Raw genomic sequence first — 72,089 nt, 5'->3', positions numbered from 1 at the left:
TATGTAATTCATAGTTCAATACATAAACAGCATATTCCATATAGAAGTCATACACATACGGATGCGTTGATGATCCAATGTTAGAAAAAGGAACAAACATACCATATGTTGATGTACATCAGGTCAGGAAAGGAGGGATGGAGTCAGTTAATGGAAAGGTCTGTGTAGACCAAATGAAATTTGGGAGAAAAAATAGAAAAACAGGGAACGCTAAAATTAGGAGTTCACCCCATATTGCACACAAATTCCATACTAATACATGATTCACTGAAGTTACCCTCCCAACCCCCCCTTTTTTTCTTGTTTAATTATTCCAAACTTTGTGGAAAGTTTGTGGAATTGAGGTCAAGTTGCTGCCACCCATACTTTCATAATAGGTTTGCTTTGCTTAATTATTAAATTCCAAATAAATTTACCACATTCCGAAAGTGTAGACTAGCGCACAACCAATAGATTGATCCCACAAACCAATCCTTCTAGTTATTGAAAAACCAGGGGGATAGGTGAGGGACACCACAAGTAGAGAGAGTGATAGAGGAGAGAAAGGACCAAAGTTCCACCTGGGAGGGCCGGTCAGAGAGAAAGGAGGTGAGTCACGCCAGGGCCTGATCTCTGACGCCCAGTGTATCACAGAGATGGGTGATCAGGATGTTATGGTTTACCGTTTCGAAAGCAGAAGAGAGGTCAGGAAGAATGAGGACAGAGGGAGAGTTAGAGTCAAGATTTGAGAGCAGGTCTTCACGGGTGTTCAGAAGAGCAGTTTCCGTGCCTCTGGATGCTCTAAAGCCAGACTGATGGTTATGGAGGCAACCAACAGATTCAATGTGGAGGGTAAGTTAAGTGATAGCCAGCTTCTCCATGAGTTTTCCCAGGAAAGGAGTGATGGAGATCAGGCGATAGTTTGCTGGAATAGAAGGGTCGGCGGAGGGTTTTTTGAGCAGTAAATCTGTAAAGATGTGGGCAAGGAAGTCAGATGCAACTAATCAATTCACGTATCTAAAGAATAAGTGAAGGGGAGAATGAGTGCCAATGAAACACCAGAAAAGTGACATATAAGTGGATGACAAATATTACAGGTGGTCTCACAAAGTAAACACATAAGTGATTTGTTTGTCAAACTGGAACCTTATTGAGAATGTTACTGTAAAACATAGAACTTCAAGAGTTCTTAGCGGTTACTTTTTATGTGCACTGGGAATTTCAGAATAGGATCTTACTAGGAATGTTAAACTAGAACCTTACTGTGAATGTCAAACTGGGAGCTTACTGGGAATGACAGGTTTACTGGGAATGTACAACTGAGAGGTAGCTTGCAGGGATTTTCAAAACCGGATCGAACTGGCAATGTCAACCTTGACTCTTATTCTGAATGTTTAACTGTGAGCTTACTGGGAATTTTATGCAAGCTTAATGGGCACTTCAACCTGGGATCAAACTGTGGATGTCAAGCCTGAAGCTTATTGGGAATGTCAAACATTTACCTTCCTGGGAATGCAAAACTGGGAGCTTATTGGGAATTACAATTTGAATCTTATTGTGCAACTGAGTGCTTACTGGGAATTTCATTCTTGGACCTTACTGGCAGTAAACATTATGCTTACTGGGAATCACAAACACTGAAAAGTTCAAACTGAGAAACTATTGTATATATCATACAAGGAGTTTACTGTTGATTTCAGACTGGAGGATTACTAGGAATTGTTGTAAAGTTCATTAGTGCTAATGAATCCTTACACTGATATGTAGACATTATCATTTATTCAGGAACATACATTACAGGCTTTGGCAAGACTCACCAGAGTCTATCAACTGACAGAATGTAAACCAATCACAAACAATTCCACAAAGAACCTTACAAGGCAAATGTTCCATCATGGCCTAACTATATATAGAATATATATACAGGAGAATACATACGAAAGACATAATAAATAGCTCTGAAACCCCAATAAACTTTAGTAAGATCACATTAGGAATGTCAAATTAGGCTTTTTCCTGGGGAGATATGTACCAAGGTGGCGGGCTTATCCTGCCATTAATGGCCCGCTTCCCAAGTTAAGGACCCAAATAAAGTGGGCGTCCCTTACCACGGGGGATGGTGCCACTACCGGCAGGGTTGGGCCACCGCCAAAATGTATATTGCCATTAGCACCCATGCTGTTCCCTGTGCGGGTGCTATTGATGTGAAATGAATTTAAAAAGAAACGTACCTTGCTGTGTATCCCGGTGCCGCGCTGTGGTATCCCAAGTCTGTGTTCAATGTTGATGACCGTGACATCATCAAGATTGAAAACAGATTTGAGAAACCACTGTACGGTGTCGGGTCGTGCACCAAGGTAAGTTTCTTTTTTTTTTAAATGAATAAATTACACAGGTTGAAATGCAATGGGGATGTCAAAAGGTAAGCTAAACTTGAATGACTAGCTGGCTGGGGAATGTCATACTGTTATCTTACTTGCTGTTTTAAACTGGGATTGCAATGGGGTTTCTTATGGGGTAGTCTATGCTTTTGACTCGGAGGCGGCCTCTGTTGCGTTGCGAGTGAACGTTGTGAACGCTCGAGCGTAGGAGATGCGGCTTGAGTCTGTGACTCCGTGAGCGTGCGAGCCCGCAAGCCCGTGAGAGCCTCGAACAGCGCAGGGTCCGCTTTTCCAGTGCCTGTGGGGACCTGCGGGGTACCGCGAAGACCGTGAAGTGGATTGCCCCGGGGAGTCGTTGTTATTCCGGCTATCCCGCCCCCTCCAAAGTTCGGGGAAGTCACGGGGGAAGCAGTGCCCCCCCCCGGTCTCGAGACTGTCGAGAGTGGAAGAGGACGTGTGCGAGGAGACGTGAGCTGAGAGTCCCTCGGAGCACGGAGCCTAGCAGAGGGGGTGGCTTCTGGAGTGGAGCTGCGGCAGTAAAAAGGTCCGGTGAGTTCTGGTGAGCTGCCCTGCAGTGTGAGTTCTACCGGGCTCTCAGAGCTATAAGTGCCACCACCATGTTTCCGCTCTGTGAGCCCTTAAATCCCAATCTTTCCACCCTTGAGGTGAGGGAAAGTCCAGAGAACAATTCTTGTTAGAATTTGCTGAAGAATTTGCTAAAAAAGTGGTGGAACGGGCTGCATTACTGTCCTCTATCTGGCCCCTTATTTGTCTAACCTTCTTTATTCTGTTCGCCGGACCGCGGGCTCTCGCGGGTTCCGGTTTGAATACGGCTTTAGTTTTATGCTGAAGCATGGTGAGCTGTCTTTAAGTTCTACAATTTGGACATAAAAGGACCATTGGTTTCGGGCTGTCAGAAGCGGCAATTGATAGCGCGGCTTGACGACCCGATTCTGTAGGGACACATAAGGCGTAGTCGTCTGTCTGTGCACACTACGTGAGGTCTGTAGGGCTTCTTTCCCTAATCTTTTTGATCCTCTTGGGAAATTAACCCATCCAGACTCCTAAGTAGAAGGCTGGTTGCATTATCTTCAGGGACCTTTTGCCTCCGAACTGGAATAGTGTGGAAGTGCAGTGGTTCAAAATACAAAGGGACTGGTAACCTGCTGGTCTGATGCAAACAGGAACCGAACGAAATCCGTCCACATATAATCTACGTAAACCTAAGGTGAAGACTATTAACTTGACCCTTGCCAATAGAGAAGCTGACATGGAAAAAATCAGGACAAAGAAGAAAGTACTGAAAAATCCTCCTTTAAATCAAGAGGTGATTACTGAATTTTTTCCATTGAATACAGCCCGTGAAATAAATTCCACCACGATTGAAGATGATCCAGCAGCACATAGTGACACTGAGGCTATAACATCAATAGAATTTGAGGACATAGATATTAATTCACTACTAGACTTGTGCTTAAATATTCAAAGAAGCATGACACCACACCCGGAAAGAAGATCTAGCAACACTGATAAGCAAACTGACAGAAGTACGATTACACCTCTGGGAACAATGGCTGGGTCGGGTTTGGATAGGCTCTCCATTTCGCCTAACCTTGCAATGGTTTCTACTGAGGATGTCCCTGATGTGGAAGTTGAGCCCCAGGAAATGCCTTTCCCAGGGGCACTAGAAATAGCTGAAATTCAAGCGTCAGTTGCATCGTTACAATTTGCACTTAAGATTTTGCTCAAAATGTCTGGACGAATACTAGCTAACACAGAGGCACTTGCCATGGAAAATAAAGGAAGAGTGTTAGCAGTAGAAGAAGCTGAAGCCGACATGTCAGAAGCCATCCTCATTGTTAACGAAATGGAAGAGCAAGAAGCACTGGAAATAGAGCAGGACGCGCAGAATCATGATCCTCTTTTTTCTCGAAAACAACAGAGACTAGCATTGCGGCATGTTCTATGACAGAGCAGGACAAGACGCAATTACCCACCAAGAAGAGTAGGAAAAGAATGGCTAGAGCGAAGAAAAGGAAGGCAGCCAGAGAAGGATATCTCACGAGCTGGCTGATACCCGCACAAGGGTTGGATAATGATTTAGAAGTAGAGACAAAGAATGTGGAGCTGGACGAGATTGACGAAAGAGAGGCCAATATAGATGAAACGACTAATCTGCCCTCGGATTTAGACTGCTCAGAAATCACAGTAGCTGCCGCATTGGAAAATCATGAGGAGAAGAAAGGAAGCAGGATTCTCCCCCTCCCTTCCTTATCTATGTCTTAGCACTTGCACTATCTGAAATGTCGTCAGGCCGAGTACGATAGTTAATTTCACATCCTTACTGTTCATGGCCTGTAAGAATGTCGTTGTATTTTACCTTGTTCCCTTCCTTGCTTTGAAGCGCTTTGAAACACATTGTGTATAGGCGCTATATAAATAAACTATCATATCATATCATATGCTTGATTAAGAATCTATATCATAGCAAGGGTAGCAAATGGCTATCACGATCTGAACTTCTGATAAGACTCCATTCTGTTCCACAACTGCGAGTGCTCAAATCGGACGATTTTGTATTTGTTGAGCCACTGAAAGGCCCCAACCCTAGAGTGTCTGCATTACATTGCAAGTTCTTGGCAACAGCCGATCTCCTAAGGACCTACAAAGAGGAATTAAAGGCAGTTGATGTGGAGGTGGATGCCGATCTTAACAAAATTGATCCGATTAGCCCTACAGAAGATGAAGATCCTGTCCCGACTATAGCAGATTACCCAAGCCTTTTAAAGGATAAGAAGATTGCTGCATCGGAAGTTCAACAAATGTTAAAATGGATAGCAGAGGCACTCCCGGAGATTATATCTAACCAATGAGAACTAACTATATTATCTTGGAATTGCAGAGGCTTTGCTCACCTTCTATCCCCGGAGGGTTCCACTAAGCTTCTGGATAATTGCAGATGTTTTTGTCTTCAAGAAACTTGGGCAATAGACCCTTTAATATTGGATGTTTATACGACATACCACTCGCCAGCAAAAAGGAGAGACAAAGGTAGGCCCTATGGTGGCCTGACCATAGGTGTGACTAATGCAATAGGCTCTAAACAGACTGTTTGTAATTTTGAGAGCAACATGTTAGCTGTTGAAGTAATTCCGAACCCCAAGGACCCCAGGGGCTCCTTTTTGTTAGTGAATCTATATAATCCACCTGGGGCTAGGCTGAGTGAGCAATTGCGGGACTCCCTCCAGGATCTATTGGCCAAGTGGCTATTTCGGTCCTGTAGTTTAGGAGTAATTGTCGTGGGTGACTTTAACTGCCATATGCTAGGGCAAGAGAGTAAAACGCAGAACCCAAGACTAAAAAAAAGAGGAGCCATGCCCCACAGTAAGAGGAACCATGAAGGTGGAGTGTGGGAATATCTATTTGATTCCTGGGACATGGTAATGCTCAATGGCAGAACAACTGGGGACTGTCCTGGACACTGCACGTGGTCAAATGGGAGATCGTGTAGTGTTCTGGATTACATATTTGTATGTCCTGGGATTCAGCAAAGGGTGACAGATATGACGGTGATCGCCAATGAATGGAGTGACCATGCTGCACTAAAATGTGAGATCAGTATTCTTAGTGGGCAGGCTTTGCCCAATAATATAGGTATGGTCAAAAACCAACAGACCTCGTACTAGAATTATCTGGTCGGATAAAAATATTTCGATGGCAATTGAGGCCTTGGGGGTGGCAGACTATAGTGAGCTCCCTAACTTTAATGAGCTATCTATGGACGATATAGAGGATTGGGTGCAGGCTTTTGCTCAAAGACATGCAGCCTCACCAGTGGGAGTTATGACAAGTACGGCGGGAAATAAATGCCCTACGATAAAGCCATTAGAGATATGAAAAGATTGCTTAGAGCTGAGCTCCGTAGTGCCAAAAAATACATGGCCCTGGGAGATAGATATTTCTCAACAGTCAGAGGGATCAAAAACAGATACAGAGCAGCTATTAAAGCTAAGAGAAGAGCAGAGAGTATACTGGGATGGCAAAAAATGGTGAAGACGGTATGTGAAGGAAATACGCTGAATATTTGGTCCCTGTTGGCTGAGGCACAATGGTCGCAAAAAGGGACATTGACCAATCCCATTGAAGCTAGAGTCTGGGAAAATTTTCTGGAAAATCGGAATACAACGGATAACATATTAACAGCTTTGGATTGTCCTCCGGCGGTGGCTCCATTTGATATTTCTTACGAAGCAATCTTAAATTAAAGAGATAAAATCGTCTTGTGGACCGGGACCTAACGGATTATCCAACATTGTTATTAAATCACATGCCGTGTTTTGGGCCAGTTTACTGAGAATACTATTTGAGAAAATCATAAAATCTGGAAACATACCTCGTTCCTGGCAAATGGCAATATTAATCCCAGTTTTTAAAAAAAGGATCAGATCTGACCCGAATAACTATAGGTTACTATCAATGCTTGATGCGACTGGAAAAATCTTTGCCTCTTTATTACTAAAAGAACTACAAGCATGGGCTGAGGGATCTGGCGTTTTGTCTAAATTCCAAAGTGGTTTTAGACAGGGGTACTCTACTTCCCATAATATTATGGTCATGGACCTATTGCGAACCAGAGCGCTAAGAGCAGGGGCTCCTCCGTTATATGCCCTATATATAGACTTTTCGGCAGCTTTTGATTCAATCCCCCGAAGTCGGTTGTGGTGCAAATTAGAGCTAATGGGCTGTCCGAAAGGTCTCATATATTACCTAAGACTATTGCATCAAAATAACTCAGTGAAACTGAGACTAGATCAAGTGGGTAATACAACGGAAAATATCTTACAAAATAGGGGTGTGAAGCAAGGTTGTGTCACAGCCCCCTTAATATATAATTTATATGTGTATGATATTCCCGAGGTAATAGCTGCTGTAAACAACTGCCCCCCTTAAATTGGCGATGCTCGCTGCTCTGTCTTAGCATATGCTGATGATCTGGCGATGTTCGACTATACTATTAGTGAAATACGCCGATCTGCAACAGCACTCTGGGAGTATGCAGAGGTCAATGGCCTTAGTATTAACTTGGGTAAAACCAAAGTTATGAGATATACCTAAAAGAGAGTATCCCGTGTTTCACTCCAGGTAGGCTTATTGAACATCAGTTATGTCTCTCAATATCGATATCTTGGTATAGATTTTGAAGTGACGGGTGATTATGGGGCCTGTAAACAACTGCATACAATTAGAGCGGCACAAATGACTGCCTTGTTCCACAGGTTTATGGTGAAGCAGTGCGGTTATATGCTGTGGGGCATTCGGCAGTTATATATACAGGCATTTTCCCCGGCTATTATATATGGACTAGAAGCATTACTGGATATAGATTTGGGTTGGCTACAGTTAATTGAGGGAAAATTCTGGCGTAGTATTCTTGGATTACCGCCTTGTATACCAATGGCCATAATAAGATTGGAATTGGGCGTGATCTCTCTCAAGGCGCTAGTATTGAAGAAGCGCGCTGTATTATATCTAAAAATGACTCGTGACACTAGGAATGGACTACTATAGGCTGACTATCAAGAACTGGCTAGGGAGAATCTGGGTATGTCAACTATTGAGCAGATGACTAAATTATATTCGGATATCGGGTGGCAAGAGAGGGAGGGGGAGTACTCTGATAAAGTACAAAGGGCTCTTTGTAAACGCATAGACCTATGGGATTGGACTGAGAATTTCAAACATCTGAGGAAATTGTGTAGCTATAAATTTGTTCAATATAGACTTTATGACTTTAAGAAACCTCAGAAGTATCTGAACATTTGTCCATCACCCAGACTAAGACGGTTTATTTTGCTACTTAGACTGGAGCAACTCCCCACGAGAATGGTCACAGGAAGACAAGTTAAGTTGGCTGCCAATTTGCGAACATGCCGATTATGTAAAGTTCAAGATCAGTTGGAGACAGCAAAGCATCTTTTGACCGAATGCACTGAGATGGCTAGTATTTTTATCCCTCTGCTGGATGGTTTTGTCCATACTAGGGATTACATTAAGGACGATCTGTTCTGGAATCCCTGTGTTAATACTAACAGTAAGCGCCTGCTGATTGCTCTGTATACCATCTGGCTGAGGATTGAAGGCAGACTGGATATAACATTTTAAGTAATAGTTTCCAATTGAATAATTTGCAGATAGGATTGGCTGCATAGGTAATTATGTGGTATATATTTATTGTTTTAAAAAATTATGTTTAATGTGAATTTTATTCACACTTTTATGTTCGTATTACATGATATTTATATTTGTATTTTGTGTAAAGTTTATAATCTAAACTATATCACAATAAATAATAAATAAATGGGGTTTCTTAATGGAATCTTACTAAATGTCAAACTTGGGGCTAACTGAGAATTACAGAATAATGGAATTGTCAAACTCAGAACACACCAGGAATGTTAACATTTCATGAAATACCAAACAGGGAGCAAGTGTGTTTAGTTGTCAATGCTCTTTCATAAGATTAGACCATAGAGCAAACACAGCATCCAAGGTTCCTGCTATAGCCTCCAGTTTACTTGCTGTTTTCATGGATCCTTCACATGTTTTTAGTCACTTCCCAAAGGTTTCCTTCATTCTCAGTTCCAGACTCCTCCTGTGCCAGCTTCTCCAAATCAGATGTCACAGAACGATTGCTTCCAATAACATTATCCATGTTTACCAACAGTTCCGCACTTTTTTTTATCAAGCCTTTTGCAGGTATTGCTTTGATTTTCAGGGATTGTCTCCAACATTCATGACACAGGTTCAATAATGAGTTTTTATCAATAATAGAGCTGTTAGTTGGCAAAGAAGGGGAACTTTCATTCAGTACGTCACCAAGATCATCACTCCCCCCTCCCGGTGTCTCCGTAAACTCGCCCTCGCTTATACCTATTCCCACCTCTTCCCTATTCCCAGCATTCCCTACTGTCAGGAAGCTGAATATTTTCAGTTGTGTTTTAGCCAATTTCCTTATGCCCCATATGCCTACACCCCTCTATTTCTTTTGGGCATATCCCAAGGGGGCTGGTGGGTCCTTAGGTTTCACTCTCCGATCTCGCTGCTTCCTTTTGTTATGCTGCTAACGAAGCTTAGGCCACATATTACGGGAGACGACAAAAGGAAAGAAAAAAAGAGGCTATCAAAGAGAAAACTACAGGGAAGAAGGGAGGGTGGGGGGGTCAGACCAAAGAAAGTCAGGAGGAAAAGGAGTGAGGTAGAAAGTTGTCAACCTCTATAACGTTGGCAAACGTAGTGCACCCAAATATAGAGAAGCAAGAGGGCAATCTGTATAAGGTAGAACAAATTCGTGGTCTGTCTCTAATTATCCAGCGAAACAGCTGGCACAGGAGCAATAAAGAAAGTATACAGTGTGCTCGGCCGTATTCAAACAATAGTATGGCGGCTAACTTTTAATCGAGTATTAGCACACTCAGAGGTACCCAATGCAACAAAGAGGGAGCAGGAAGGAAAGGGGACAAGACCCCAAAAAAGTCAGGGGGTGAAATGAGTAGGGTCAAATCTTGTCAGTTTCTATAACAGTGGACAGGCAAACTGTTCGCAATGGGAGAGAAACCAGGAGACAGTCCCTGGAAGGGCAGAACCAAGTCGTGGTCCGCCTCTAATTATCCAGCAAATCAGCCAACACAAAAGCAATAGAGTGAGTATGCAGTGTGCTCAGCCGTAATAAGACAGTTATTTAACGGTTAGCTTTTAGTCAGATAATTAGTACACTGAAGGGTACCCAGTGCGGCATGGAAACAATAAAATAAGTGTGCAGCGTGCTCGGCCGAATGAACGGTTAGCTTTTAGTCGGATAATTAGCACACTCAAGGATATCCAAAGCGACTGTGATATAAATGTATGGCACCACGCCTTGCCCACAGTGAACAGTAAACAGCACTCGACTGTGCCCTCTGCAGAGGCGCGTGTCTGCTATATATATGCTGCTTTCTGGGAAGGGGGCGTGGCCACACAATCACTAAGAGAAGTGCAAAAACAAAGGTTACTGTTGTGACCAAATGAAATATGAGAAGTTTACTACAAGCTAATAACAATGTCCATGGTCCAGGTCCATATGGAGTATACCTTTAGGGGTGTCCAGACAACAATACAATGTTTAGTTATGACGCGTCCACAGCCTTGCGGTCAGTCAACAGGAAGCAAACAGCACTTGGCAGTGCACTCCACAGCTGCGCCATTTCTTCTATGTTGTCATGAAAAAGAGAATGTGCACAAGCGGTGCCAAAACAAAAACACAGGGATAAACAGTACTTGATAGCATACAGCAGCACAGCATTAGATCCCGTAGCTGCAGGGCTGCTGCCCTGTTTGCAGTCCATAACTACAGCTGAACTCACAGTGTAAAGCTCTGAAAACATAGTGTTAGGATCATATCTTGCAGTAGCAGTGCCACCTGTTGTTACTAAGCTGTTACACAAAACCAAGATCCAAAATGTGTCTGCATCAAGACTCACAAAATACGAGCTAATACTGTTGAATTCATCAAATGTCATTCTAACATGATGTTCAGTGCCAAATCCATCATTGCTACTGCTTTGTTAGGTAGATGAGGAAGAAAATGGCTGTATTTTACCAAACACTATTCTTACTAGACCGTGAAGGGATTTATAAGAAATTGCTTTGCAAAATGCAGATGAAGAGCATCTGATGGGTCTTGTGGGAGAAAAATGAGGGGTAACTGGAAGTCAGACTATGCGATGTAGATCACATTTTTGATGACAGAATGTGGGCAGTTATCAGAGGTGTTTTCAGCACAAATAAAATAATTGGTTGTTTTAACACATCCATGTAACATAGCAATGGTCAAGCGTGTGAATCTTTGTTCTGACTCCCACTACACGATTATGGAAGTCACTGTAAGTAAAGAGGCTATCTAACAGCAGCAGGAATTCCAATAAAGAATGCCCAGAATGTAAGTGCCCTACTAGAATCATTAATATCACCAAAACAAATCTCAACGATAAAATGTGCAGCATGCCAAGCCCCTAGAGAAGATGTCAGTCAAGAGAATGTACTCCTAGATGAAACCAAAAGCAATCCACCATATGCCACTGCCATATGCCACCCTCTACACTTAGCAGAAACACAGAAGCAAGCACCACTGATAGAAAAGGACACATGGAGCAGAGAAGGATGTTCCCTTCACAGCAATGACCTCAAAGGAAATGGAGTAGTTCCCTTGGCACTCCAGCTTCACTCGAATGCTGCATGGTGTATCACACAAGGCAAAAGTGGAAATTGTATCACAGATAAGGGAAGAATGGTATGCTTCAGGTTTTTCACACGTAACGGGACAATTACTCTATATGTGCCTAATCTGCCAACGACATAAAATAGACACATTAGTGCACTTGGAGCTGTGAGCCCTTTACACAACTCCAATGTGATATTATTACTATGCTGGAGGTGGCATGCCTGGAGTTCCTGTTGACATGTTCTCAAAATGGGTTGACACATATCTGATCTACAAAGGAAACACACAAGCAATAATCAAGATATAAATAGGTGACATCTCTAGGCTCAGGATGACACTGGGTATCAGTAGTAACAGAGGTACGTGCTTCATGGGAAAAATAATACTGAGGTTGCAAAACTAACCTAGTGGCAATCACAGAAAAAGAATCAACTGGGAGGCTGTCTTAACTAAGGGGATGGAGGCGCAGATGTATGACGCACTGCTGAACCATCTAGAGCAGGTGCTTAGTCATAACCTGAGCAGCTTTGAGTTGATGAGATCATATGAACATATGATAATTAAAATAGCACCTTTTGTCACCAAACAAACAAAACGTTCTTCAATGGTTTTGTAAAACATACCAAATGGTAGGATAGTGATTGTCACCATGCTAAAGCAGAACTGATTAGGGAAGTGAAAAATCCCACTGCACCAGATAACACCAGGCTGAGAGAATTGAGATCATCCTATAAGAAGCTGGCAAATATGAAGAAGGCTGATTTCCTGAAGAATGAGTGTCACAAGCTGTTGGTAGCTGTAAACAGTAGGGACAGTATGCTATTTTGGCAAAGGTAAGCGGGAGTAACCACAGAGAACTCTAATATCATCCACAGGATTATTCCTGAAGAAGCAGGGGTACACCATGTTGCTATCCTTTATGCATCTGATGTTGCCCATCCATGTATTTTTCCACCTACCATCCCTACCAATGTCTGTAGCGCCACCCATTGTCGATCTATGTCTTACCCTTTGCAGAGTAAAAGAGGCCGCATTAGCCCATAATGCAGGCAGAGCACCAGGACCTGATCTAATACTTGTTGACCTCTTCAAGAAGGAAGTAGACATCTGGGCGCATTATGTGCTATCTACAACTCAGTGATTGAGACTGGTAAATCACCCAAACCATGGATTGAAGCAACCATAATTCCTGTCTACAAGAAAGTGGGGTGGGATAACCCTTCAAACTGTAGGCCAATATCATTTTGCAATGCCTCGGGATGATATTCACATGTACACTTTTGTCACACCTGGTAGCTTGGGCAAAGGAGTCATTTGCAAGTAGCCTCCTTAAAGCGGCTTCCAACCAGGCCTCAGTACAGTGGGTCAGGCCTTTAAGTTCTTCCTGATTCAACAAAAAAAGTAGGCCTAAGAAAACGGAATCTTAATACAATCTTTATCGACCTCAGGGTTGCATTCGATGGCGTTCCATGCCACAAACTCTGGAGTGACCTAGAGATAATGGCATATCAGCAGGTGCCCTGCATTCTATTATGAGCCTGTATACGCCTGGATTGTGTACTTGCGCCTACACTATGTTCCATATACATCATCAAGTTGATTTCTGGCGTATCCCATGTAGAAACGGATGCACTACGAATGGGTTCCAACCTCATACACCTCTTGCTCTTCGTCGACGATGCGTCTAGATTTCCAAAACTTTGGCAAGTCTAAAAAGGCAAGTTGACACTTTCCTTAAAGACTGCATTGATAGTGTCCTCACAATCAACATCTCAAAGACCAAAGCCATTGTTTTTGGTCCGGCTAACAGCAAGAAGCACTGCAAGTTGAGGTTGATAATAGAAAGCTACACATTGAGCAGGTAGAAACCTTTGACTATTTGGGTATTAGATTTGCAGCTAAAGGCACATGGTCCACACAGGTCGAGAAGGCAGTGGCTACACTGGATAGAACAAGTAAAGCCCTAGTAACACTAGCCAGTTAATTTGGCGGTGGTGGCCTGTCTCCCTCCCTTCAACTTTACAATGCAGAGGTCAGGGCTAGTGCACTCTTTGAAGCAGACGTCTGGGCCTGTGTTAACTGTGAGCAACTGCAAACAACTGAAAGTGATTTCCTAAAACAACTACTAATGACACCGAAGAGCATCCTGAAAATGTCCCTGCACATTGAATTATCACAGCCATTGGTGGCAGACTTATTGGCCAGTAAACCCACATCATATTGGATACAACTCTGGGCAACTCCAGAATTGTCTAGATACGGCGATGCCATGCACGATGTACTGTTGCAATCAGGTGGCAGTAGCACTCAGTGGTGCATGCATGTGAGGAAAGAATCGAGCTCACTGGGTATGCTGCAATTGTGGTGCAACACAGAATGAATTAATCTGCAGACGAAAGGCCAGTTTAAGGAAAAATACTGGCTCAAATCCCAATGCACTATTGATAGCTACCTCTCAGCTATGGTTCAGGCAAGGGAATATGCACAATGCAAACCATCTTTAGGCAAATAAGTGTACCTGGACAATATTACCACCCCTATGATGCGATTGCTGTAAGCAAAGCACAGGTTGGGAATGTTGCCATTAAATATGCTTCCTTTTAGGTAGCAGGTCATTGATTCTGAACTCTGTAAAGTTTGCACTCTTGGCAGGGAATACCATGTGCACTTTTTGTTCTTATGCCCATATTACTTGGGTCTTCGAAACAGTTTCCTGTATCCTTTTCTGTTAAAATTCAGTGCCAGACATTTGCATGATGCCTCTCATGATGCCTCTCATGATGCCTCTCATGATGCCTCTCATGATGCCTCTCATCTATAAATCCAACCATGGTCTCAAACTCTCTGAACCTTGTCTCTTCACAACCAATCAGCCCCACTCCCACATGCGTCCCCAGCTATCAAAGCCATTGCTTCATTGAAACTCTCCAGAATGGGGCTCAAACTCCACCTATTAGTTGTGGGAGCCCCCAAAGACCTGCATCTTCCTAGCCAAACTACCCCCCGAAACACCTCTTCTGCATTATGCTAACAGACACACTCTAGGTAATTTGTAAATATGTAAAAACTGGCCTCTAGCAGTCAATGTTAAACAAATTAGGCGCTCCAGTTCCTCGCCCTAGTTTATGATCCTATTCTTGACCTACTACCTATCGTAAAGAAGATAATAGCATGCAACACTATTTTGTTGTAAAATTAACAGGAAAAAAAGAATGGGTTTTGTATTACTTTTTACATTTTATTTGGATTTGGTTAATAAAATATCAACCTTTTCCAAAATCAGAAAAGAAATAATTATTTTTGTCCGAACAAAGTAGATATAAAACACAACATAGAATTACATTCACAACATTAAAAACCCTGCTTAAAACTTTTAGAAAATTCCTAAACTTATACTAAATAAGACTTCAACTGGCACTAAAAGCTCAGGGCCGCTAAAATCAATGGCATGTACTTGGTACTAATCATCCATTGCCACAGGCTGTCTACATCAATCAAATCAGGTCTATGGGAAAAATCGTGAAAGTGCTTCGTCCGTATACCAGTTAAAACTGGACATTTCATTAACAAGTGATTCAAAGTCTATATTTTATTTATATTTTCGCAAAAACGACAATATAATAATGATTTTGGTAATAACTTGCAAATGGTTAACATCTCTCTTGTAGGCAATAAGTTCAACCTAATCTCATAAAGGTTGCACGCATGAACTTATCAGGTGATCTCTTAAAGTAAAGGTGAAGAGCTAAGGCAGACGCACCTTACAGTTACCGGCTCCCATATCCCAGTGTGACCGGATATTATGGGTGCCGTCAATGGCAGTAAGTTCCCATTCCATGGAGCCACAAAGGACACCACGGAATAGGAACCACTGAAGCACCGGCACGTTGTTAACGGTGCCGGTGCTTCAGCGATTTCCCTGCCGGGAGGGCCCTGAACTCCCTGCAGGTCAGGCCTGTCAGTAGTTCACTGCCCCTACCGGCAGACTCGAAGTGAGCCAGTCTGGTAACAATTCCAGAGCCGGTCGTACAGGCATTTTTTCTGGTGTTTTTCCCATACCGGGTCACCCGTAATGAGGCGCTGTAATCTAGAGTCGAGCTGGACTGACTCCAATGCCACGTAGGTCTCATAGGGATGTTCCCTGATATGTTCCCATTCAACATGTGCAACCCAAAAGATGACATAAAAGCAACCCACAGCTGCCCATTTGGAATTCTATCAGAGTTTGCAGATGCATTCTCAATAAATTCACAGTTAACATTTAAAGCATCTGCTAAACAACACAAGGAATGAAAATCACCTGTGACAATTAAATGCCCATTAGTTAAAGCACTCAGCCAATCACCAAACAAACCTGACAGTGAGTCCGGTAAAACTTTAAAATCACATACTTCCTTATGCCAAAAGATGTTTATAATCAGCATAAAGCCGCACTGAAGGCTAATTGATATCTTTAGAGAAGTGATCCATGCTTCCTAATATTACTGCATGCATTCCTGAAAGTATTAACCATACTAGAATCAACTGCAGTAATTAGACCAGCTGAAGGGCAACCTAACTTTCCTTGAGTAGCCTCTTGTCTTAAGAGCACAGGACCATCCAAAACAAACTGGTGCATCTATAAGCCATGATTCTTGCATTAAAATAATATTATATTTCCTAAGTAAACTACCTAGATAAGGATGACTGAAAAGGTGTGCATGACCAGGATATCAACTTCAAATTACCCCTATCCTACGGAATGTCATCTACTGCAATTGTAACATCATTGGCTCCATTTAGCGACCTCGCAACCCAAGCCCAATTTATGTGATTAGTACCATTTTCATGATTCGCAAAACGAGCGCGTCTTTGATTCCGCTCATTTGAACATAGAGATATAACTATCTCCACCAAATTGGCTTAATTATGAGAGAATAGAAATATCTTCCCCTATTTGCCCGTCAAGAGTGTAAAACGAGGTAAAGTCATATCCCAGCTGTCTCAATGGATTAGACTCCTTTAGTATGACGTTGTACACAATTGTAGATGGAATGACCAAAGGACCTGTCAATAAAGTCAACCAGTTCAATGTCTTGGCTTGAAATGGATCGAAAAGTAGTGACCTCAGAGAATAAGGCCAACATATTCGACTTATTCAAAATGATCGAAGCGTCCCCTCTAAAGACGTATTCCAAAATCAGCCTAATTGATTTTAATAGTCCTGTGTACGATGGCCTGGGAAGGTCAAGCCCCTTTCCTATTTTCATTAACAGTCCAGCCCTAGGCAGACCCATCAGGGTTTTCTTACTCTGCTCGGGTACTGTACCCTTCAGGAAACTATACATTGGATGTTCATCCGCAAAATTACATGTAAGAAGACCACCGGGGGTCTCAGGGCTCACTAGTTGCTTGCTATGATGTTCCTCAATCGTGACTGGAGGGGTTGCTGTTAAACCAGCGATTTGCGTTTGACACCTGATTGAATGATGCAATGGTTAACCATCAGAATGTTAGCGAACAACTTTATACACTCACCCACAGTAGCCCAACAGCAGTCGACCAGAACTCAGCTGTACTCTGCTGTGCTCCCCGCAGCTCTGAAAGTTTAATGCAGGCATTGTGTCACCCAAACAGAAGTCTGTGCTGCAAAAGGATACAACAAGCAAAGGATCCAGTCTAACAGTACTTGCCTGCCCCTCTGCTGTGCTCCGCGCAGCTCTGAAAGTTTAATGCAGGCATTGTGTCACCCAAACAGAAGTCTGTGCTGCAAAAGGATACAACAAGCAAAGGATCCAGTCTAACAGTATTTGCCTGCCCCTCTGCTGTGCTCCGCGCAGCTCTGAAAGTTTAATGCAGGCATTGTGTCACCCAAACAGAAGTCTGTGCTGCAAAAGGATACAACAAGCAAAGGATCCAGTCTAACAGTACTTGCCTGCCCCTCTGCTGTGCTCCGCGCAGCTCTGAAAGTTTAATGCAGGCATTGTGTCACCCAAACAGAAGTCTGTGCTGCAAAAGGATACAACAAGCAAAGGATCCAGTCTAACAGTACTTGCCTGCCCCTCTGCTGTGCTCCGCGCAGCTCTGAAAGTTTAATGCAGGCATTGTGTCACCCAAACAGAAGTCTGTGCTGCAAAAGGATACAACAAGCAAAGGATCCAGTCTAACAGTACTTGCCTGCCCCTCTGCTGTGCTCTGCGCAGCTCCAAGGGTTTAATGCATACAATGTGTCTCCCAAAAAGAAGTCTGTGCTGAGATAGGATATTGGATTAGAATTTTGTCACCTCCAACGCTATCCAAATACTGGGACACCTTACTGGTTGTGCTAGATCTAGATGGGGAAGATGCAGTCACATCAAGAGCACTTTGATTAGACTTGACCAAATTGATTTGTGGAATACTGTTGCGTCATCAAACAGTGCGAGATTTAAAATTGCCAGTCAGACATCTCAGTGACTTAAGTGTTTGTTGCAAGCACCTGAACGGCATATACAGACCACAGGATCAAAACCTGGCTCAGCCAGAGGGCTGCGCCACCCGCAGGAAGGCCTTGGAGGCCCCTGTCTAGTGGGGAACGTCCAACGGTTGGGAGAAAAGGGGGAAGGACAGCATAGGACATGCAAGGAGAGGGGAGGGCAAGAGAAGAGGGTGGAGCATGAGAAAATTCAGGTGTGAGGGGCTGTCCTGGGTGATGGTATTGGGGAGTGGCGAAGGGCCAAATAAAGGAGAGGGAGTAGGGGGACCAGGCCTCTTTGTTCCAGTTGCCGACACAACAGGGTGAACCCACCGACCCTCACCTAAGGCTAAGGATAGGGTGGAGGGGTAATACAAAATCACATGTCATGCCTGACGCATTGTTTTGATACTGTCTTGCAAAAGACGCCGCAGAGTTACCTGGTGAATCAAAAGAGGAAAAGTGCTATAATGGCAAAAAGGGTCCAGCAGTCATACCAGTGGGGGTGGTGGGGATAGGCAGTTTGCCCCCCCCCTTCCCGAGGCACAAGGTATTGGGGAGGCATGGGGCATAGGCAGCCAATGGGAGCCAAAATAAAAATGAAAAAAAAAGAAATGTAAAAAGGAATCTTGCCGTTGCAAGCGAGGCAAGGGAAGGCTGGCTAGAGAAAAAGAAACATGGGGAGGTGGACCTTGGGTGAAAGGAAAGTGGAGAAGGTGGGGTTACCTGGTGTGTCCAAAGAGCAAAAGGGCTAAAATAGCAAAAAAGGGTCCAGCATTTGCAGGGGCGGGGCAGGTGGGATAGGCAGCACGCTCCCAGGGCACAATGTCTTGTGGAGGCCTAGGACATAAGAGGCCAATGGTTGCAAAGAAAAGGGGAATCTTCCCATTGCAAGCGAGGTAAGGGAAGGCTAACTATAGTAAATGCAACTCTGGGGAAGTGGGACCTGGGGGAAAGGAGCAGAGGGGTGTAGGAACCACCAAAGAGGGAGCAGCTGATGCCAAGGGGCAAAGGTCAATGATATAAGGAGGGGAAGGCAGGCAGGGCTTGGGGAATGGGGACGAGATAACTTCCTGTCACCAGCAAAAGACAAACAGGGGCATTTAGGGAGGTAAGTGCTACCTGGACGACATGGTGCACCAATGGATTCCAGCTCAGCGTAGTTCTTGCGTCTGGGATCGTCAATACGGATCGCCTGTAAGCTAACTCTCGCCAAAGTAAAGCAGCTGCGGCATGTTGATCATTCACAAAAATGGTGTGGTGGTGAATTCTTTGGGGGAGAACATGGAGGTTGATGGGTCTGGGGGGATCCGGAATGGAGGGGGTCGGGGTGGCCAAGTGTGAGATGTCTCCACTAAGCCTTTTTATCCTTCGAATTATGTAAATATTCAGAGTGCCATTAAGTTGAGCAACTGCTTTCTTTTCCACCGTAACTAACAAATGCCACACTTCCTGCAAACTCCTATCCAGGCTCATGCTGTATTTCTCTCTCATGCCTTCTCGGGCTGCAAGCAGCAGGCTCCCAATCAATCACTGAGCATTCCTAGCATTGCTTTACACACGTCTAGCTGGCAGAAATCCACTGCAGGCAGCTCACTGATACCCACTGGTGAAGCATTAGCTTAAGCTCGTGTTTATTATCATTACCGTCAAGTTGTTCAAACCACTTGATGAATGAAAATCTTATAATTCACATTAATTAGACTCTATTGCCTGTTCGCCTACATAATATGCAACAGAGATTACTGTGTGCAAGTAAGTGGTTGTAATACAGAGACAAAAATAATTTGGTGACCTATGTAGAACTTCTATTCCTCCAACTTCATGATCAATAATCAATGATGGTATTATTACATACTCGATTTAGCAACGGGGGAGGGGTGGGTTGAGTGAACCATTGTGGGTATCTAGCCCATGGTGCACAGAATCCTCTCGTCCGTATGGCAGTATGTTGCACTCAAGCTATCTGCCACAATGCTTCTGATACTCTACACTGCAGTTGCCTGGGGAAAGAAGAAAAAAGACTGCTACATGCTAAAATACCAGCAGCCCATCTACTCTCCCCCTTTCTTTCACTATTAATTAACCCATGCATCCAACTTCACAAATGTTCATTAAATGTTCATTATTTGTTCTCCCTACTTTTAATACTATTCCCCACACCTATGAATGTTTTTCATTTATTAATATATTTGTTTCTATTGTAACGCACTGGAACTAGGCCCTTAGGAATGGAAGTGCAGGAATAGACAGACACACAGTAAACAAAAGTGTCCTAACTGTCAAGGGAGAAATTAGCTGGGAAAAGTTATCATTCAAACAAGAAGGTGTTGATTATACAATAAAATGATACCAAGGAGGAGCGGGACCTCAGATCCGGCGGCAGTGCATTCCAAAGGGGAGGGGCTGAATTTGGGAAGCATCCATCCAAAACCATAGTCAATTTAGCGTTGGGGGCTAGAAGGAGGGTAGAATTGTTGGATTGGATCGCAAGGTTTTTCTTGCTGGAAGCCACCCCAGCAGAGAAGAAAGGTAGATTGGACACTTTCCAAAGAGACAGAAGTGTGCAATACACAGAGTGTGGAACACAATGCATTTCCTAATGGGAAGCCAATGCAAGGATTTCCTTGCCACAGGTACATTGTCTGATTTATGCAGACCACATTGTTGTGAACAACCTGGAGGCGCTTATGTTCCCCCTGTCCTACGCCCTGTAATATGCTTGAACAATAATCTAAATGGGACATAATAATGGGCTGAGCCATGGTGGTACAACAGCTTGGGTCTAGAAAGCGGGCGAATTTGCACCAGGAGCTTGAGATAGTAGGAAGAGCATGAAACAAGATGGCTAACATGAGCTTCCATGCTCAACTCTTGATCCAGAATAACTCCTAGAGTCTTGCCCTAAGAACGAGTTTTAAGAGAGCATTCGGCCACTTGGAAGATTTGAAATGCAGGGTCCAGATTACGGAGCTTGTAAGCGGTGCCAACAATCACAATTGCAGCTTTTGAGTTGTTGAGGGTTAAGCCATTAAATAACATCCACCTATGTAAGAGGTTATAGGTGGTGTTGATTGTCAGGAAGTAATCCGCATAATTACCTGCAAGGGGAATGAGACACGGGGTGTCATCTGCATAGTTTGCGTAAAATACGCAATTGGAATCCAACAATTCAAAGAGAGGCAAGGTGAAAATATTGAAGAACATAGGGGACATACATGAACCCTGTGGAACACCACACGGCAGTAGAAAGCCCTCTGTGAAGGCATCGTCACAGTGGACTCTTGCTGTTCACTCTGTCAAAAAAAAGAAACCAGCAAGACGCTTCAAGAGAAAGGGCGGCAGATTCTTGGAGTCTGGTAACTAGTGTGGCATGGTGCACCAGCTGAAATGCTGCAGTCAGGTCCAGAAGCAACCAGCAAGACGCTTCAAGAGAAAGGGCGGCAGATTCTTGGAGTCTGGTAACTAGTGTGGCATGGTGCACCAGCTAAAATGCTGCAGTCAGGTCCAGAAGCAACCAGCAAGACGCTTCAAGAGAAAGGGCGGCAGATTCTTGGAGTCTGGTAACTAGTGTGGCATGGTGCACCAGCTGAAATGCTGCAGTCAGGTCCAGAAGCATCAAAAGAGTTGTTGGTCCTTTATCAAGATATTGCAAGATATTTGTGTTAAGATTCAACAAGGTGGATTCCGTACTATGATAATTTCTGAAAACAGACTATTTTGGGATTAGAATATTATGACGGCCAAGGAAGTCTTGCATTTGTTGCTGGACAATCTTATCCAACATTTTTAGAAGAAAAGCCGTATTGATTATGGGGCGACAGTTGCCCACCAGAAATGGATCCAATGAAGGTTTTTTTTTGCATCAGAGTGTTCCACACTTGTTTAATAGACATGGGAACATAGTTTTCTGAGAAGGATAGATCAACAAATTTAGTAATCCGAAGGGCAAGAAGGTGGGCACAAGATTTGAACAATAGCCACAGGGCAAATGTCACCCTTACAATTGGTCCGCTTCAATTTTTCCAGCATATCCAAGATAACCACATCAATCACTTTAGAGAAGACAAAACGAGGTATATGATCCATTGGTCTTTCTGTACTATATATAGGATTGCTGAGGTTCTGCACAATGCATTGTGTTTCCCTCAATCCATATTGATATCGGTGCTCTTTAGCTTTCCTTTGGTCCCTTCAGTCTATGTTGTGAACCACATGCTGTAGCTCTTCTCTGAATCTAGGACTCCCAGACCAGATCTGACCAATTAGAACAAAATAACCACAACACTTTGCACTATTGAACCAATACAAAATCAAGACAAAATTGGATACTCTGAGAAAGGATGCAATTAACTTACAGGGAAATGATCTGCTAGGTAATTATAGGATACTTCTGTGTAGCCCTTTAGGAAATACACATACAAAGAAAATCATATTTCTCTAAATAAATATATTTTGGGGGCATTGCCAGCAGTCAGAGATAACAAGACATAAGCAGGCTCCTTGTCACATTGGACAAAAATCCCCTTACTGAAAATTCCTTGGATGCCCAACCAGGCACCCAGTAGCGGAGGAAAAGGATCCGTGCCAAGGGGAGCTCGTAATACGAAAGGACATTGTCTATGACTTCCAGCAGATCATTAAGTGATAATTTGCTGTCTCATTGAATGGTATGCGTCTAAAAGAGACTAAAAGCACACAGTCTGCTGACAAAATGGAAGGGAAAAGTAGTCAATTGATCATGTTGCAATAAATACATTTACTGAAGAAAGACCCCTTTTGGCTTTGACTAAGATGTACGATGAACATCATCTCACCTGTGGAGCATTAAAGAAAGGTAGGATGAAGCACTGCTTCGGAGGACATTATGTTTGCACTGTGTCAGATAATATTTATTTATTCATATACAGGGAGGAACAATGCTCTTTAAATCACAAAATAACGTACATTAGACAAGAAATCAGATTTGATAGAAAGCAATGAGCCTCTAACAATGGGGTTAGTTTGAGGGACATTCTGACCAGGTTGCGGAGGGGAACAAATCGAGCAGTCACCGGGAACAATTGCATAAGTGGACATACCTAGATTAGGCATTACCAACATTAGAAATGTTTAAGTGCAGGTAGGCAGTACGGCCAGCTGTGCTCGGGGTGTGATCATGATGGATGAAGTGCTAGAGTGGAGGCAGAGAAAGTGAGGAACAGTGGCATGTTAGAGGCGAGGGAAAAATGTTAGCTAGAAAGCAGATGAGAAGTGGGTTAAGAGGGTAACTCGGACGTGAGGTTGTAAGCGTTTAGATTGGTTTTGAACGAATTTGTGAGGACTGTGTCTCGGATGTCCGAGGGAAGAGAATTCCATGCAAGTGAAACAAGAAGAGAGAAAGAGCAGAAGCAAGAGGAACCACAGAGATGGCGAGGAGCCACAAAGGTAGTTGACGAGGCAGAGCAGAGATTACGAGAAGTCTTGTACATTTGAAGAGGGGATGATAGATACGGTGGTGTCTTACCATGGATGGATTTGTGAACCATGAGAAGATATTTAAATCTGGCTCTGTTTTGCATCATCGGCCATCCAGCTTGGTGTCAGTACAAGGACGTAGGGGGGAAGTGAGGGAGTTCAAAGTGAGTCCTGTTAGCAAAGTTAATGATCTTGTTGAGAGAATAGAAAGCATAGTTGGGGAGACCAGAGAGGTGCTGGCACAGTAGTCCAGTTTAAGGAAGACAAGAGTGGTTGCGAGATTCTTGGTGGTGTTGAAAGGAAGGAGGTGCCTGATTTTACGAATATTTAGGAAGTTGAGGCAAACTGCTGCTGCAATTGTGGAGATGAAAGTAAAAGGTGTGAGAAGGGTCGTAGATGAAGCCAAGGTTTCCAGCTGAAGTAATGTAGGGGAGATTGTCAGGTGGTAACTGGATAGGCAGAGGAAGTGATGAGAGAGAACATTTGACAGGGAAGAAGAGCACCTCTGTTTTGGTAGAGTTTAGCATCAGAGAGTGCAAAACATCCAATATTTAATGGCAGAGAGACAGTTGGAAATTCTGATAGAGAAATCAGAGGAGAGTTCAGGAAAAGATAATGAGATTTGGGTGTCGTCCGCGAAGAGTGGGTAAGAGAACCCAAAGAAGGAGATCAATGCCCCAAGAGCAGGGATATAGGGTGTAAAGAAGAGAGGACCCAAGACAGAGCCTTATGGGACACCAATAGTTAGAGGAGTGAGTTGAGAAGTGTTGTTGCTCCAGGAGACAGAAAATTGGCAAGGTGCCTGGGAGGATGTGGAAGGGCTTGATTGCGAATCCCGAGAAGAAAGAGGGTATTAAGGAGATCAGAGTGATTGACAGTGTCAAAGGCAGCAGACAGGAGAAGGGGAATTAGGATAGAAGATATGTTTTAGTGCTTAGCAGAGGCGATTAAGCGGGACACATTCATGAGATCAGTTTCCGTGGAATGACAGGAGTTGAAATCTGCCTTTGGGGGGTCTTGAAGGTTGTGGATGTCGAGGAAATTGGTATGACAGTTGAACACAACCCTTTTGAGCACTTTAGAGTAGTGTGGAAGGAGAGACACTGGACATAATTTAGCTGGTAGGTTTGGGTGAGCCCCTTGCTTTTTTTAGGAGATGGATGACCATGGCTATTTTGAAAATAGTACGAAAGCAAGTGGAGTTGAAGGGCAGGTTGAAGAGTTCAGTGAGGTGAAAGGCCACTAAAGGGACAACAGGCTTGATTATCTGAGGAGCAAGGGGAGTTATGACTTCTTCAGTATTCGAGTGACTAAAGTGGGAGATAGAGGCAGAAGATGATGGTAGAGTAGGTGGAGTGTGGAATGTAGGAGGAGTCAGTGTGAGGAAGACCAGGGGACAGTCCCCAATTTCGGAACTTTGTGCAGCAAAGTATTCAGCTTGGTCATTAGCTGTGAGAGTGGAGTTGATAGTTGTAGATTTAGGAGGAGTGAGGAATGAGTTTAGGGTGCCCTGTAGCCAGTGAGGATGGTTGGATTGAAAGTCAATGAGGGTGAGGTAGAATTCCCTTTTAGTTCTATCAAGAGAGGACTTGAGAGAGTTCAGGACAGAGAGGTAGAATGGCAGGTCCTCATGCGACTGGGTACGCCTCCATGTGTAGCCTTCAACTAGAGATGGGGCTTTTCCAAGATGGCCACAGGAAGTGAAGTCACCAATCCAAGATGCCTGCAGAGAGCGAAGTTACCAATCCAAGATGACTGCTGGTAGTGAACTTCTAGACAGAAAGTGAAGCCAAAAACCAGAAGGGATGACTTGTCACCTAATCGCGTAGTCCATCAGTGGTTGCTCTCTCTGATATTGATACTATGCTCACCAACAGGGTTGATACTTTATAATTAGGGAATACATAAGAAAATTCACCTCACAATAGGATTGTACTAGGTGCCCAATTAATATAAAGATTTTTTTAAAGGGTTCCTTACCACTGTATTGCAGTTCGCAGAAGGAGGAATATTTCTTCTTTAGGGATTGCAACTTAGCAATGGAGTGAAAGATGGCTATACCTATTGAGAAATTGTCAGGAGCCTGATCACTAACCAAAGCCTTAAAGTGCAGAGTTGGGAAACGTGGACAGTCCTATGCCTGGAAAACCCATAGTCAAGGGACTACACCTTCTATTCTCATACACAAACAACATCTATTATTTTGAGTATTCGATATTAGTATAAGATATATTGATTGCAATGAAAATAGAGACATATTAATTCAATATAAATCCATCAAATATGCCATAAGAGGAAGATTACGTATATTGGATATCATGAAAATGGCATTGGAAATTACTTTAATATGGAAGTTCATGTGAAAAATGGCATGCCCAGAGTATATTATCAAAATATGGTTGCGAAAAGATAATTGCATGATCAAACTATGTGTACAAAGTTTATTATATATTTATGCTTGCTATATTTTTATAGCCTTGATAAAGCACCTAGATGCATGAAACACATGTCGGCTGTTTTTTTTTCATAAGATGTGACATGGAGTTTGTGATGTGAACTACATGGTTACTTTTAAGTGTAGACCCACGCAGGCGCTTCCCCATCCAAAAGGATGATGTGTACCTACCCCACCAATCTTACACGCAGCCCTCATATTCTCATAACTCCTCCCACCGCCCTGTCTGCCCCACAAAATCTAGCAGCACACTGCTCCTCTCCCTGCCTCTCACCCCGACTCCTCCCAGCAAAGCCTTCCCACTCAGTTCAGACACTCCCAGCGCAGACAACCGAACCCTCATCAACTCTCTCTCCTCAACATGCCTCTCACACGCAAGCAAAAAATGTCCCACAGTCTCAGGCACCCCACACACCGCACAGTCCCTCGACTCACACTTCCCCACTCGAAACAGACTGTCATTCAGCCCCACATGCCCTATCCTCAACCGGTTCAGCATCACCTCCTCTCTCCTCCTCCATTCCAGTTACCCTGCATCCTCCTTCACAGACCCTTTCTCACGAACACCAAACATCCACCTGCCCTTCACCCCACTCTCCCACCTCTCCTGCCACTCATCCATAACCTGCTTCACCACCACAGCCTTCACCTCATCCATACTCAAAGGTATCCTCACATCAACCGCTCCTCTCCTCATACCCGCACCCACCGCCAAATCCACCAACTCATTACCCAAAATGCCAATGTGACTGGGGACCCACGCCAACTCCAGAACCATCCCCCCACGCACACACCGATCAATCTTCCTCCTGATGTCCCCTGCCACAATCGCCTGCAACCCACTCAATGAATCCGAAAACACCACCACCTTCTCAAACCCCAACTCGCACACCCTATCAATCGTCAATGCAATCGCCACCAACTCAGCCGTACAAATCGACACGTCATTCGGTTGTGCTGAAGAATTGTTACTATTTTTGGCAGCCAGGGACAATGATATTCATTCTAAGATGTACACGTATGTGAAATGTGCTTTGGCAAGAAGTCAACTGTGGATAATAGAGATATTTTAAACTTGTTTTTCGTTTTGTTTTCTCCTTTCTTTGGAGTTCTCTATTTTAATATGCAATTGTACTGAATGTATTTAATTCTGTTATTTTATGTGTTTTATTATGAAATCTGAATAAAATCATTGTAGTACTACTTTTACTTTGACCGGGAACAATAATCATTTGTGGACAGGGACTTATTAGACATGGGTTATAGATGGGTTCTGGACATTTATATTGCAAATTCATTATGACAGGCCATAACCCTCCCCCCATCAAGAATTCTAATAAAGGGGTGACATGGAGTGGGATGTTAATGCTGTCCCGATTTGCCACTGTTATTCACTCTACCATTTAACCCCTTGTATAACATTTTATGAACAACCCTTAAGCATGAATTAGTCAAATTGGGAAATAAACAATTAACCTCTTATTCGGCAGCTAGACATTGATGTTACGTTGACTTACCCTTGACCTAAACCTGGAGACCAATCATTGACTCACAAAAGAAGTTAATAGGAGTAGATCTTATTTATTCCTGGTAACTTCTTCTTGAATCAAATCGCCCTCTGTATGTTCATATCTACAGTATGTCAGAGTTACTCACAGATATGCCTTTCTGAAACTGCCCTAATGTTTGTGGATAATATTCCAGTCAATTGAAAAAATCTATAGGTCTCCCTTATGACTCACACTAAAGAAATGTACCCATGTTTGTAAGTAGCTGTGACTTTTAGAGAAATATGAACAAGTTTGAGATGAGTCCCAATATGTAAATCAAACTTCCCTTTTAAATGGAACACTGCATCTGCGAGGTACAATACAAACCTATATATATATATAAGGCTAATTACGCAAGGATTCCCAGTGAAATCAAGAGAGCTTAAGAAAGGGCTCACACAAGACATGTCCTCACTGAGAAGGCTAGCCTGGTAAAGATGGGCATCATGCCCCAATGGCAACATTTCCTCAGACGTCATCAGCTAACATACTGAACATTGCCTTGTGAAGGTCTTACCTACAAAATAAATATGGAAAAGGAATACACAACTGATTACCTTTGCACAGACAGATCCTCACAAATCTAGGGAGTTTAGTCTCAAGGGGAATGTTGTAGAGTGGCGCAACAAGAAATAAGTAAACAATGGCATTTTCCAAAAGCCCACAATTGGACCTGTTTTGGAAACCCAAAGTATATTGACCCAAGGCTTATCTGTGAGTCCCTGTTAATAAGGTTATGCTGAAGACATCTGATAGGCTAAGTATTAGAAATGGGCCAAACATTACAGCCTTCTATAAAAAAGATGTTGTGCCCACTTTGAGCAAAAGGTTATTCCCGGCAGGCCACCTTTCACGAATGGAGCCCTGTCAGGAAATTTGCATGCATCATTTTGTTCAACAAACCCAGAAGAAAAAGTGGTGGCCGGACAAGGGAATTAGCGTATGGAGGAGTGAGGTCAGGGGTGGTGGTAGGGTGAGAGAGAGGGGGGAGCTGCATCGTAAGTAGGGCCCAATGGCAGATCATGAGTTAGGGTGGAGTAAGGAAGGCCTGGTGGGAGACCAAGGGTTGAGGTGGTGTCTCCAGCATGACTTCAGAGAGTAGAGTGGAGGAAGGTGAGCAGGGCACCACCCAGGGTTATAGGGGTGACCCCCACATCAGACAAGGGGCTGGGCACATGACTGCATGTGCAAAGATCATCATAAGTGAACACATTTTCATTTTAAGTGGTTGCAGGCAAACCCACCAATGAACTATTCACATGGAGCCAAAAACATACATTTTACACAGGGGGTTAGTGAGAACTAAGGGCGGATGACTCTAAGAGAGGGGCCATGCTTAATCAAGACGATCGATGAGAACCTCTAAACACTGCACACAGGTCTTTCATTTAGTAGACCCTTAGTGGTTCTGCTAATGTCAGACAAGGTGCATGGTAATGCATCCTGACTTCAGGAAGGGTAAATCAAAAGTGCTGTCCATGTTTGAAAAATGAATCCATAATGTCGGTGCCTCCAAACATCTTTCCCTGAACTAGGCAGGGGACTTTGTCACAGGACATACTTCATAATAGAGGGCGTTTTACTTTGAAAGATATTCTGGGCCTCTCAGATTCCCAGATAGCTCGTGAATAGATATCTTTTCTGCGCCACTCATACTGCAACGTTTCTTCCATAGACACCAGTCACTCCTGGCTCCTGGCAGATCTTCCCCACCTTCCCGAAAACCTGGAATCTGTGTTATTGGTAGCAGTGCGCAATATAAATCCCAGTAGCACAACATAACATAACATACACAAAGGTACTGACATGGCTGAATCGGGAATATAGTAATCTCACAAAATGACCCCGTCTTTTTGGACATGGCAATGGATGAAGACCTTGGCGAGAAAACACATACAACTCCATTCTCATCAATTTCGATGCTTAATCTGCCACAATTGGAGATTTCTATGTTCTTGAAAGAGATTTTTAGTGTCAAAGTGAGCCCTAGTCAGTATTTGGATGGCCGGAATGCCTTCATGAGAAGCAGTATCATTAGCGTTGCACTGTAGGCTAAAAAGAAACAAATGGAAGATGAAAGCAGATGGAACTTTCTTGAAACGGTGGAAAGGGAAGTACGTATTGAGCCAGGATGAAGAAGTCCTATGCTATCTGACAAAGCAAGGGGGAGTTTACTCTCTGCTGTGCAAGGCAGAGATCATGAGAGCTTGGTGGGAGAGCCCGTTGACTCAAGGAACAGAACGTTTGTGTTTGATTTAAACAAAAATGGAGGGTTGGTCACTGATATCCAGACAATTAGAGATGCCTTTAGGAAATATGAATAGGAAACATACATGGGGGACATTAGGTCTGGAATCAGAGACATTGAGCAGTTCCTTTCCAGCATGAGGCTCGCCATGGTTGATGAGGGAAGGTGTAACAGTGTGTTAGGCCAGAGATAGTGGGGGTTTTCTGGGAGGCCATAAAGGTGATGAAGACTAGTATATCTTCAGGATTGGATGGCATTCCTCTGGAGTTCTGTTCTGAATACCTTTTCAGAGGAAGCTATCCCACTTTTGAAAATCGTATTTAATGACTTCTTGGCATACGGTGCTAAGCATCACTTGATGAACTGCATACCTCTTGCTATTATACTTAAACCAGGGTCAGACCGTTCGTACTACAGGACCATATCTTTCACACCTATAGATATGAATATCCTCACGAAAATATAATATCCCTTGGAGTCGATTGTTTCTGATTTGGTTAATTTCTTGGATTTTGGATTTATCACAGGCAGACATGGTCAGTACAATAATAGAGCACTTTTAGATCGTGTTGGCATTCATTGAAAGAGTGAAGTCAATATGGCCGCAATAGCCTTGATGGTGATAAGGCATATGGCCATGTTAATTGGATCCTTCTCAATAGGGCGCTGCAGGCGTTTTGGTTCCCTGATTCCTCTTTCGGCTGATTTGTTTTCTTTATCATGGTGCGAAGGCCAGGGAGCATATGACCATTGGCATTGTTTCTGGCGAATTTCATCTAGAGAGTGGTACCCTTCAGCATTGCAGCTTGTACACGGCCTACTTCTCGCCTCTTGTACAGCCTTGCTCAGATATGCCATGGAGCTGCTCCAGATGTACAGTGCTGTGCCAGGTTATAAATTCAATATAAGTAACACTGAGGCATTGCTTACTTTGCAGAACTACAGCCTCAGGGATGTGCAAGAGTGGAGCATAAGATGGATGGGAGATGGCAACAGATTTCTGTGACTATACATAGTGCCTGATATTGATAAAGTGATGTATACCAATATAAAGAGCATTTCAAATAAAGTAAAGGAAGGTATCAGGCACTAGTTTGTACTGAAATATCTGGTATGTGGCAAGGTGCCAGCGATCAAGATGAATGTTCTGTCCACATATGTGTTGGGATCCTGAACTTGTATGCTTATGGACAGGTGTTTGCTCTTCAACATCTGTCTGACATGCAATCGGATGAAGGAGGACATACTTGGATGGATATAGAGAAGAAGGCTTTCGAAACTCACAGCCTAGAGGGGCTCTTCATAGCGGAGGTTCTCCCAAAGGTTCGCACAGGTTGAGAAGCATGATGTAATCGTTTTGGATTTGGGGGAAGGTCCAGAAATATGTGTGGCAGCACAGTGCAGTCCTTCTTTTGGGTAACCCGTGCCAAACTAACCATAAGTCTTTACTTATAACATAAACCTTTTTGGTACTGTCAGGTTTCTTGATTGTCGTGAAGAGTATGAAACCCCCGTCCCCAAGTATCGCAGAGAGAGAATATAAGAATACTCCCTATGCAATCATTGAGGCCACAGGTGGTTTATCCGCGAAGCCCTGAACCACGGAGCGTTGATGAACCCAAGGCTGCTGCAAAGGAAAGCTTTGATTAGTACCAAATGAGCACAGTACAACCAGAAAGACTGAAATAAGTGGGTGCTTACCTAAGCAGGAAAGGTGATGTGACGTATTCCCTGGGTCTGGTGTTGGTTCCATGGAAGGGGCACGTGAGCTGGTTCCCCGATGACAGAGAGGCGAGGAACAGTGGTCCGGGTGTAAAGCCCAGACTACCCGCCTGTGGTGAGTGCAGAAGAACCGGAGTCAATGACTTGAAAACTTGAAGTAGCAAAAATGAAATGCCAAATCCAATAAGGGCAAAACAAGGCAGTCTGCAATACAATCCGAGGTCAGGTGATCTATCAAGGTCGAAGAGCCAAAGAGCATAACCAGAGCAAGTCCCTGAAGAAATCCAAGTCGTAGTTCTGTGAAAGCAAGAAAGTCCTGAGTGCCGTACAGAGTCCTCCAAAGTGAACAACTGTGAAGCAAGGATTCGTGGGCAGTTCAAGGTTTAAATAGCAGCCGTCTGCATGTCACATGACCCGCTAGAGAAACGGGCAAGCGTGTCATGTGACCCACGAGCGAGGCACGTGATTGCGGGTTCCGCCTCACTGATCGCGGAAACGGCTTTCTGCGAGCACCATCCTGCAGACGCCATGAAAGGCACCAAGAAAGAAACAGTGTATTCCCGCACTTGCGTGCCTGCATATGAATGCAGCGGCCCTGGGGGTTAACCCGCTCACGTAACACCCTCCCACCGTGAGTGATAGACTGTGAGGCTGTGGGTAGTGTGCCTGTAGTGTGATTGATGCATGACCTAGGTGCTTGTGCATGGTGTGGAGAGGGAAGTGAAGCGAGCATGAAAGAGCCCCCCCCAAGGGCCCACGACCCTGTTGGCACAAAAGATTGTTCCTATGAAAGCGGGAAATCAAACGGGGGGCATGGACATCCCTGGCAGGGACCCAAGAGCGCTCCTTGGGACCATAGCCCTCCCAATCCACCAAGTATTGCAAACCCCCCCTGAAAACATGGGAACCCAGGATAGCAGACACCTCAAACACATCCGGGGAAGAAGGGGAAACCAAAGCAGCCGGGGAAGGAAGGCAGGTAGGACCAGGGCAGGGCTTGAGAAGGGACACATGAAAGACAGGGTGAAGCCGCCAAGACACAGGGACCTGAAGCCGATAGGCCACGGGATTGATCACACGAGAGATCACGAAGGGGCCAACAAAACGGGGCAAAAGCTTGCGGCAACCCCGCAAGTGGAGGTGACGCGAGGAGAGCCAGACCGGATCCCCCACTGCATAAGAGGGGGCAGTGGCATGCTTCCGATCCGCAGCAGCCTTCACCGAGGCCTGGGCCTCCCTGAGATGAAGCAAGGTTTGCGAGTGGACAGCAGACACATCCCTGATACAAGCGGAGGTGGCCGGATTGCCGGAAAGCGAGAAATCAGCGACGGGCAGGATTTTAGGATGCTGCCCATATAAAGCATAGAACGGGGAGAAACCAGTGGAGGAATGCACAGCATTTTTGTACGCAAACTCAGCCATATGCAAGATGCAAAACCAGGACTGCTGATGTTGAAGCGTCAAACAACGTAGATACTGCTCCATGGTCTGATTGACTCTCTCGGTTTGCCCATCCGTCTCAGGATGATAGGCCGAGGAATAACGTGAATCGATCTCCACCAACTTGGTTAAGGCACGCCAGAATTGGGAGGTGAATTGGGAACCCATGGCGGACACCAACACCAAACGCAACCCAAAAAGACAGACAATGGACCTAAAAAACAGACCCACCAACACTGGGGCAGAGGGAATGCCCGAGCACGAATAAAGCGTGCCATTTTGGTAAATGCGTCCACCACTACCCAGATGGAGTCAAAGCCTTGTACCCTGGGGGGGTCCGTTACGAAATCCATCGTTAGAGTATGCCATGGCCTTGGAGGTATGGGTAGAGTCTGCAGAAGACCTAATGGATGCCCCTTTCGATGTTTACATTGGGCACAGACAGGGCAGGTGTTGACATAACACTCTACGTCCCTCCTAATAGAAGACCACCAACACCAACGTTGCAAAAGCGAGAGTGTCCTTCTCTGACCGGGATGGGCATTAATGGGCAGATCGTGAGACCATTCAAGAGCTAAATTGCGAGTGTCAGTTGTGGGCAAGAACAACTTGTTCTGAAAGAAGGGCAGACCGCCCTGTAAGACCAGATCCCATTCCGGAAGCAGAGATGGGTGGGCAGATACCCACGTGCAGATATTATCCAAAAGTGGCAGGGACGGGGTACAGAGACAGATGGCATTCCTTTTGTCTAGTAAGGATTCGGGGTAGACAGGCAATGAAACACCACCAGGAGAGCGGGACAAGGCGTCAGCCTTTCCATGGACGGTACCTGGACGGTGTTTAATTTGGAAATCATAAGCAGCAAAAAACAGATGCCATCTGAATTGTCCACTATTGATGCATTTAAGTGACGCTAGGTCATGGAGGTTCTGATGATCTGAGAAGACCGTAACACGGTGCTTTGCCCCTAGGAGATGGTGACGCCACACCTGAAATGCCACTTTAGCAGCCAGAAGCTCTTTTTCGGTCACCGTATAATGACATTCCGTGGGGGTGAACTTACAGAAATGAAACGCGACCGGATGCAGACATCCAGTGGTAGGGCACTCTTGTGGAAGGATCGCCCCTAGAGCGAATGAGGATGCGTCAGCCTCGACTATGAAGGGTAACTCGGGGTCCAGGTGCTGGAGGACAGGAGCGGTGGTAAAGGCTGATTTAAGGGCATTGAATGCACGTTGTTGTTCGTCCGACCATTTGTACGGAACAAGAGGGCTGGTCAGGGCGGTGAGAGGTGCTGCAATGGAAGAAAACCCAAAGATGAACCGCCTGTAGAAATTTGCAAAACCCAAAAAAGATTGCAACCCCTTGAGGGAGGTAGGGATCGGCCATAGCAATACTGCTTTGACCTTGGCTTGATTCATAGCTAAGCCGTCAGGGGTGATGGGAAACCCCAGAAACTCAATGTTGTCAACATGAAACTGGCATTTTTCGGGTTTACCGAAAAGGGAAAACATGCGTAATCATGTCAAGAACTCTTTCACATGCAAAACATGTTCTTCCTTTGACTGCGAAAAGATGAGAACATCGTCTAAATAGAACACCATGAATACGTCCAGAATATCACTAAATATCTCATTCATGAAGCGCTGAAACGTGACCGGCGCATTACAGAGGCCGAAAGGCATGACCAAGTATTCATAGAGTCCGTAGCGAGTGCAAAAGGCAGTTTTCCACTCGTCTCCTTTTCGCACACGTACCAGATTGTACGCTCCCCGGAGGTCTAGCTTGGTATACACCGATGCATGTGTGAGACGGTCCAGTAATGGTGTGATCAGGGTTATGGGATACCGATCCTTCTTGGTGATGGAATTAAGGTGTCGGTAGTCCACACATGGGTGGAGGTCTCCCTCTTTCTTAGGGACAAAGAAGATGGGACTGGCAGCTGGGGACGAAGATGGGCGTATATGCCCCTTCAGTAGTGATTCCTGTATATATGTTTTAATGCCTGTTCTTCCGTAGGAGATAGTGAGTAAATACGGCCTGTTGGAACAACAGAACCAGGCAACAAATCTATGGGGCAGTCAGACAGCCTATGGAGAGGAAGGACCTCTGAGTATCCCTTGTCGAATACATCATGAAAATCCTGGTAGGCCTCCGGAATAGCCCCAGTCACTAGACCCACGATGTGTGTATCTGTCGTGGAGATCCAAGAGTCCTCCAAAGAGAGATGTGTGATGGTGCTGAGGACTTGGGTTTGTGAGATCTCGCCGGGAGGAACCGAGAGACAAAAGTCCTGACAGACATCTGATTCAAAGAGTACTGTTCCCGTCTTCCAATTGATCAAAGGGTTGTGTAAGCGCAACCATGGAATGCCCAGAATGAGACTAAATTGTGGCATGGTTATTAAATCAAAACTGATGGTTTCCTTATGTGTAGTCTGTATGATCAATGTGAGTGGGGCTGTCTGTTGTTTAACAGGACCAGAAACCAATGAGCTCCCATCTACAGCTTGCACGGGTTCGGGCCGGGATTTGGTGATGAGTGGGAGATTGAGCGACAGGGCCAAGGTGATATCCATATAATTCCCTGTGGCTCCTGAATCAATGATGATGGTAACCGGGTGTGAAATGTCAGTGTTGGGTTGTATTTGGGCTTGTACCATAATGGGTCTGATGGTGCCAAAAGCAGTTGTGAAGTCCGGGGAATGACAAAGAGCGCTCGATCCCGTCCCCGGATTTACGATCGAGCTGTCCGAAAACCCTGGTTCTTAGGTTTTGGACGACGGGGGCATTCTTTTATGAAATGTCCCACCAAACCACAGTAATAACAGGCGTTGTCTACCCTCCTGCGTTCCCTTTCTGAGGTTGTCAGTGGACTAAAGTCCACCGACTTGCATGGGTTCCGATGTTGACTCGGAGGGAGAGGGCGCCACAGGGGAGACGGAACCAGAGAACCCAGCTTCGGCTCTCCGTTCAGATCGTCGCGCATAGACCTGAAGAGACAGATTCACTAGGTCGGGAAATAACGTTGGCAAGGAAGGGACCACTGAGAGGGCATCTTTCATGGTGTTATTCAAACCCCTGTAGAACACAACTGCTCTTTTGCTCTCGGGCCATGAGGTCTCTGCTGACAGCTGATTAAATTGTGTGAGATACTCAATGAGTGTTCCCCTACCCTGGTGTAGTTCCAGTAGTTCTAAATCCCGGGACTGAACTTTGTGGCGAGTGTCGAAGACACCTGACATTTCAGCTACTAAGAGGTCAAAATCATAGAATGTAGGACTGTCATTCTCAAGAAGTGGATTAGTCCAAGCAGCTGCAGTGCCAGATAAGTGGGACAACAAGAAGGCAGCTTTAGCAGTGGAATCAGGGAAGGCAGCGGGTTGGCACAAGAACTGTAGCTTGCACTGATTGATCAATGTGCAGTATTTGTTGGGGTCTCCCTGAAACCTTTCAGGAGCAGCCAAGGGAAAAGGAGAGGGGAGAACCACAGGAGTGGGAGAGGTTGGTATCGGGACCTGGGGTACTGGAGCGGGTGGGGTTGCGTTCCCAAACTCTACATCCGCAGGTAAAGGATGCTGGACGCTATGGATAGAATCTAGATGCTGGTGAAGGGCTGTGGTAGCTGCGGCCATGTCTGCTCTTAGTATTGTGATCCCCTGAACTATAGCCGCCATGGGATCATCCGCAGAACCCTCCATACTCAGCACAACAAAAAAAGGCTTCACAGTCTTCCAGGTTTCTTGATTGTGAAGAGTATGAAACCTCCGTCCACAAGTATTGGAGAGAGTGAATATAAGAATACTCCCTATGCAATCACTGAGGCCACAGGTGGGTGATCCTCGAAGCCTGGAACCGCGGAGCGTTGATGAACCCAAGGCTGCTGCAAAGGAAAGCTTTGATTAGCACCAAATGAGCACAGTACAACCAGAAACACTGAAATAGGCGGGTGCTTACCTAAGCAGGAAAGGTGATGTGACGTATTCCCTGGGTCTGGTGTTGGTTCCGTGGAAGGGGCACGTGAGCTGGATCCTCGATGACAGAGGGGCGAGGAACAGTGGTCCGGGTGTAAAGCCCAGACTACCCACCTGTAGTGAGTGCAGAAGAACCGGAGTCAATGACTTGAAAACTTGAAGTAGCAAAAATGAAACGCCAAATCCAATAAGGGCAAAACAAGGCAGTCCGCAATACAATCCGAGGTCAGCTGATCTATCGAGGTCGAAGAGCCAAAGAGCGTAACCAGAGCAAGTCCGTGAAGAAATCCGAGTCGTAGTTCCCTGAAAGCAAGTAAGTCCTGAGTGCCATACAGAGTCCTCCTGTGAAGCAAGGATTTGCGGGCAGTTCAAGGTTTAAATAGCGGCCGTCTGCGTGTCACATGACCCACTAGAGAAACGGGCAAGCATGTCATGTGACCCGCGAGCGAGGCACGTGATCGCGGGTTCCGCCTCACTGATTGCGGAAGCAGCTTTCTGCGAGCACCATCCTGCAGATGCCATGGGAGGCGCCAAGAAAGAAACAGGGGATTCCCGCACTTGCGTGCCTGCATATGAATGCAGCGGCCCCAGGGGTGAACCTGCTCACGTGACACCCTCCTGTCGTGAGTGATAGAGCGTGAGGCTGTGGGTAGTGTGCCTGTAGTGTGAGTGCTGCATGACCTAGGTGCTTCTGCATGGTGTGGAGAGGGAAGTGAAGTGAGCGTGACAGGTAGTTTCTGCGTGGGTGGTGTCCTACTTGCTCTTTAGGCATTCATTCTTCTTGTGGCATGAATCAGCAATGACTTTCCTTACACAGTTCGAGTTCCCACGTTGTCCTCATCATCCTTGCTTGCCTTCACATTGAAATATTTTAGCACTCATCAAAATAAAATATTAGTTCTTGTACAGTCTGACATGTTATACTGACAGTCTCATTTCTAACCGGTGGAAAATGGCCCGTTGGTTGCTAAATATTCAGAGACAAGCTCATCAGCGTCTATCCGACTACAGGCCATTTGATCACATTTCCCAGGATTGTGTGTGGCAAAGAACAGGAAATACACTTTGGGCCTCATTATAACTTTGCTGGTGTGGTAATAACGTGCCGGTATTGCCATATACCAGCACATTACTGCATCAGCAAAGTATAAGTTTGCCAGTTGGGTGGCTGGAAGCTGGAGGTAATTCTGCCATCCTACTGGCAAAAATAGCCTGTATTACTGCCACCAGTATTACCAGTGCCGGTAATACAGGCAAATCCCCCCCATGTAGTCCTATGGAATTCCATGGAACAGGGATTTACCACCCACACCGTCACTTGTAATCTGGTAGTTATTCCACCAAACCAAGTGGCGGTAACAGTAATTCCGTTTGCAGGTATCCTGGTGGATTTACTGCCAGCATACCGGCAAACTTATCATCAGGCCCTGTGTCTGTTTTTCTTCTCTGTGCGTGGAAAAAAGATAGCCCTTCAATCCACACCTGATTGTGATCCTGCCAGAGAGGACTGAGTCCCTATGAACAATCATCTGCATTAAACAATTGAAAAAAGCAGGCAGCATCAATAGAGATTCCATGTAATGGCAGGCACATGTGTACATGACTGCTGCCCTTAAAGAACATGCATGCACAGTTGGTGGTGATCAACGTGCATTTTTCATCTTTGGATGTAAATGGCACAGGAATCCGGAAAGCGCCCGGATTCCCGTGTTATGTACCATTATGGATGTGGTTCCAGATGCATTCCTCTCCACTAGATTTACTAGGTGAACACAAATGAGACTGTATGGGGGGCGTCCCTGTCTTTCGATTGTTACAGAATGTTGGCTTCCAGCCTTGTTCACCCAATTAAATTACATATTGGATACATATTTTACGCTGTGTCTAAATCAATGATATTATTGATCGGTCTCAAAATGCACTGCAAAGCATGTCAGCAATCGAGGATTGCTTTGTTACCATCCCTATCCAGTGTAAGGGCTTCATTGTGTAATTATGAGTTGGGATTTCATGGAATATCATGGTATAAACACCACGTAACCAGGTGGTATGTTTTAAGTAGGTGGTATTTAAAAGACCACGTGTTTTTAAAGTTACCCCATACTCATAATGACCACTAACGAGGCTTTGCATTCTCATCTGCCCAAGGAAAGAGGCACATCTGGTGCAATGACTCGATCATGGCTCACAGCCCTGGCAAATGTTCCCTCCAGGGCTGCCTAATCATGCACTTTGTCTGTTGAGGTCAACTCTCCTGATCACATGGCTCAGTGTTATGGTCCATTCACACACAACAACACACAACCACTTCAATACGCAACCACTTTATCACATGCTTTTTTTGCACTTTAGCACCAGCGCAAATACAGCACAGACGTATTACCACTAACACTAATGTACCATTATTCACTCTCGATGTGTGAAGGACAGAATTCGGATTGCATGTGTCCTATTGTCTGAGATGCACAATGGTTGCACTCGAGAAACATGTTGAATTGAAATGAGCTTTCTCGGTTTTTAAAGCTTTTCGACATAACCCGCAGGAACATGTGGCAGAGAAATTGGTAACCCTATGTGTTGGGGGCCCACTTCGGGGCACCAGGGCGGGCCCCAGATGTAGTCAGGGCCACCCGACGTGGATCCTTTGGGGATGTGATCATGCATCAGACAATGAACAGGGATCACCCTGCTCGGCCTCGGATCACCGGAGCAGATCACGTGGGCTGGGGGCATCCTGCTCACAGCAGCCCCGGCTCTGGGGGCACACAGACCGGGTTGCACCCTAATCCATGGTCACATGGCTATACCCTCAAAGTAGGACGGCGTTGCTCAGCAGGGGCACCGACCTCGTGCAGGGCCCCGTCCTTGGGCCTACTGCACGTGGTATTGCACCAGCAGTGTGCACACAAGAACAACACCGGAGTCAGGTTAACATCGACTGATGAGCCGGAAATGGCTCTTCCCTTTTATTTACATGGTCACATGGTTAGCCCATGTGACCATGACACCCACACTGGAAGGTACCATGTCCACCAGAAGGAGTGACATGCAACACTCCTCCTTTTTCATAACAATAAAATAAACTCCCCAAAACCACAACACAAATACACACACTAATACTAATACCACAACCCTACTAATTTTCACACCCTTTATTAACCTGGGTGAGTGGTTCCAATGTCACTGAACGGCACTAATGAGAGCTCCTGGCACCACATAAGGCATTCCATGTATACAGATGTGCACCATATTACATTGCCCACCAACTGAGCCATTTTAAGCAAGTCCGTGTCTGCAGGCTCCCAGTCTTCATGGGGATGTCGATGATGTCCATATTGCGCACTCGTAGAGTTGCAGGAAACCAGTTTGTGCCTTCACCAGTGTTTGTATAGGACAGTCACCCCACAGTCAGAAACCAGCAAAGCCGCACCTTGGAAAGCCCAGGGGCCACATCGGCCTGGTCCTTAGCTAGTGATAATTGGCTAACAGACAAACCCACAGTTCAGGATGGGTACACACGCTTCTGGACACACCCGGGGTCATGCTGGTCATGTTCATCGGTGGGGTAGGCTCCCTGCTGCAGTGCACTAGCGACCGAACAACAGACTGCTCCTTTCACTTCCCCCCATTTCGGGGCGGATTGCAAGATTACACTGGTGCAGCGCTATTACCATGGCCTTCTTCCTTGTTGCTGTGAGGCCACAGGACATTCTGCCTTCCCTCTTCAGGGTACCCCCGGCTTGCCTGCACACATGTTCATTTGGATGCCTCCCCACCCCGCTTAATGATGGCAGCACTCCCTCATGATGGCAGATGGAGGAGGTGCTGTGGGGATTACTGTCTTCGCCACCCTCACCCTCCTTGATAACATGGGCTGGATACTTGCAGGACTAATGTGTGGCAGGGTAACCGTGACTCCCTCCAGGGACTGTTTTCAGCAGATGGCCCAATTCTCCATGTCCCCCTTATTTTCCGTTGTTTGGGGGGCAGCATCTCACTACCAGCCCGATGTGGAGCTCTTCATTTTTTTTCTCCCATGGGGCCAGAGCGCTGCAGCGCAGCTCCCCCTCACGCGGCTCACGCTGCCTTCCCTGCAGCCATGGGATCGGGCCGCGCACCATCCTTCGCTCCGGTCCGGAGCAGCAACCATATGCCCAGTATCTCGGGGCTGCTGGCACAGCTGCCACACTTTGCTGGTCTCGGGGTGGGGCGGCACGCTGGTGCATCTGCTCCATCCCTGGTCATCCTCTTCACGGTGGGGGCTCAGGGCTCAACTCTGTCTCCCTGTATCCGCGGCCAACACCGCTTCCTCATCTGTTGCGGCAGTCACCGCATGGGGACATCTTGCTGCGGCGCAGGGGCCGCCAGGCATTTTCTTTTTCTTGGAGGGATGGGGGGTGCCAGATCCACCTCCTCCATGTGGCGGATGCCACTGTTCCATCTTTCGTGTCTGAGGCCGCAGGTCCACCTTCTCCATTCTTGGAGGGGGTGCCCGCATCCGAAACTCCTTTGTTCAATTCGGGGAGCGCGGGCTTCCCACAACAGATTGCAATTTTTTTTTTCGGGATCACGGGCCCAGGTGGTTATGGGCCCACCACCCGTGAGGCCACCTCAGCTCTTTTGGCGGCTCCTGCACTTCCTCAAATCCTTTTTCTTTTTCCATGTGCGGGCCTCTGCACCCTGCAGCCATGGCACCACAGCCACGCCCCCATTTCCTTTAGGCCTCTGCCGCCTCTGCCAGCCCTTTGTTGCGGTCACCGCCGCCTCCTTTGTACATTTCAGGAAATGCGGGCTTCATGTTACATGCTGCATTTATTTTTTTTAATCGCATGCCCAGGTGATGATGGGCCCGCCTCATATTGGGGGCCGCCCATAAGCAGCACAGGTCCCTGGGCCACCGCAGAGCGGCCAATGCCACCTCCAAACACACGGGCTCCCGGCACCCGCATGCTCCAGCCTGCGGGCCGGATCGTCCTCGTCGCCATTGTTGGGGGCCCACCTCGGGTCACCAGTGCGGGTCTCAGATGTCGGCGGGGCCACCCGACGTGGATCCTTTGGGGATGCGATCACGCATCAGACAATGAACAGGGATCCCCCTGCTCAGCCCATGGTCACATGGCTATACCCTCGAAGGAGGACGGCGTTGCCCAGCAGGGGCACCGACCTCGTGCAGGGCCCCGTCCTTGGTCTTACTGCACGTGGTATTGCACCAGCAGGGTGCACACAAGAACGACACGGAGTCAGGTTAACATCGACTGACGAGCCAGAAATGGCTCGTCCCTTTTATTTACATAGTCACATGGTTACCCCATGTGACCATGACACCCACACTGGAAGGTAATATGTCCCCCAGAAGGGGTGACATGCAACACTATGATGGCTTGCAAGTTCCACAAAGCAAGTTTCTTGCTCAGCTGCAAATCCCACTCCTAATATAGGCCTGACCGGAAACCGTGCTTTTTCAGCGGCTGTCCCACACTTCTGGAATTCTTGTTCAATTTCTTTTATGCTTAACTTTTGATGTTTTCAGAGTGAACTTTAAACTTTGTTTTTTGCTGATTTTTTTGTAGTCTTCTTGTGTTCATCTCAGTATTTGGGGTCTCAGGTTATCGTTAAGCTTTGAAATTGTATTGTTTTTTTTTAACAAAATGTATGGTGGTTTCAAGTTTGTATTTGTGCTATTGCAATTTGTATAGCGGGACTACATTAAATACTTTTCATGCAAATGTAATAAACTAAGGGCCTAATTCACAGAATGTTTTTCAGTGGGGTGTTGCCATTATTAAAACGCATCTGTCAATTAGATCCTAAATAGTATCCTCTTAAAATATGGCTGTTGAACTTTCATAAATATTGGGTGTGCGTACACTGCCCAAATTGGATAAATGATGTTAGTCTGAGGGAGGCGAACTACCTCAAGCAACCTTTCCCGGATTGTGGGGATTACTCCATCCTCTGAAGGTTTGAAATGAATGTGGCAAAACAGCACTCTTACCGCATGACGTAACCAGGAATGTGATAAGAAGCCTTAAGATTTATATTCGGTTCTAAAATACAACACATGACATAGGTCCTACGTTATGTACAAGGTCGTCCACTAAACTCAGTAAAGCAGCAGAGCATCATGTGTGTGCCCATTTCAATATTGCGTGCCTGATTAAAAAAAAAAAAAACAATTAGGAGGCAAATATGTGTGCCACATCACTAAAACTGTGCTCAACATCACGCATCACTACCCTTCTGGGAAAAACGCCTGTCAAATGGCGGTAGAATTTGCGCAAGTTTTAAAAAAATACTGCATGCCATCTTTCTTGTGCTGGTTAATAAGATGCATCAGATTTATGAAGAAATAAAATGCCATCAGAACTGACAGTTTAAAGTGTAAAGGTTCTGTCACCACGTGCCGGGTTAATTCCAAAGTATATTCTAACTGTTGTCTGTTTTCATTGTGCTGCTGATAATGTGATGCCCCCCAAACTAACTTTCCAGGGGTGCAGCAGACATATGCTATGGGCTCAGTGGCTTCCAAATAGAACAGATCTCATGTCAATCTGCCAGGCTGCCGTATTCCTCTATTTAATGCAATGCGGCTGCCATAAACGCTCCACTTTGCCCCAGTAAAGCACACTGTTATTACAGTTTCAGCATGTTCTTGAGAATATCATCATGGCGTGTTTGTATTGCCTTCAAATACATTCTATAAAAGTTTCAACAGTGCCATACATATTTCACATTGCCCTAGTTAAGCCCATTCTATTGTTGTATTATGTAGTCCCTCTACATGTTACCATGCCAGTTTCACATACCCTATAGAATAACAGAGCATGACAATTTTTCACTGCGTCCACAAACCTGCCCAGACAGTGCAAGTCTCACGTTCACTACAGAAGGCTCCTTTGCCAATTTCACATTCCCCCTGAAAAATACTTTCACTCTTTCTCGAGAAAATTGCCCAGCGAGCAAGACAGCTCATTGGGTTAAGCTCTCTCCCCAAACAGTTGTGTTAAACCTGCAGGCCACTTACTGAATCCCTGCAGGCCTTCAGACCTTCCTTCATCCTGCCCAGATTAATTGAAGGACTGCCTTTAAAATGGGAATTAATAACATTTACATTGATAAAAAGGTGGAGGAATCAAGCAATAGGCACTATATACAACTTTGATGTTATTACTATAATATACGACTATTGCATATGGTCCTCAGAAAATAGCAATGCTACTGATAAATGCCCTTAGAAGTTACTTGTCACTAAGGGAGACACACATAAATATAGCTGATCTTAGCAGTGCCTGCTTTTCCTGGTAATGGGCAAATGAGTTCCCAGCGAGAGGATGTATTCATCACTTCTCTCTAGGCTTCCTGCCTTCTCTATGCATTGCAAGGAGACCCTGACACAACTGCACTGCCAGAGAATGAGCATGTGCAGTTCACATGCACTGGAACCAATTCCAGATAGCCCCTAAGGTGTCCTATGACCTCTCAGGCACATGTAAACACAGCCATATATGAGTGGGCCTGAATTGCAGCATGTATGTTTATAGCTCATATGAACTCCAGCCCAATGCTTTCTGGCTTATTGCAGATTTGATAGAATTGAGACTTTCTGTGAACTCTTGGGATGTGATCCATGTCCTTCCATCTGCCGCACCTCTGTGTGAATGGCTGGTGTTTTGCACTTTTGCTCATGTGTCCTTTTTGTAATAGTCCCTCATTTGATGGAGTCTATAGTTACTTGGTTCCATGTCACTTCGCTGACAGTAATTACTTCATGGTAATTTACCACAAAATAATTACTTTGACATTTTTCATTGTTTTCTTTTGTTTAAATTTGGATGGGTCTCCCCAAACCTCCTTCCCCATCATTAATGCACCTACTCCAAACCCCCACCTCCTATTTATCCCTTACTCACAAATACTGATATTTTTGTAGAGGAGCAGCCAACGGCCTCTGCAGGAAGTCCCACCCCCCTACTACCTGTATGCTGGAAGCCTGAAGTAGTGCCATGTTTGACTCCAGAAGTTGTGACTATTCCGCGTTGAGCCTTCAAGAAAAAGTATCCACTAAGAAAACCCTATCAGATGTATCCCCGAAGAGATGACATTCTAATGGAGGAGATCCCTGAAGGAATATGAAAAAGAGAGAAAGAGGAGTTGGTGACATCACAAGAAACAAGCGTGTCGCACTGAGAAGACTGGCTGACAAAGACAATGTATGGACCTTATAGAAACTGATGGCAAAGTAAAGAATCGAGTAAACTTTCATGTGTGAAACGAAGATTGCATGTGTGAAAAGTACTGAAGAAAATGCAAGCTGTTTAATAATTTTACATATGCAGCAACACAATTGGACTAAGTGATCATAGAAGCTGGCTATGCTTAGTGAATAGACAGTAGGTGAAGCTGCCATTATAAAGAAGCTGGACATAGGTGTCACATTTTTAGTAAGTTCAGACCATGAAGAGAAGGACTGAAGACTGTGTCCCAGCAAAGAATTAGCAGGGAGGATGGAAGAAGCGAGAAGGGTTGTCTGGCCTGGAGTCAAGACTGAAGGCAGTCAAGAACTGGTTATTTATCCTCAAAGAACAGTGAACGTGAGAAGCCGAAATTATCCCTCATTAAGGTGCAGAGAAAGAACACTATGAGTGGCAAGTTTATTAATTCAAGACAATTAAATTCTTTAAAATCAGCTGAATTGTTGTCTCCTGTCACGTGAACTAAGGATGGGAATAGAGTTGGGCAGGCAGTCCAGAACCTTGATAAGCATGTGCCTGTACTCCCTTATATTCCAAGAGACGAGAATACATTGCAAGGCCAGGTTCAAAGACAGTCTGCATGGCAGAAGGCCTGTGTGATGAGAGATGATGGGCTAATTGGGTGGGGAGGTACAGTTCAGTCAACCCCCTGGCACCTGGGTCTGAGCTCATATGCTGCTAAGAGAACCAAATGTTCCAGAAGGGCAGGAGCATGCCAACCAATTGTAGAGGTCTGTATCACAAAGGGCCTTATAGTTTGAGAGCCAATCAAGTACCATGTTTCTAATAACTGAGGAAGGGTGGGCATGAGTTGTCCACCTGACCATAGAGACCCAACCACAATCTGACCCCTTATAGAAAGTACACTTAGATGTTCCCCTTGAGCCAACCACAATCCCCCGTAGGTTTTTCTTATTTGCCACTTGGTATGACATAACGTATGATGAGTTTTTACTATAAAAGTGTTGTTTTTTATGAAATGCTTGAAGAGAACGCTGTCTTCCTGAGTTGGTCTGATTATTGGAGTACAGAGTAATTTTGTTTCCCCATCCACCTGCATGACACCCTACCTAAATTAAGGCCCATTTGGCCATTTTTTAAAATGACATTTCAAAGTAATTACTTTGTGGTAAATCACCACAAATTAATTACTGTCGGCGAGTTTTTGTTTAGGCAAAGATTATCACTGTATTTTGACTCACAGATCATCAACGGTTATATGTGATTTTATCGCTTCCAAAACATCGTAACACATTTATAAAGCAACATTAAGAACTTTTCGATAAATATCGACATGCCTTTTACATCATGTATATTCTGTACATGCAGACTGTTTCTATAGTCTGTAACTTCCATTTAGTAGCCCTTTTAATCATTTAGAATCCTGGTGTTGTGGCTTTTAAATGTCTTTTCAGTACATTTTCCCACTGACCATATTACTGTATTCCCACTTTTGCCTTTCATTCCTCTTTCTCATCTTCCCCTTTATACTATTTTTAACTGAATTCTAATTGGACCTTTTTTCCCCCACTTAAACTCAAACCTGCATTAATGTATAATTGCCTATATTTCGTTATCTTTTCATTCTGCCACTGTTTTTTAGCCTCTTTATTTTTGTATTGCACTATTTTTGCCCCTTCATTTATTGTCTATTTATTTTTTACTGCAATGTAATAACTGGTTACCTAATCGACTTCTGATGAGGGCTACAAAAAGCCTGATTCATGCTGAGTTATTATTATGTGGATTGTATTTACCTTTAAATGTAAAAATCAAGTAACTTGCATTCTTGAAACAAATTAAAAAACATTCTAAAGATTATTTTATCATTTGAAACTGTATAAGAATGTAATTTAGACTATAAGGGTGCTTGCTGTATGGACAATTATGCTTGCGTGGGCTTTCTGTGTGTATGTGGATGTCCTTTCACTAGCTTGTTCAGTGACACTTTAATTACTTTTTCCTGTTCATCGGATCATAAAAAAGATCCTCATCAAGTCAATACTCATGCTCATGTGGGACTCTTCTGGTGCTGTTTCAGATACCCTTGTTCAACAGTATTAGTGTGAGGCGACCTGTTACATTATGGTATGTGTGATGTTGTTACTTTAAATATTAAACCTCTCATGTCACGTGGAGAGGGAGCAACAGGAAAAGGAGGGACGGGCAGCAGGGGAAGGCAGTTTCCAGTTGAGTGTTCATGAATACAGACATGTCTCTGTCTACTCCTGGTGTCTGCCTTTCATTGGTGCTAGGCCCCTGAGAGGCTGTGTGGGTTCTGGCTGTCAGGCAAGGTCTGCCTGGACAGCACATTCGACGACGAGGAGCACGAGAGAACCTGCAGTCTGCAGTGCCGGAGTCCCTCGCTAACCCACGAGGTGAGACAATACAGTGACAGATGATGTCAGGGCTCGAATATGTCCGGCCCGATGAGGATTCCACGGCGCACACGGCAGTACGCCTTGCAGTACTGCCTCCACTCATAAGTGGCAGAGAGCTGAAGGCGAGTTCCCGTGCTGGGACTCAATTATTTTTGAAGGCCTTCGAGCGTGGCTTGGCCCAACGGAGCACTGTGCTAACACAGAGCAGCTTCGCCTTAATCATGGAACTCACAACGTGAGCCACATTACAAGGCAAAATGTATTTCGGAAGGCATACAAGTGATGGCTCCGTCCACCGGAGCACTGTGCTCACACAGAGCAGCTCCACGTCAATCAAGGAACAAGCAGCGTGAGCCACATTTCAGGCAAAACGCAGCCCTGTCTTTACAGTTTAAGTCCCACGCACATAACAAGACTCACAAGCATGTGGCCCACGCGGTGGTGCAAAGGCCTCCTAACACTGAAGGGACAAGGAAAACATCATAAACAGCACCACCTGCATTTCATCCAAGTAAGGCAATTCAGCAGCATGCATGCTTAAGGTCAGTCTACCGCAAGCTACAACTCAAGGCCCACACATAGCCACCAATTCAGCAAAAACATGTCTGGGGATGACACACGATCATGATCACCCCAGCTCCATCACTACCATCTAGAATCCAGGACAGTCTAATCACACAACTGCCCACACACACAACCTCACATAATCCAGCAGTTTGGGGCCACGCTGGAAACGATGGGTTAGAGACTTTGAAGTGTGCATCAAGGCCATAGAGCCCCTTGATGAGGAAATGAAACACAGCCTCCTCACCCTCTTCATAGGCCCAAATGTCAGGGACATAGTGGATGAACTCCCTGCAGATTCAACTGACACCTACGCAAACCTCAAAGCCACGCTCATGGACTATTTCACCCCACATACGAATGTAGACTATGAGAGGCATGTGTTTCACACGACGAAACAGATCAAAGGGGAATCCATGGACACTTTTGTCATGCGGCTGGGATTGAAAATGAAGCACTGCAACTTCAACAATTGTTTGAATGAGGAGGCGCTATGCTCACAAATCATCGCAGGGTGCGAGTGTGCCAAATTTTGGAAGAGACTATTGCAAAAACTGCACACATTAGAAGAGATTCTACGACTTGCGTGTTCTGAGGCCGCCCTGGCATCTCAAGTTGAAGGACTAGGGGAGATCACATGGCAAAATTGAAAGCATCAACAAACTAGACCTGGCATCCAAGGGAAATGGCGAACCATTCTGCTATAGATGTGGCTAGGAATTCCCACACGAGGGACCATGTCCCATAATTGGCCAGCAGTGCTCAGCCTGTGGGGGGACAATCACTTTAAAGCAGTGTGCCGCGTCTACAGAAGCCAGATGAGAGGGGAAGGAATGGGTGGGAGGGCACACCAAGGCAGGGAAAGACAAAATCCAAGTCCTCCCAGGACAACAAACCACCCTCAAGAGCCACCGCTGCGAAGATACAGGGATGAAAGAACAGACAAACAAAGCACAAGAAAGAGCGGCTGGGGAGTGGAGAGACAACAAGTCAATGTCATTGAGATCAAGGAGAAGACCCAGGAGATACATTCACTACCTGGTTGAACACTCGCAGACAGAAAGCAGGTCAAGTGAATTGTCTGATGAAGGCTCCAGAAGAAGGGAAAGACACAGAGAGGAGCCAAAAGAAGTGGGGCTATCTATATGCGTTAGGCCACCAGACAGCAAAGGAACATAGCCCCATCCTCCTAATGCAAGTAAACTTAATGGCAGATTTTCTAGTAGACACAGGGCGACCATGAATGTTATAAGTGAGGACGTTTACGAGAATCTACCACAAGCTCTGCGCCCAAGCCAGCGGAAGTCAACATCTACCTGTACGGATCCAAAACACCACTACCCTTGTGGAAACAGAGAAATTGATATGAGGCCGGGAAGCCCAAGAGGAAACACACCAACACAGGTTACAAAGGACATACAAAGCGCTTTATTTCAAAGTTACAAAGTTACCGAAGTCAATTGACATACGAATAGCTATTCGGCCCTCTGACTAACACACGAACCTTCAACGTTAGGTTCGCACTGAAAGTGGGAGAGACCGATCATCGGGATGCTTGGGTTTTTATATGTTTTGTCCTGCATTGGCCAGCCCTCTCGCAAGTTAACCATTCTTTGAACTGTGGCTAGGGTTCGTAGCCAGGTCGAACACACAATTTACATAATTTGATCAGTTCCGCTGATACAGTTACATATTTACACACAGGTTAAAGAGAGGACAAGGTCTTAGTTCGTGACCCTAACAAGTGGCCTGCGGACATATTACTTATTCACGTGTGTGGAGGTCACCATGGCCGGAATCTTATTCGAAATGTCATTCGGCCTCCATTTTGTGATTCAGGGTGACTTCCACACTGCAAGAGTACCTAAAATGGCGGCTAGATCCAAGATGGCGGCTTACACAATACAATAAGGTCAAGACCTTGCCGCGGAACCTATGTACATGGTATTCTTTAGACAACTTGGCGTAGGCCAACATACATTCAAACAATGCGATTGGGGTCACAATATTATATCGATTTCCACAGACCCTCCTTTTTGGCCTATGCCAAGTGCTAATACATCATTTCCTAATGCTTTCGAAAATAACTGAAGGCTTTATCATCCATAGGTTCCGCATCATTGTCCGAAATATCAATAGCCATAAAGTTGTTCATAAGAACTTCTTGCAACATGAACTCTTTAGATGCTGTCTTCGGGGTGTATATCTTATGCCCTATTGCGCTCATTACCTGAGCACAACATCCCCCCATCATTCCACATATACTCGGGAGGCATTGAAAACAACAACAAAGAACTAACAGAATCCCTAAAATACCTAAAATGACAGAAAGCACCTTCCACCCCCAAGATCGTAAAGAATCCCAAAACCAAGTACTAAGGTTCCAGTCTCCTACAGGGATATGGACTTCAGAACTGAGAGTGTGTAAATTCTGAATTGCTTTAAAAATTGTTGGCGAAGAATCTGGTACGAAAACACAACAAGCGGACCCCACTAGTTTACATACTCCACCTCGTTCGGCTAAAATGACATCTAATGCCATTCGATTTTGAAGTGCTACCAATCTTATCGCTTTTTGCTCTAAGGTCATATTGTAAAGTATGTCCGTGGTCCGGTTGATGGTTTTCTCCAACACCCTCGCTAATCCCCTAATGTTTTCTGAATTTGCTATTTGTCCCCAAAAGGGCACTACTGATTTGGCTATATCCCCGAACACTTGTCCAGGGGTATCTCCATTACTATCCCGTCGCGGGCGAGCCTTAGATACCTCTAAGGTACTGACTATAAATACACCTGGTAACAATATCCCTAAATAACAAGTCCCCTGCCAATCCTTGGGCAACCAGGGAAAAGCTAAACTACCACAAACAAAATAAACGGGTCCCCCTACATACAAAGGCCTATTTTCCCCAGTCAAGTTTACAGTATTTACACAAGGCTCGAAGTCTCCCATTGGCCTAGTGCCATTTCTTTGTACACAGAAGGGAACTGAATCAGGACTATGATTCACAGAATAAGAAGGAGGCATGGCATCCTTATTGCCTATCGGAGCCATCTTAAAAGAAACTAGATTTTGGAAAGGAAAAGATAGTTTATCAGACGGCCTAATAGAAGCGACGTTAGGTTTACTTCTATTTGCGAAAAGCGAGCATCCCAGGGGAGTCAATTCACGTTTTTCAAATTCATTCAAATTAGTCCCATCGAAATTCCCTGAGATGCTATCATTCCATCGGCCAAAGAAGAGTGCTCTAAGAGAGGCATAGCAAGAAGTTGTTAAAGGTAAGGGATGTATATACCATCCCAGTCCCTTGTTCCAATGTTGTGGTAAGTGGGTGCAGATCCAACAATTACTCTTATTCAAAATAGCATGCGTAGCATTCATCACTATCATCAAAGTGTTATTATGATATTTCTGTCTATGCCGAGAGTCTCTAGGGGACAGAGTGTGAAGGTGTACAGAGGGAGTCAAAACAGTTGGTACGATTTTGGTCGGTAACAGAGGCTTCAAAGGATAAATTTCTTCAAAATACCAAAGCCCCACGGCAGCAGTTGCAAAAGTAACAATAATCAGAACGAGAACACAACAGTACGTTTTCGGGGCCCAGGCACATTGTTCATTGTTCGATTTGGTCACCTCCTTCTCTAATAGTTCAATACGAGGAGCAGCGGTGAAGGCGGCAGGCATCATGGTCATCCCGATCGACGGCCCCAATGTTCGTTGCTGGCGGTACTTCAGCCGCGCGATTTCTTAGTCCTTCCCAACCCTAGCCAACAGAACCCTCCTTTTCTTCGTTTGAAAAAAGGAAAGACAACAGTACTTCAATCACTCTTTTCCTTCCAGATGCACGATACTCGTGCCGTAGTCCTATTTCCGTGGTCGAAGGTTGTACCTGATGGTACCCAAGTTTGTTGAATCCAAAAGCAAAGTATCGTCGCTCCCTGAGGGGAGCGTCGTGTCGGTGGCGACGGAAGTCGCAGAGCTCGAAACAAGATTTTCCGGAAGTGATTGATCAAGAGAGTGCGGAGACAAAATGGACGGCTCCCCGAGCTCCTCAGGCTCAGAGAATTTCTCCGACGCACTCACAATGCTGCCTGCTACTCCGAGATCAGAGATTGTAGCACCAGCGAGGGGTTCCGTTTCTTCTGTAGCGTGTGGCGTCGGGTGAGGGATCTTCTTAACGTGTGTTGCATGTATCCAGTTCTTCTTTCCTGCCACCCGCACTGCCGTCCTGGTGACCAATAATACCTGGTAGGGTCCGCGCCAGCGAGGCGCAAGACAGGAAGACCTCTCGTAGGCCTTCACCAGGATCCAGCTACCGGGTAGTATATCGTGTCCTGGGCCCGTAAACCGTACAGGTAAGGCGGCATTCACCTGGTGGTAAATGAAATACAGATTTTTAGTCAATTGATTACAGTAATCTATGAGCAATACATTATCCACATCCCTCAGGGCTTTAGGTTTAGGGAGACCCCAGATATTAGCAGGCCTTCCCATTACCACCTCGAACGGAGAGAGCCCAGTTCTAGTCTGGGGTGTGGTGCGCATAGCTAACAACACAATAGGTAAAGCGTCGGGCCATTTTAGCTTAGTGTCGGCACATGTTTTTGCAAGTTTGTTTTTCAAAATACCGTTGTGTCTCTCTACCAACCCCGCACTTTGAGGGTGCCTAGCTGAATGAAAACGTTTCTCTATCCCTAGGGCAATACATATTTGCAACATTACGGCTGCGATGAAATGGGGGCCGTTGTCCGACCAAATTATCCTCGGGAGCCCAAATCGAGGGAAGTACTCTTTCACCAGGATCTTTGCGGTGGTCATAGCGGTAGCATCTTTGACAGGGAAGGCCTCGACCCATTTGCTAAAAGCACAAATGACGACAAGAACATATTTCAAGTTATTACATCGCTCCATTTCAATAAAATCAAGGTGAATGGTTTCAAAGGGGACAGAGGGGGGCCCGAAACTTCCCCTTGGAGTCACTGTCCCTTTACCCACATTGTGCTGCAGGCAAATCATGCAATTCTGAACATGTCTCTTTGCAGTTTCCAAAATGTTATCATTCACCCAAACCTGCTGTAATATCTTCGTAATTTGCTGGGCACACACATGCGTTGGACCGTGTGCCATTGTAACCATTGCTAACACATAAGAATCAGGAAGCAACCATTTCCCGTTGGATGCGTCCACCCAACACCCTTCGTCATCCAATTTTCCCATGCCTTCAGCCCACTTCCTAGACTCTTCAACTGAGGCATCAGTCTGCATGTCTCGCACAGACCCAATGCCTTCATCTATTATACAAACATCTCTCACTTCCCTTGAGGTGTACATGTCTGTGCTAAGGTCTGTGGCTGTTTGTCTAGCTATCGAATCTGCAAAAGCATTTCCTCTGCCCACATTGTCTATGACCTTGCGATGTGCTGCACATTTCATGATCGCTAATTGTTCAGGGAGTGAGAGCGCTGAAAGTAGTTGTACTATTAAGGGACCATGCTGAATCTTGGTCCCATGTGAGGTCAGAAACCCTCTTTCCGACCACAGTTTTCCGAAGTTGTGAGCCACCCCAAAGGCGTACTGGCTATCTGTATAAATATTGACTCTATGCCCTTGGGAGAGCTCACAAGCGCGAGTCAACGCTATAATCTCCGCGGCCTGCGTGGAGTTATGCGGAATCCTTTCAGTTTCAACAATCTTGTTCAAAGTAGTAACTGCATAAGCAGCTGTAGATGTGCCATTCGGAAGTTTGAAGCAGGAGCCATCGCAAAACAGCTCCCCTTCCGCATTCTCCAAAGGAGTATCTGAGAGGTCTATCCTGCCCTTCGTTTCTTGTTCGGTGGCATACAGGCAGTCATGTGATCCTTCATCACCGCAAACAATATTTTGCGGGAGGGGTAAGAGTTCAGCCGGATTGAGAACACAACACCTTTTAATTTGGATATGAGGAGCAAATAGGACTAATTCGTACCTTGTCAACCGGGCAGAGGTAAGGTGTTGCGTTTGAGTTTTATTCAATAGAATATCAACAGAGTAAGGTACCATCAAAATTAAATCGTGGCCTAGGACCATCCCCTCACTCTGTTTTACAGACGCAGCGGCAGCAGCAACAGCGCGCAGACATCGCGGCAAAGCGCATGCAACAGGATCGAGGGCGGAGGAATAATAGCCGCACGGCCTATTCTTCCCTCCATGTTCCTGTGTTAACACAGACAAAGCACATCCATCACATTCATGCACAAACAACACAAAGGCCTTATCGTAATTTGGTGTACCCAGAACCGGTGCTGAACACAGCGCGGTTTTGAGAAGCTCAAATGATCGTTGATGTTCCGATTCCCATGGCAGTGGCAGAGAAATGCCCTTCTTCGTCAAAGCCAACATCGGTTTTACCACTAGGGCAAAATTCGGGATCCACAGTCTACAGTAGGATGCCATCCCTATCAGGGCTCTGACTTCCTTCTGTGTTTTTGGGACAGACATGCCAGAAATGTGTTTTATTCGTTCAGGTGTCAATCTTCTCCCCTCCTTTGACAGGAGGTAGCCTAAATAGGCAACCTCCTGGCAACAATATTGAAATTTTTTAAGTGAAGCCTTGTGACCATTTTCAGCTAAATGAACAAGCAACAATATAGTGCCTTCCTTACAAGCTTTCTCAGAGTCTGCAGCCAAGAGCAAATCGTCTACATATTGAAGCAGCGTGCAAGTAGGTGGCAATTCAAGGGTGTCGAGCTGCTCCTTTAAGGCTCTACTATAGATACTAGGACTTTCAGTATACCCTTGAGGTGCTCTTGTGAATGTAAACGAGCGACCCCCAAGGTGAACGCGAACAAATACCTGCTCTCCTCATGTATCGGAATACTAAAGAAGGCGTTTTTCAAATCTACGACACTAAAGTGTGTAGCCGTAGCAGGGATCATTGTTAAGATCGTTGTTACATCAGGCACGATTGGAAATTGTGGGGCTACCACCCGGTTAATAGCACGAAGATCTATTATAAACCGGTACGGAATTGCATTGTCGCCTTTCTTATATACTGGCAAGATCGGGCTATTACATAAGCTACCTGTTATCTCTTCGATCACTCCACGATGTACAAAATCGGAGACAATGCATTTCAGAGCACGCTCACCTTCAATTGAAATTTTATATTGCGGAATGCGCGGTAGTTTAACCCCATGTTTCAAGACTATCTTAACAGGCTCGATGTGTAATATCCCGACATCATTGTCGTCTATTGCCCACAAACATTCCGGGACAATGTCAAACTCGGGAGGTAGAGGTCGGGTCAAGTACTGGGAGTTAAAGGGTTGCTGTGGTGAAACTGTTAATCTTATTCCGTCAGGGGAACAATGAATCACTGCATTTAGTTTCTTTAACAAATTCAACCCTAGCAAATTTTCTCCGCAGTTTGAAGTAAGAAGAAAAGGGCACTGGTCTGTGAAAGGACCCAAAGAAACAGATACCGGCGCAGAAACCGGACAAACAGTTGGTATACCAGAGAACCCTATAGAAACGTTTGTTTGCCCTGACAGTGGGATGTTTGGAACCCTAGAATGGTCAATGGAGCACTTTTGTGCTCCAGTGTCAATCAAGAACTGGTGTTTCCTATTCCCCACCAATAATTCAACGTAGGGGCCCTTCTGAATAACGGGAATAGGTAAAGGTTCCAAACGCTGCTTCGGGCAATCCTAGTAAGGCAGAACTTCGTCAAAGGGAAGTTCTTCAGAAAGATAGGCAGCAGAAGGGTGATCAAATATATTTCTCGAGTCCATACTCGGAGTCTGATTTTCCCGTGAAAAAGGTTGTTGTGGATCTTGTAGAAGCTGACCCCTATCAGGGCCCCCTGCTCCGGGGCGGCCCCTTGGTCGCCTACCCATACCTCCAAATGTGCCTCCTGACCTCTGACGAAGGGCAGGGCACTGTGCTCGCCAGTGACCTTCCTGGCGGCAATAAGCACACTGATTAATATTTATAGAATTCAGAGGAGTATTTCCTCTTGGAATGTACTGACCTCTAGTCTGTGTCGTACCTCCTCTGGGGTTTCTGACAATTTGCTGCAACAATACCTTAGTCTTTAAGTCGCCCCTTCTTTTTTCGATTTTCTCTTTTTCATTATTAACCCGATTCTCATAATACTGAGCCATATGCAAAACTTCTGACTGAGATTTTGCCTGCCAAGCGCTCTCTGAGGACATAATTTGTGACTGGATGTCGGGCAACAATCCACGTACAAATTTGTCCACAAACAACCTCCTCCCCGACTCTGTGCCTAAATCCTGTCCACTGAAGTCAGAGAACACCTGTTCAAATCTATTAAAGAATTCAGTAGTACCTTCAGTTTTCCCTTGGACGCAGGCCGTAAACTTGTCCCAAATAATCCTTTTTTCTGGGATTATAGTTTTTAGTTTAGCAACTATTCTATCGGGTAAGGTAAGTATTACCTGGGGTGGTTTCTCACCAGCTGGCCGTTCCCCATCTATTCTAATCAGATTTACCCATGTATCCCCTAGCCCCGGCACATCATCTACTGTCCGTATCTGTTTCCATATATCAACTGGTAGAAGCACTGGAAACAATAAGTCCATGTCACTTAAGGTGAACACAGAAGACTGTAAGACGGATTCTATCTCTTTATAAAACCCTGTCGGGTTTTTCCTAATATTAGGGACTGATTGTCTAATCGTGTTCACTTCCTATCGAGAGAACGGGACGTGAACAAACTGCGATACGTAATGTGCAGGGATATCCACCGCGGGAGTACCAGCCGCCGCGTCGGCGGGGATTTCTGCTTTTGGGACAAGGGTTGGAGGGACCTCTCTCATAGGCAACTGAGATATAGGGACCTCCGACCGCTTACTGAGCAATAGGGCTAAATCGAGCGCTAAAGCAGCTGTAGAAGTGTCGGGTGAAAAAGCTCTTTTACAAATATCTAATAACTCTATGGGGCAACCAACCTTCTTCCTTATACATTCCTCCTGTAAGTGCTGTACCATCACTTGGATTACCTTTCTTTGCATCTCTACCGTGTATTGACTATATGTGTCATACACCTCATCTGGCGGTATCGATGAATCCGAGATCCATCGAATCGCGTCTTTGGTACAAATTCGTACTTCCTCAGGTGCTGATCTCCGGCACGAAAGGAACCGTTTCTGTACATATATCCTATCGTCCTCATCATCCTCGTTTTGTAATCTTTCAAAATCCCTCCTAAACTCAAACAACCTATCAACATGTCCATATACTTTCTGCTCTGTGTCCCTCGAAAGCGCCAAATTATTCAGATCTCTCACCCCTTGTGGGAGATCCGAAGTCTGCAATCTACCCCACATTACCCCTAAGTGAATCCCCAGTCCTTCAATAAAAACATTTTTCTCGGGAAAATCGAGCAAATTAGATAATGTTGAAAATGCATCAGTTTGATCACCTTTTTCCATGCAATGCTTAGCCCAAGCAAATAGTTCCTGTTTCCTGCCCGCAGGAACAGTACTACGAGTCACAATTGTTGACCCTGCACCGGGATCTGTTTTAAGAGGCAGAGTAATAGACAAAGGAGCGACAACCAAAGAACTAGGAGCAGTAGGCTGTGCAGGGGGAGTAGGAATAGCAACGGAACCAATAGCAGGAACGGGCAAGGTGCCCACAACAGGAGCATACGGAGGTGGCGCTGAAGAATCAGGCCTCCGTTCGTTCAATATTTTCGCAATAAACTCCTCGGAAACATGGAAATCTTTAGAGGGGTAAATTTTCTGGACCTCGAGCGAGAAAGCTCTATCCATTTTCTGGGCTTCTTCTAATCGTTTTTCCTTGTCAAACAACAATGCCTTTTCGGCATTTGTTTTATGACGACGTGCATGTTTATCCCTACTTTTAAGCTGCTGCAATGCTTCCTTTTTCCAATTTTGTAATACATCAAAGGCTGCTGGCCTAGCCTTTTTCTTAAGCAAGATCGATTCTAAGTATTCAATACGGGGGATCTCAAAACTACCATTGATTGGCCACTGAAATTCGGAGGCATTTCTGGTCTGTCTGTGCCAAATGTCATTAAATACAATACTACCAATGCCATACTTACAGTACATAGTACACGCCGGCGACCCCTCCTGTGGTGCCGGACGGCTAAATTCCAAAGATTGTCGATCGCTGCGGAACAGAGCCCTAAAGCAGCTAGACAATTTCCCAGGCATTTCTCAAAGAATTGGTGCTACCTGGTCCAATAATTGTGTCTGCAGATACAATACGCCAAATTCAAATTGTCAGGGTTAAATTAAGAGCCGGGTCACGACTGCACCTGACCAAACCTAAGGAGGACCGTACGGTTTACAAAGGACTTCAACTAACGAATTTTTACCTGCGTTCGGTGGTTTCGGCAAATCTGCCCGCCTCGGATTTGGACCCTCGTCAAGATGCCGTGTCAGACCGCACGACTATCGCCCAAGGATCGGATCGTGCAGAGCAGCCAAGGTATCGCGTCTCGATCGGTCGGGCCCGCAGAATCACACCGTCCGATCCCGATTCGATAGTCTGCGTCAACCTTCAATGATCCGGCATCAATCTTGAGGGTCCCTATTCGGGCGCCAACTGTGGAAACAGAGAAAATGATATGAGGCCGGGAAGCCCAAGAGGAAACACACCAACACAGGTTACAAAGGACATACAAAGCGCTTTATTTCAAAGTTACAAAGTTACCGAAGTCAATTGACATACGAATAGCTATTCGGCCCTCTGACTAACACACGAACCTTCAACGTTAGGTTCGCACTGAAAGTGGGAGAGACCGATCATCGGGATGCTTGGGTTTTTATACGTTTTGTCCTGCATTGGCCAGCCCTCTCGCAAGTTAACCATTCTTTGAACTGTGGCTAGGGTTCGTAGCCAGGTCGAACACACAATTTACATAATTTGATCAGTTCCGCTGATACAGGTACATATTTACACACAGGTTAAAGAGAGGACAAGGTCTTAGTTCGTGACCCTAACAAGTGGCCTGCGGACATATTACTTATTCACGTGTGTGGAGGTCACCATGGCCGGAATCTTATTCGAAATGTCATTCGGCCTCCATTTTGTGATTCAGGGTGACTTCCACACTGCAAGAGTACCTAAAATGGCGGCTAGATCCAAGATGGCGGCTTACACAATACAATAAGGTCAAGACCTTGCCGCGGAACCTATGTACATGGTATTCTTTAGACAACTTGGCGTAGGCCAACATACATTCAAACAATGCGATTGGGGTCACAATATTATATCGATTTCCACACCCTGCAAGGGGTACTTCATGGCATTATGCTCCTACAAAGGCCAGTCAATGAAAATCCCATTGCATGTCCTGAAGGCGGCCTCTTAATACGGATGCATCCGAGCTACAAGACCGCTATTGACATGGGCCTTAACCATGTATTATACAGACTCATGGTTCTGAAATACTTTGATCCAGCTGCCAAGATTGAACAAATATTTCTGGCATTATACAAGGACTTCTGGGGACTCCTGCACTGCAATGGGATGTTCACCGCACGCAAGCGGCAATCTTCAAACAAGTGGCACTTCAGTGTTTCAGCTTCTCATGACTAAGCAAATAGCAACACCGCGGTTCTTGACTGTTTTGAAATGGACTTTCCTTGCTTCTGGGGTCCCGCACTCTGTTGAGGGGGCTCAGGATCGGTCAGTCCTGCTTCTTGGGAGTCCAGAGGATCTTCCGGGAGCACTTGGTCAACTTAAAAGCAATGCACACAATCTGGTGTTCCTTTCCCTGGCTATTCGGTGTGTTCAGCAGCAACGCTGTGGAAATTCAACCATCTCCGAGAAGATGTCCATGTGGCTTACTTTGGAGTTGATTGGTCCCACCAACTCAAGGAGAGAAGTTGTCCTTGCAGGGGCTTCTCTGTTGTCGATATGAATTTGGAGTTTCAGCACAGCAACAGGGCTTCACCGGGCAAACCAACTGTCCAGGAATTTCAGTAGGCGTCCTCTTAAAGTTCTTCTTAGGTTCCTTCGTCCAGTGGTAGACTCTGCCTTCCAAGCCAAAAACCTCACCTTTTTTTGAGGTTTCTCCCATTCATTCCTGCCTAGCTGTCAGTCACCCAGCAGGGTGGTTGTCCTTGCTGGACAGTCAGCCAGCCAATCACCACAAAGTGCATTTGGGTCTCCTAGGAGACTAATCACAGGGAGTTTTGGGCACCTCCCTCACTTCCTGCCCCTGCCAGAAACCCTGGAGCCAGAGGCGGGCTTCCCTCGTGAACAAAGTGACCAAACCTGGTTTGGCACACAGAGTAAATCTCAAGAAGGACCTTTCCACAAAGAAATGGCAAAAAAAGAAGATGACAAAAATGGCACCCTTGGGTGCTTTACTGCAGCTGTGAATGCAGCCCTCGGTAAATGCACACCATAGTAGTTAAAAGTAAACCACTACCACCAGCCATTCAGTGAGGAAAGGGTAACATAGAATTTTTTACATGATAACCTAGACAAAGGGGATACTAAGTAACCCCCCCCCAGCACTCTATTGTAAGATAATGTGTGCTGGGTCTAGAAAGTTACAGATGTAAGTAAAGTCAATTTCACTTTACTGCTCTGGGAAACAGTTTATCCCAGAGAAGGTATTTAAACATTTGGGAAATCTGGAAGACTTCCCAGTGCCACTGCACTGAAGGTGCTGTGTGACACAATGTAAAAGATGATGCCTATGGAGTGTGTCAGTCTCTCCATAACCAAAAGAAACCAAAGTTCATAAATCACATTAAAATACATGAGAGTGTGGGAAAAAGGGTTTCACTCTCTCCAGGTTAAAAAAATCAAGTCCTCAAAATCCAGCAATGTTGTTGGGGGTCTCTAAGGTGGAATGAATAAGCACATTTCTGAGAATTCTCCCCAACAATGACCCCAGACCCTGAGAAAGTCACAGCACTCACAGATGCTGACCCGCCTCAGAACATCTTGGATCTAGGCTCGTTCCTTGGGCTCGCCAGCTACTATACCTGTTACATTAAGGATTTCACGTCAGTTAGTGTGCCACTCAGGGTGCTAACAAAACAAAGCACAGTGTTTGAATGGACCGAAAAGTGTCAGCAGGCATTTCATATAATCAAACAAAGAATTTAGGATGCTAAATACATGGCCTATTTCTACTTGAAACGGGAAACAGAGCTTATAATGGATGCCAGCCCTGTAGGTCTGGGTGCCATCCTGTAGGTTATGTTGTGTTATTTGGCATGGATAAATCAAAAAGTATCAATGTTGCAAACATGTTGGTACATACATCCCTGGGGATAATTCGCATCTGTGTATGAAGTTATGGAATTTTAGGCTGAACCTTTCATGCTCAAAATTACTAAAATGTATCAGAAGGGCGAAACAAGGTACCGCAGACTGGAGGATTGGACTGATATGTGCTGCTCAAAATATGTAACCTGTTTATATCATTTGCTAAGAGATTGCAATTGTATGAATGCATGTTTTTGGCAAAATCAGATTTTAAGTAAAGTAATTGTGGGAGTTTTTGGACATTGTAAAACTCACCTCATAAATCTGACATCATTCCCTTGGAAATCCAACCAGTTGAGAGCAAGGCGGAGACTAGCACCCCTGCCCAATCAAAGTAGTTTAGGGGCGTGCTTAGTTAACCCTGCCAGCCTATACTTTGATGATGTTATTATGCACTATAAATAAGGGTACCTGACAAGACTCTAGAGAGACACTCTTGCTGATTTCCTGCGCTGCGTTCCTGTTCCCGTCATCTTCCAGACCCAGACTCCAACTACAAGGCCAAGCATTGCTGATCTTACTCCAGGGCCCACTGCAAAATCCAAGCAGTGCTGATCCCATTCCCAGCAAAGCCTCAAATTTAAGAACCCACTAAATTTCCCTTTAACAAGGGGAAAGCTGTGGTACCTTTTTCATCCTGATCCAGACCGGCTTGCTGCCCCTCACTGCATGCTGCTGCAATCCTGCTATCCTGATGACCTTTAGTATTCAGTGACCAGAATTGCCCATACAGTCCCTGCCGGCCAGTGACCACAACTGCACAGCTGTTGGCCAAGTGCCCTGCCGTATAGTGACCAGACCCGATTGACTGTCCAAATAGCCCAAAACTAAAAAGTGGATTGTGAGTATTTCATCACCCCATAGAAATCCCTAGTAACACTTTTCTTGCATTGTCCTCATCCCACTCTATAAGTTATCCTCTCCTTATCCCATAGAAATCCCTAGTAACACTTTTCTTGCATTGTCCTCATCCCACTCTATAAGTTATCCTCTCCTTATCCCGATAACTTGTCCAACTGTCAGAATTCTCTGTACATTTTGTCATTAATCTCCAAGCATCAGCGCTATTTTTCTCTTAATTTCTGTGTTGCATAGATCATATGTCCTTAGTGATATTTTGATTAAATCAAGTAATTTTCCTTAAAGGAAAGGGGTACACTGTGTGAAGGGTTACATCTGCAGTGTAACTTAGAGAATTCATGAGTGGTGTTCCTCTTTTCTTAGTCCTTAAATCTAGTTTAAAGTAAAACTGTTCTTTTCACAACCGATTTCCTTTCCAATTTCACCCTTCATTTTACTCAAAGTGCGCCTCCTTCTATATTGCATAACTCTTTCAATTTACCAACTAGAAACTTACTTTCAATAATTCCCTTTTGTACCTGTGATATATATCTATCCCCCTATATAATAAACGCACTCCGAACCAGTTTATTTCACCCATTTTTATTAAAAACCGTATGAGTAATTTTAGGAGGGAATTGCAAAAGTGTACATTTTAAACATGTTATTTAACTGCAATCTGTTTTAAACTTTCCATCCATTTCTGAACTCTTACTTTTCGTAATCCATTCTTTGTGATTGTTGAAAACTTTGCATTGTTGCTTTAGTAAGGAATCGTATTTGCTCCAAGGTTTTTAACACACATTCATTATTGATTGATCCATTTCTGAGTGTCATTTCACCACATTGCAAGGGGTTTAAAATCTGTTTTCTCTCTGATTTGGGGAGGGAAGGTCAGATTTAGATTCGGTTTTCCATTTCTTATTCCTGAGTACCTGCTGCTTCTTTGTATCCACTCAGAATTGATTATTGGTGGGTTGAGGGAACATTGCAGGGGGAAATTCTAATGTGGGTGCTATCTGTCATAAATCAAAAGTGCTTCTATTTTGCTATGCTGTGTATATGCTCCACTAAAAAGTCAAGCCCAGTGCATTGCTCACATTCTCAGTGTAACATTCACCCCATTGGTGATTGCTGCCCCATATTAAAAGGTGTGTAATTTCTTGTGAATTTTAAATAAATAAATAAATATTGCATTTGACCAACCAGCCTGGTTCCTGGTCCATTGTGACCCAAAGTATTTGAAAAGGGGGTGTGATATGAGTGGTGTATTATCCCAAAATTGAATCCACATAAATAAGGAGAACAGCACCTCAGTTAGGCGCTACATACTAGGCCGAGACCGAGGTGTGTGTGTCGCCTGATTGAAATCCTTAACAGCGTAGTGATATGATAAGGCGGTTGATGCACAAAGCGCCTAAGCATAATACACTTCGAAACAGGTGGTGAGGTACAGACAGTGGGGGCACGCCAGGAACAGTACATGAGGATCAGAAGGGCTGGGTACACATTGTGGGGTGGGGGCTGAGGGACGGTGTACACAGCGACAACACAGGACCTGGCGGGTAGGGGTACTGATGGACATCACAGGGACTAGAGGGCTGGGTTTACAGCCACAGGGCATGGGACCAGAAGGATACATAGCGACTGGAAGGATGGGTCAAAAGCAACAGGATGGAAGGGTCATGAAGGAAGGGTACAAAAGACACACAGGTGCTGTGTGGCATACAGCGACATCACTGGGACTCAAGGCGGTGGGATACTACAGAGGGATATATAGCGATATCATGGGAACAGGAGGGTAGGGGAGTACTGCGACACATGGGGCACACAGGGGCGGAGGGCTGGGTTTACGGCGACAGGAAGGGGCGTCAGAAGGATATATAGTGACTGGAGGTATGAGTTTACAGCGACAGGACAGGGGGTCAAGAAGGCAGGGTACAAGCTACACACGTACGCTGTGGGGCATACAGCGACCTCAAAGGGACTCGAGGCAGGGGATACTACAGAGGGATATTTAGCGATATCACAGGAACAGGAGGGAAGAAGGACACATGACCACACAGGCACTGTGGGGCATACAGCCACATCACGGGGACTCGAGCCGTTTGGCTACAACAGAGGGATATATATCGATATCACGGGAACAGGAGGGCAGGTGAACACAGCGACACATGGGGCACAGAACAGCGGAGGGCTGGGCTTACAGAAAAAGGGCGGGGTGTCAGAGGGATACATAGCGACATCATGGGGAACAGGAAGGCAGGGTACACTGGGACAAACGGGCACAAAGGACCACTGAGACAGAGGGCTTACAGTAACAGGACGGAGGTGCTAGAGGGATACATAACGACATGGGAACACATCGAGACATGAGCACAGTGGGGCATACAGTGACATCACTGGGACTAGAGGGGAGGGCAATACAGAGGGATACATAGTGACATCATGGGGGCCGGGGCCCCAGAAGGTACACTGCAATCTCACAGGGAGCCGGGGCAATGTCATGGGGATCTTGCCCGGGGGCACAGAGCAGCTGAACGGGCCAAATGGGCAGGGGGACACAACTTGGGAGGAGTTATCATCTAAGGAGATACATTATTATGTATTCAGGGATAGGGTTGTATATGGCTGATTCAATGGTTGTGTTCATCGTTGACATGGTTGGATCACATTGTATTTAGTCTTTCGGTGTCTTGGAAATTCAAACGCTTCTTAAGGTTGAGGTTGGCGTTAAGGAAAGAGCCATGTTTTTAGTACTTTGCAGAATGTCATATAGTCTTGGGTGTCTCGAATATGTGGGGGAAGCGAGTTCCACAGAGTCGGGGCAAAGGCAGAGAAAGCGGAACCTCCAATCCTGACAGAGTTAGTGGTAGGGATCACTAAAAGGAGGGCAGTGCTTAATCTTAAGGTGTGGGGTGGTAGGAAACTTTTTCATTTTTCTTCCAGGTATAATGGGCCAGTGTTGTGCACTGCAGGGTGAGTGATGGGTCTTGAAGGTGGCTCTTTGTCTGACCGGGAGCCAGTGGAGGGTTCGGAGAGTAGGAGAGGTGTGGTCTCCTGGAACCCGGGCGAGGAATAGCTTAGTGGCAGCGTCTTGCGCTCTTTGGTTTTTTGTTTAAGTGGTATGCCGGGACCCCTAGATGTAGGGAGTTGGCATAGTCCAGTCTCGACATTACAATCGACATAACAGCAGCAAGTGTTTCGGGAAGGAGAGGTAGGGAAAAAGATGTGTCTGAGAGGTTTGAGATGGTAGAGGCACATTGTTGATCTGTCAGGAGAGGGTTAAACCAGAGTCCATAGTGCAGCCCAGGTTTTCTACTGTGTCGGCGGGCGTGGGTGGTTGGCCCAGGGAAGGGGGCCAAGGGAGAGGATGAGGTAGAAGCGCAGTGTTGCCGCACACCATGATTCCGGTTTTTGTGGGGTTTAAGAGGAGGTGGTTTATTGTCATCCATTGGTCGATATCTAGGAGACAGGCTTTGAGGTTGGGCTGGTGGTAGGTGTCTAAATTGGGGATTTTAAGGATGATTTGGGTATTGTCAGCGTAGTTGTAGGACGAGATGTTGTGCGGGTGGATGATTCCAGGAAGGGTGGACATATAGAGGTTGAATTAGAGGGCAGATAAAACATGCGCCTTGCGGTACTCCAGTACTAACCGAGCAGCTTGGCGTAGGCCAATATACATATATTTGTTACATTAGGAGGCACGAAATAATTTCTCTTTTGACAAACCCTCCTTTTGGCCTATGCCAAGTGCTAAAACTACTTTGGATCTCCTTGCAAATAACTCCATGCATCATCGTGCATGCACCCTGAATCACTGTCAGAAATATCTATTGCCATTAGGTCATTTGCTAAAATTTCTTTAAACACATATTCTTTGGAAGTTTTATCTGGGGCATACACTTTATGTCCTATCGAACCTATCGCTTGTGCGCAACATCCCCCTAGCATTGAACACATACCAGGTAGACACTGAATACAGCAACAAAGAAGCAACAGGATTCCCAAAATAATCAGCAAGACTGAAAGTACCTTCCAACCCCAAGATCACAAGAAGTCCCAGAACCAAGCACTAAGATCCCAGTTTCCCTTGGGAACATACACTTCTGAACTAAGGACGTGCAGGTTCTGTATTGCCTTGAAGATGGTTGGGGAGGAATCTGGTGTGAAAACACAGCAAGCGGACCCCACTAATTTACACACTCCACTACGTTAAGCCAGAATGACATCTAATGCCATCTGGTTTTGAAGTGCTACTAGTCTTATCACCTTCTGTTCTAACGTCATAGTATAGAGTATGTCCGTGGTCCGGTTGATGGTTCTCTCCAGTACTCTCGCTACTTTTCTGATATCTTCTGAATTCACTGCCCCCAAAACGGCACAACTGACTTTGCTATATCTCCCAAGATTTGTGCTGGGGTGTCACCATTCTCGTCCCGCCGTGGACAAGCCTTTGAAACTTCTTTTGTACTAGCTATAAACACCCCAGGTAACAGGATCCCTAAATAACAGTTTTCCTGCCTATCCCTGGGAAACCATGGGAATGCTGCATTACCGCAGACAAAGTAGACAGGTTCGTCTACATACAAAGGTCTGTTTTCCCCAGTCAAATTTGCAACGTTGGCACAACCTAGAAAATCTCCCATTGACTGAGTTCCATTCCTGTATGCAAAAAGAAACTGAATCAGGGATATGATTAACATTGTAAGAAGGAGGCATGGCATCCTTATTGCCTATTGGAGCCATCTTAAAGGAAATCAAAGATTGGAAAGGACAAGACAATTTATCAAAAGGCCTAATAGAAGCAACATTAGGTTTACTCCTGTTTGCGAAAAGCGAGCATCCAAGGGGAGTCAAAACACATTTCTCAAAACTATTCAAATTGGTGCCATCAAAGTTCTCTGAGATGCTATCATTCCAACGGCCAAAGAACAGCGCTCTAAGAGTAGCATAGCAAGCAGTTGTCAAAGGTAAAGGATGAATATAGCAACCTAGCCCCTTATCCCCGTGTTGCGGTAAATGTGAGCAAACCCAACAGTTAGACTTATTAAAAATGGCATGCGTAGCATTCATGATAAGTAGTAGAGTGTTATTGTGGTACCTCTGTCTATGCTGAGAGTCCCTAGGGGATAGAGTATGAAAATGTACAAAGGGAGTTTGAACAATAGGATTACTTTCAGTAGGTAAGAAAAGTTCTAAAGAATGAGTTTCCTCGAGGTACCACAATCCTAAGGCAGTGACTATTAAAAACCCAAATATCATTATAAAAATACAGCAATACATTTTCGGGGCCCAGGCATTTTTTCCATTGTCCCGGTTAGTCACCCCCTTATTTACAAGTCCCATACGAGCGGTAGCGGTAGCAGGCATTGTAGTCTTCAGACGGATACCCCAATGTTCATTGCTGGCGACCTCCCGGTCGAGTGACTTCTTAGTCCTTCCACAACCCTAGCCAACAGAATCCCCTTTCTCAAATATGGGCAAAAACAAGCCCCCAATGATCCTTTTGTTCTTCAAATGCACAGCCGAACCATGCCGTAAGTCTATCAGACACAGCAAAACCGTGCCGTAAGTCTATTTTCTTGGACGCAGATTGTACCTTACTTTTCCCGGTACTGATTGATCCGGAAACAATCCGGAAACAATATGTCGTCACTTCCTGTTAGAAGCAAAGTGTCAGAAACAAGTGGAGATGCTGAATTTGAAATAGCAGTTTCCGGATGCAAAACTTTTGGAGAGTGTGCAGACAAAATGGCAGCTTCCCCAAGCCTCACAGGCTCAGAGAGATTCTCCGACACACTCTCAATGCTACTTACTGCTTTGGGATCGTTGGTTGCAGCATTAGCGAGGGGTTCTGTTTCTTCTGTAACGTGTGGCACAGGGTGAGGAAGTTTCTTGATGTGGGACACGTGGATCCAGCTCTTTCTCCCAGAGACCCGTACTGCTGTCTGGGTGACCAACAAGACTTGGAACGGCCCACGCCAGCGAGGCGCAAGGCACGAAGAGCACTCAAATGCTTTGACGAGCACCCAGCTTCTAGGCCGTATATTGTGGCCCGGGCCCTCGTATCGCACAGGTAAAGCTTCTCGTAGCTGGTGATAAAGCAAATACAGGTTTTTAGTCAACTGGCTGCAATAATCTGAAAGTAATACATTTTCAACATTTCTCAATGAATTTCATTTAGGAAGGTTCCAAATATTGGCAGGTCTCCCCATTACCACCTCAAATGGAGAGAGCCCAGTCTTAGTTTGAGGGGTTGTATGCATGGACAACAACATGATCGGCAAGGCGTCCGGCCATTTTAGTTTGGTGCCGGCACACGTTTCAGCAAGCTTGTTCTTAATGATACCGTTGTGTCTTTCTACTAGTCCAGCGCTCTGAGCATGTCTGGCTGAATGGAACCGTTTGTCAATTTGTAATGCCGCACATATCTGCAGAATTACAGCAGCGACAAAATGTGGACCATTGTCCGACCAGATAACTCTTGGTAACCCGAACCGCAGGAAGTATTCCCTTAACATGGTTTTTGCAGTAGTCATGGCTGTAGTATCTTTAACAGGGAAAGCCTCAACCCATTTACTAAAAGCACAGATAACTACCAGCACATATTTTTTATTATCACATCGTTCCATTTCAATAAAGTCAAAGTGGATCACTTCGAAGGGGACAGAGGGTGGCCCAAAACTTCCCCTTGGAGTTGCTGTCCCCTTTTGCACATTGTGTTGTAGGCAAATCATGCAATCCTGGACGTAGCGCTGGGCAATTTTCGAAATTTTGTCATTTACCCAAACTTTTCCTAACATTTTTGTCATCTTCTGGGCACATACATGCATAGGACCATGGGCCATGATGACCATCATCATTACATACGCGTCAGGGAGTAGCCATTTCCCTTCCACTATATCCACCCAACACCCGTAATCGTCAAGTTTCCCCAAGCCTTCAGCCCACCTTTTGGATTCTTCTAACGTGGCATCAGCTTGGATATCCCGTACAGACCCAACACCCTCATCCATTGCATAAGCATTTACAGTCTCCCTTGAAACATATATCTCCGTAAGGGGATCGGTAGCAGTTTGTCTAGCTATCTGATCAGTGAAAGCATTCCCTTTCCCTATATCTTCTGTAACCTTTCGATGTGCTGCACATTTCATAACTGCTAACTGAGTAGGGAGCGCAATCGCTGAGAGTAGTTGTACTATTAGGGAGCCATGTTGGATTTTGGTGCCATGTGAAGTTAGGAACCCTCTCTCTGACCAAAGTCTCCCAAAGTTGTGAACCACCCCAAAGGCATACTGACTGTCAGTATATATATTTACTGCAAGCCCTTTGGAAAGTTCACAAGCTCGGGTCAATGCTATAATCTCTGTGGCCTGCGCATAATTATACGTGATTCTCAACCGTGCTTAATGTGATGATTGGATAAGCAGCTGTGCATGTACCATCCGGACGTTTGAAGCAGGAGCCATCACACAACAGTTTTCCTTGTGGATTATCCATAGGGGGTCTTTCAAATCAATTCTACCCTTTGCCTCTTGTTCGGTAGTATACAAACAATCATGTGACTCTTCATCGCCGCAAGTAGTATCTTGCGGGAAAGTTAGGAGTTCAGCCGGATTAAGAACACAACACCTCTTAATTTGAATGTGAGGAGCAAACTAGATCAATTCATATCTTGTCAACCGTGCAGAAGTGAGGAGTTACGTTTGAGTTCGGTTCAGTAGAACATCTACAGAGTGAGGCACCATCAGGGTTAGATCATCGCCTAGGACCATTCCCTCACTCTGTTTTACAGACACAGCAGCAGCAGCGACAGCTCGCAAACATCGTGGCAAAGCGCATGCTACAGGATCAAGGGTGGTAGAAAAGTAACCACACGGCCTATTTTTCCCACCATGTTCCTGCGTTAATACAGCCAAAGCACATCCATCACATTCATGCACAAACAACACAAAGGCCTTTTCATAGTTTGGTGTGCCTAAAAGTGGTGCAGAGCATAATGCAGTCTTAAGCAAGTCAAGCGATTGCTGGTGTTCCGCGTTCCATGGAAATGGCGAAGAAATGCCCTTCTTTGTCAAAGCCAACATTGGTTTGATCACTAGTGAAAAATGTGGGATCCACAACCTACAGTAAGAAGCCATTCCTATCAAGGCTCTAACTTCCTTCTGTGTATTTGGGACAGACATGCCAGAAATGTGTTTTATCCTTTCAGGTGTCAATCTTCTTCCCTCCTTTGACAGGAGATAGCCTAAATAGGCGACTACCTGGCAACAATATTGAAATTTTTTAAGCAAAGCTTTGTGGCCATGCTTAGCTAGATGGATAAGCAATAACACGGTGCCCTCCTTACAGGCGCTCTCAGAGTCGGCAGCTAAAAGTAAGACATCAATCTACTGAAGCAATGTACAGGTAGAGGGCAATTCAAGGGTATCAAGTTGTTCTTTCAAAGCCCTACTATAAATGCTAGGACTCTCTGTGTACCCTTGAGGTGCACGAGTAAATGTGAACAAGCATCCCCCTAAGGTGAACGCAAACAAGTATCTACTATCCTTGCGTATAGGAATACTAAAGAAAGAATTCTTTAGATCCACCACACTAAAGTGAGTAGCTGTAGCTGGAATCATGGTTAGGATTGTCGTTACATCAGGCACATTTGGAAATTGTGGAGCCATGACTTTATTAATGGCACATAAATCAATTATGAAACAGAATGGAATTGCATTATCACCTTTCTTGTACAAGGGTAAAATCGGACTATTACACAAACGTCCTGAAATTTCTTCAATCACCCCGCGATGCACAAAATCGGAAACAATACATTTCAAAACTCGCTCGCCCTCAACTGAAATCTTATACTGGGGAATGCGTGGCAGCTCAATAGCATGTTTCAAAACTATCTTAACAGGTTCAATCTGTAAAACACCGAAATCATTGTCGTCAACGGCCCACAAGCTCTCTGGTACATTAATAAATTGTGGCGGCAAAGGTCTAGTCAAGAATTGCGTGACAGAAAATTGCTGTGGTGAAATCGTCAAGCGCACTCCAACAGAAGAACAATAGATCACTGCATTTCATTCTTTTAACAGATTCAACCCCAGCAAGTTCTCTCCACAATTCAAAGTCAACAGAAATGGACAGTGGTCCGTAAAGGGACCAAAAGAAATAGGTACCGGCGAAGAAACAGGACAAACAACTGGTGTGCCAGAAAACCCTACAGAAACATTGGTTTGCCCTGACAGTGGAATGTTTGGAACCTGTGAATGATCAATGGAACACTTCTGTGCTCCAGTGTCTATCAAAAACTGATGTTTCCTATTTCCCACCATCATCTCAACGTAGGGACCTTTCGGATTGACGGGAATAGGTGTAAGTTCCATCCCTGCTTCGGGCAATCCTAACGAAACAGAAAGTCTTCAAAAGGAAGCTCTTCAGATAAATATGCAGCGGAAGGATGATCAAATATGTTCCTGGTGTCCACACTCGAAATCTGATTATCCTGCGAGAAAGGTTGCTGAGGATCCTGTGTAAACTGACCTCTACCAGGGCCCCCTACACACGGGCGACCTCTGGATTGTCCACCCATATTTCCGAATGTGTTATTTCACCTTTGTTGAAGGACGGGACATTGTGCTCACCAATGACCCTCTTGACGACAATAGGCACACTGGTTAATGTTCACAGGACCCAAGGGCACATTCCCTTGCGGGACATATTGACCTCTAATTTGAGAACTACCCCCTCTGGGGCCTCTAACAATTTGCTGCAATAGCACTTTAGATTTCAAATCACCTTTTCATTTTTCAACTCTATCTTTTTCATTATTGACACGGTTCTAGTAGTACTGAGCCATGTGCAGTACTTCTGATTGCGATTTCGCCTGCCAAGCGCTCT

Source organism: Ambystoma mexicanum, chromosome 4p (genome assembly GCF_040938575.1).
Source record: "Ambystoma mexicanum isolate Mex_15411 chromosome 4p, UKY_AmexF1_1, whole genome shotgun sequence".
Classification (NCBI taxonomy): Eukaryota; Metazoa; Chordata; class Amphibia; order Caudata; family Ambystomatidae; genus Ambystoma; species Ambystoma mexicanum.
This window is presented reverse-complemented; position numbering follows the sequence as displayed.